General features: G+C 41.8%; 3 protein-coding genes across 3 annotated transcripts; 1 reads left to right on the top strand and 2 right to left on the bottom strand.

Moving 5' to 3' along the window:
* Window positions 1–28,338: 28,338 nt before the first annotated feature.
* LOC308101355 (extracellular calcium-sensing receptor-like) lies at window positions 28,339–38,628 on the bottom strand (the record flags this gene model as incomplete). Its single annotated transcript, XM_080450779.1, has 7 exons — window positions 28,339–29,252; window positions 31,952–32,075; window positions 32,171–32,398; window positions 35,616–35,891; window positions 35,966–36,178; window positions 36,726–36,947; window positions 38,602–38,628. The coding sequence occupies 7 exons, from the start codon at window positions 38,626–38,628 to the stop codon at window positions 28,339–28,341; spliced, it is 2,004 nt and encodes a 667-aa protein (XP_080306905.1).
* A 7-nt stretch (window positions 38,629–38,635) lies between these two features.
* Window positions 38,636–58,607, top strand: LOC308101354 (extracellular calcium-sensing receptor-like; the record flags this gene model as incomplete). The annotated part of the gene is made up of 10 exons (XM_080450778.1): window positions 38,636–38,713; window positions 46,962–47,032; window positions 48,188–48,482; window positions 50,697–50,783; window positions 52,990–53,206; window positions 54,062–54,222; window positions 54,381–54,572; window positions 56,200–56,427; window positions 56,524–56,647; window positions 57,694–58,607. The coding sequence occupies 10 exons, from the start codon at window positions 38,636–38,638 to the stop codon at window positions 58,605–58,607; spliced, it is 2,367 nt and encodes a 788-aa protein (XP_080306904.1).
* A 6,814-nt stretch (window positions 58,608–65,421) lies between these two features.
* LOC308101855 (extracellular calcium-sensing receptor-like) lies at window positions 65,422–69,871 on the bottom strand. The gene is made up of 7 exons (XM_080451361.1): window positions 69,792–69,871; window positions 69,245–69,514; window positions 68,814–69,020; window positions 67,208–67,483; window positions 66,668–66,895; window positions 66,442–66,565; window positions 65,422–66,353 (listed from the first exon to the last, which is right to left on the bottom strand). Exons 1-7 carry the CDS (start codon window positions 69,861–69,863, stop codon window positions 65,440–65,442), a joined length of 2,091 nt encoding a protein of 696 aa, XP_080307487.1. The 5' UTR covers window positions 69,864–69,871; the 3' UTR covers window positions 65,422–65,439.
* Between the last annotated feature and the right edge of the window lie 2,218 nt (window positions 69,872–72,089).

Genomic DNA, 72,089 nt, shown 5'->3' with positions numbered 1-72,089 from the left:
CTCCGATCCTGCTCAATCCAGCGATTCCACCTACTCTCAAGATGAGCGTTTTTTAGACGCACGACCCCCCCACGACCTACGGCACCACCACGGCCCACGAAAGAGAGGAAGAGGACGAGGCGGGGGAAGAAGAAACTTCAGCCCGTTCACAGTCGTCACCAGAAGCCAGAGCAACGGGCGGTAATTAATATCTCAGACTGTAACCTTACCCCTGCTCAAGTTTCAGTATTAGGAAAAGGTCTTTCTTTTGTCCCCACTAACAAGGTTAATGCATTCAAACTCAAAGTGGACTGTTACAAGTTTTTCAGATTACTACATCTCAAGCACCATTTTAGAAATGCAGATCAGTCTATACCTGTTAACCCGATGTACAAATTGAATAAATCCTCCTCTTTCTATCCTTTAACTAGCACTCAGAATCCTACTTTGGTTACGTTTAGTAAAATGGTGGAGCAAGACATCCAGAAACTTTCCAAACCAGATCATGTACATAAACATCATAATTTGTGTGTACTTGAAAGAAAAGCTCTCGATGAGTTAAAACAAAACAACAAGATTATTGTCAAACCTGCCGATAAAGGAGGTTCTATTGTGGTACAGAACATTAAGGATTATATAACTGAAGCAATGCGACAATTGGGTAATATTGCTTTCTATAAATCCCTCCCACAAAATCCCACTGTACAGTTACTCAAAGATAGGGATAAGATTCTGGATGTTGCGCTCCGTGATAAACATATCACAAAAAAGCAATATGAGTTCCTGAAGGTTGAATTCCCTACCATACCAGTCTTGTACTTATTGCCCAAAATACATAAAGGTCTGACCAATCCGCCAGGCCGACCCATTGTTTCTGGCAACAATTCTTTGTCAGAACCGTTAAGTCAATTCGTTGACCACTTTATCAAAAATATTGTCAAAACATTACCTTCTTATGTTGCAGACACTAGGGATGTGATTAAATCACTGAACATATCCATCCCACATGATGCCTTTTTAGTTACATTTGATGTCGAAAGTTTATACACCAATATACCACATGAGGATGGCCTGGCGGCTATGTCACATTATCTCAATTCAGAAGATGGTTTGCCCATAGATTTGTTACTCAGCATGACGAATTTCATCCTGAAATCGAATTATTTTATGTTCGATAATAACTTCTATATCCAAATTCAGGGTACTGCCATGGGTTCAACTTTTGCACCCAATTATGCCAATTTATTTATGGGCCACTGGGAATCCCAGTTTATTCAGGACAAGACTGCCTCCCCCCTTTTAGACAAGGTGATTTTTTGGAAGCGATATATTGATGACATTTTGATGGTATTTGTTGGTTCGGAAGATGAACTGGTTGAATTCAGGCATTACATCAACAACACACATCCCACTCTGAAATTCTCAATAGAGTTCAGTAAAAAACAGATTGATTTCTTAGATTTACGTATATCTGTGGGTGATGATGGACACCTTAACACCACGATTTTCCGCAAACCTACTGACAGAAACAGCATTTTACATGCAAATAGCCATCATCCCAAACGTCTTATTGAGAACATCCCATATGGACAGTTCCTGCGTCTTAAACGCATCTGCAATAACCCTGCAGACTATGATGTGAAGGCAGAGGACATGCATGACAGATTCAGAGACCGTGGTTACAAAGAACCTGTGATACGCACAGCAATGAACAAAATTAGAACTGTACAAAGAGAGTCCCTCTTAGATCCCTCACATAAAGATGTTGTGGGGAACAGAGTCACTTTCGTTTCCGAGTACAACACTTCATCCCAAACTATTAAGAACATCATTAACAAACATTGGAATCTGCTTAAATGTGATCCTAATTTGAAAAACATGTCGTCACCACCAAGGTTTTGCTTCACAAGAGGAAAGAACCTCAGAGACTCTGTCGTCACATCACTATATAGATCACCTAGTTCTAGTTCTAATTGGCTAAGAGAGGAACTATGCGGTAACCACCCGTGTGGGAGATGCACACATTGCTCTAACACTTCAACCACTAAGGTCTTTTATCACCCACACACAGGACAGGAATACAAAATTAAACATTTCATCAACTGTAACACCACCCATGTGATTTACATGTTGAAATGTCCCTGTGGTATGGTTTATATTGGTCAAACTAAACGCAACTTAAAGATACGTATAGCTGAACACAAGGCAGCCATAAGAAATGGCAATATGGAGTACGCCATAGCAAGGCACTATAGGGAGAGGGCCCATGGCTCTGCAGCCACACTCAAATTTATTGGCATCGAAAAGGTCACTCTACCTCCTCGAGGTGGTGACCACAAAAAACTTTTATTACAAAGGGAAACATACTGGATCTTCACATTGAACTCAATGGAACCACATGGCTTGAATGAAAGCCTGGATTTAAGTTCCTTTTTGTAAACTTCATGTACTCTCTAAATTGCCACATATGTTTAAGTATCACAATTAGTTGTGTTACTTTACATAGGCTGCAGCCTATTTAGTCTTGCTTGGCCTACTCCAAATTTCACTGAGCTGTGTATGGTGTACTGTGTTGTATAGAGGTCAATGAGAGAGAAATATAAAGAAAACTCTATTCACTGTCAGTAAATGTACTGCTGTTAGATTAGAGGATTTACCATTTATATACATATTATCAAGGTGGTTCTGTGTCATGTTGCATCATATGTGTATATATATGCATTTAGTATGTGGATATATACATGCACACAGTAGGTGTGAGTGTATGTATGTGTGTATACACATAGATATAATCTCTCTGCATTGCATTTTATTATTGTCTGTCACCTTTTTTCTGCTTTTGTACCTGCCCACTTTTGATACATTCTGATACATTGTATAAACAAGTGACTGAGTAGCCACACAGGTGGGCGGAGTATCTGTTGTCACGGGGGGATGTCACTATAAATTAGAGTGATCAGTCACTGCCTGTGTATATAGCACCTGATGAAGCCAACACGGCGAAACGCGTCGTGCTAAATAAAGCCTAAAAATGAAGCATTAACTGAGTCTTGAGTCCATCATCATTGGGAGTGTGCGGTTCCTTCCTAAGAGAAGCAGAGGGAAGGTTTATTTCTTTTCATATGCATCCTCTTGCCAAACCAGCACCTCCACCCTGGATGTGCACGAGAGCTAACTGTTTATATATATATATATATATATATTTATATTTATATTTATATATATATATATATATATATATATATATATATATATATATATATATATATATATATATATATATATAAATTTATATTTATATATATATATATATATATATATATATATATATATATATATATATATATATATAAAAATTTATATTTATATATATATATATATATATATATATGTATATATATATATATATATATATATATATATATATATATATATATATATATATATATATATATATATATATATATATATATATATATATGGTAGGTTTACAGTTCTCATATGGCTAGCTTCTTTTGGGCTTATTTTCATAGACCTGGTTGCTTATTTCTCTCACAAAATCTGGCAACACCGGAGCTGCAGGAGTTTAACTTCTCGTCCAAACTTACAGATGTCGGCCGCATTGCCTTGACACTGACAGAGAACTTGAACATCATTCTGATCTGTCTGGAAGCGAGTCCCACTATTGCACGATGGATCAGCTGAACGTAATGTGTAATGTTTACAAGGTTTAACCCCGCCAGCAAATAATAGACTAATAACCTGGAAAGGATATTTTATAAGCCTTTTCTACTGAACATTGCTCACGTTTACCGAGGTAAAAAGATGATGTTGAAAATAAATCCAGGGCATACAAGTGGAACGTTGCTATCCGATTATGGACCAGAGCTAATTGATTACTTATTGATTAAATTAGTTAATTTTGGATTAATATATCACTGTCGTACGTCGGAATGGGGAATGGATCTTCTGGACACACCTTTCATCCACTATAGTTTCCTCATCAGATGGTAAGATTTATTAGGCTGTTGTGTGTGGCGTTCATGTGATCAATATAAAGTAGAGTAGCCTACAGTAGGCTATTAGCCTACAAATTAATACCGCAGCACGGACACTGGAGGTGCGTCAGTCCCTCCGCAGTTTCATTAAGACATGATAGCCTATTTTCATTATTACGTGACACTTTGGCTGAGATGGCCCGCTGGCAAACACACTGGGGACCTAATAATTCAGCTCTATATGCAACTGATAGCCTAGAATAGATCATCATCTATATTATGCATAGGCTACAAGCAATACATCGTTTGACTTTTTTTTTAATTTATATATATATATGTGTTGACACATAACATGTTGGGCACATATATTTTTTATTTGAGGTTTGCCACTGTTGTAATTGATTGAAGAATAAAGCATTCTAAAGACATACGCACATTTCAGCCCTGGTAAAACAGCCTCGGGGCTGACCTGAGAACGTGCGCACCTCACACACAAAACACAGACCAAAAAACATTAATGAATCTGACTGCAGGTGTAAGATTTGTCTTAAATGCCGGTACGTACAAAATATGGTCGTAAATCGCTTGATTAATCGGGGCCAATATAACCAGTAACGTGCTCAGTGTTGTACCTCTTCAGTTTCTTGTCAAAGGTACAAAGCAAAACCATCATCTAAAAATGGACCCTTGCGGGTGTATTTTTCGTATAGGGGTTCCTGGCAACTCAACCAGACCAGTTGTGTTAATATATTAAATAGATACATAATCAAATTAAAATCATCTACCATATAACTGTAAAGCCTTAACGATGGTTATATTTCCTCTATGTGTCCAGTGGATGGAGCGGTACCCAGCTGTACAGAGGGACAGTATCTACCCAGGTTCCTGCCTCCCACCCTGGCTAACAGAGCACAGCTCTACACCCCTGTTGGACACACACTGGAAATCACTATCAACACAGAGGCAACACAATCCACGTGAGTAAAAGACAACAAGACTGGGGCCTCTAGTTTAAGGACAGTAAACTGGAGCACTCCTGGAGCACTCCTGGAGCACTCCTGGAGCAGTCCTATAACTCCCACAGTTCCACATTGGCACTAACATCATTGCTGAGATTCGTAAGGGGCCTTCTGTGAACCAAAATTGTCTCTGTGGGCGTTACTGATGTGTGTGTGTGTGTGTGTGTGTGTGTGTGTGTGTGTGTGTGTGTGTGTGTGTGTGTGTGTGTGTACGTACGTACGTGTGTGCGTGCTTGTGTGCGTGCGTGCGTGCGTGTGTGCGTGCGTGCGTGCGTGCCAGAAATATTGCAATGGCAACGTGACAAGTTTAAATAATGACAGCCATACTGTGTCTATCTCTCTGATCTCTTTCCAATCTAGCCTACAATGCAGTCAAACAGGAATCTGTTATCTTACCAGGACTTGGCAATTCATGTGTCATTTTCTGACACGCCATAACCTTAACCCTAACCCTGCATACTATAGGTTGGTTTAACATTTCTTGCAGCAATCAGGCAGGCTAGCTTACCTTTGAACTTCAGATGGATTTTTGTTATTGTTTATACAAGGGACAACAGTTAGCCGGTCATTCTTGAGGAATAAACCCAGACAGGGTGAATAGACCCTGATGTGAAGTGGAGGGGTCATAATCACCCTGAAATGACTTATTTTTCAATAATGACCCACTCACTGTTCATTATCCTTCTATTACTGTCTTAATGTCGTCTTGATAAAGAAATGAATAAATTGACCAAACAAAAAAAATATGAAAAAAAGCATTTAATTGATTTTAAAAGGATTTCATTGCTTAGAGTAAAGAAAATGTATCCATTAGATTATGTCTGGTCTGTCCAGCGCTACACGCTTGGTTTGCAAAAAGTGTTGATCAATATGAATCAAGATTATATTACTGCATTGCCTGTTTCTCTCCACAAATATTTTACAATATTTTAATTTAATGTTTAGCTGGAAGTGGCAAAAAACAACAGATTAATATGATCCAGGAGTCTCCCTCCAAGCAACAGTCTGTTCTTCATGTCAATGGTCTGCTATAGAAAAATAACAGACTGCTGAATGCTGTGATTGGCAAATCAGAATCGAGAATTCAACCAAGCCTGTAAGAATTCTTAATGTACCAAATTAAGTATTTTGGGTTGTCCCTGGGAGAACTATGTCTAAGGGTTTCTGGACATCTGAGTGAAGTAATTTATTAGTTGGTGTTGTGGTGTCCCCAACGTTTCTGAAGGACTGAATATGTAATTTAAGACTTTTGAGGGATGTTCTCTTCTCTGGTGGTGTTGTAGGGTCTCTGAGCTATTGTTCAGCGGACCCCACAACATGAACCTGACTGGATCAGCACAGGGACAGTTCATCCTGAGATGGACGCCATCACAGTCAGAGGATGGAGAACATCACCCCGTCTGCTTTGTTGCTCAGACCAGGTCAGCATCCATTTAAATCATTTGTCTATCTCCCTGTTAATTTAACCTTTTAAAATGTATTGTATTAGAGTACTGATTTGTACTGACAATTTAATATGTTTTTTTTTGTATCCGCCATTAGATAAAAGTCATTATGCACACCCTTGCAGTCCAATGAGTATTATTATATTAGTTGATTTTTTGTTCTATACAAATAAAGTTCATTATTATTATTATCACCACATGAAAACCATGAAGACAATACAAAAATCATGTTTATTAAACATATTTGTTTTCTCAGTGCGGCCACATATCAGTCGGAGCTTCGCTGTGTCATTGTCAGTGTCTCAAATGGTGGGTGAAACTACACCTGTTTCCTACTGCACCACATTTCACATTCCATCAGTGATGATGTGGTTTGAGGAGGCTCAAGTTAAATGTGTCATCTTTATGTTCTCCACCTGCAGCACCTGCAACCACGACTACAATACAGCCAAGTACAACCACCCAACACACTATTATGACAACAGCAGCTACAACCACTACCCCAATTACTACTATTACAACCACACCAATTACTACAACTACAACCAACACATTGACAGCTACTACAACCACAACACCACTTTCTACTACTGAAACTACGGGCGATTTCACACTATGGTCCCGTGCGCGCCCCCCGGACCACATGGCAGATGTTGTGGTAGTGTGAACGTAGCGAACCGTTCCCCGTAACGCATCACCGTACCGTACCCGAAACCACCTTGGGAGGTAGTCTCGGGTCCGATTGCTGCGGAGTCGGGAACGGAACGCGGCAGTGTGAATCCATCCGTACCAAGAGAAGGAAGTGGACTGCTAATCATATATCATTTATATATTTTTTATAATGACGCATTATTTTAGCTGGGTTATACCTTCTCATAGTTCTACTTGAATGTTGACAAGAAATAATAATCCCGCTAGTGTTTGAGTAGCGTGAGCCGTCAAAAAACACATGTGTGGCGAACGTATTTATAAGGATAAATACACCAAGGATTAGTCCGTGACGTCATACCAAGGATGCGTCCGTGACGCCAATATCATATTAACAGACGGCGTTACATTTCGAGGTTTCAAAGACCAGTGCACACACTGCTTTGGTTGTGTATTGTTGATCTGTTGTTATTATAACTCAAGACAACGTCAGGAACACAGTCAAACTTTATTATTCACTCTAGAGTGACTTTTCTTCTGTGAATGACATTCTATCTCCCAAAGCCCCATAGTCCACAGCGCCCCCATGAGGCACATATTTACCATTACTGTTAAATGAAATGGTCTCGAGTCTTGGCCAGTGTGAATGCTGGCCAGCCAAGCGTACTCGGAAACGGTTTGATTCAAACGGATCCAGTGTGAAGCCGCCCTACAACACCACCTACTACTGAAACTACAACCACTCCACCTCCTCCAAATACACTAACTACAACTACACCACCGCCTACTACAACACCAAATACTACTAAACCACCTACAACGCCTCCAACCATCACCGTTCTTTCCCCGACAGAACTCTCAACTAACAACATCCCTGGGTCTAGTAAGTGTGTTGAAATTATGTTGATTTCATATCAATCTGGGAACCCATCGCCAAATAAAAAGGAAAAACAGCGCCACAGTGTTAACAAATAATACTAATTAAGATGCATTACATTCAGGTCAAACAGAGTCATGTGAACTTATAGGCTATCTCTTAAATTGATGCAAACTGCTGTCCACTCATTAGGCAGTGAAGGCCTACTGCAGGGATATAAACAAATAGGTGAATGCATATCTGCTGTGTGCTGTGTGCGTGCCACACAGCACCCTGAACTTAAAACGGCTTCCCACGGCTCTGACGGTGCTTCAGAATTACAGGCTGTCGGACCAATGGCATGGTACCAGTGATATACATGTACCTTAAACAATGCCTATACATCACCAATGATGAGCGAAGATGCTCAGAGCTTTGTGTGCTTAATGTTGCTGAGCTGTTATTAGCGTAGCAGTGTTAACTGGGTGCTCAAGTTTATGCCGTTATTGGCGTAGCAGCATCAGCTGAGGTGTGTTCGATGTGATTGGTCTGCTTTCGTAGGGACACACGTTACCATTAGGGAACATTCAGACCAATCCCGTTAGAGTCTTTAGGCTCCCTTCTCTGCCATAAAAAAGTGTGAAAGGTTTAGACCTTATATATTTAAGACAATACCTACATATTACTATCCTATTAGAGTTCACTTCTCGCAATAAAATGAGAAACCACATCTGAGCCACTGTCTTGCAGTATTTATTTTGGAGTGCCGCTTTTTCCACTTAGGTGATTTGGGATATTACTATCCACTTTTACTTGGGTGAAAATTGTAATCTTAAAGAAAATAAAACTAGAAAAAGTGCTCATCGGAGGACAGGTCTCCGTCAAGTCAGGTACGTTATTGTGGCCTCCTTGTGGCGCTATAATAGGCCAATGTGAAAAGGGTGCCATATATTCTTAGGACACTGTATTCATGATTTGAGGCATTTTTTTTCCAAAAAATTGTTTTGCCAAATTATACCTGCTGGTGGCTCTATAACAGAAAAGGGTGGCATTTCTTCCTCGGCCTAATGGGAATGTGCGTGTGAAATTTCACGGAAATCGCAAGCTGCGTTCATGATTTGAGGAAGCCAACATTAGGCAATGAGGATGGAATATGGGAAATCGGACAGATCCGCGTTGATCACATGACTATAGAGATACTGTGTACCGATTTGCATGACATTTGGATACAATCTAGGAGTAATGTAAAACAATTTGCACAAATCGGCCTCCTGGTGGCAATATAACAGGCCCATGTGAAGAATTTGGGGCAGAGGTTCTGAATTGGCATCCAGTGTGTGTGTGCACAGTTTCGTAGCGACCGGGCCAACGGTGCCGGAGATTAGCTGCTCGCAGACGGACAGGACACACGGACACATGGACGGACGGACAGGGGGTAAAACATACTCTCTCGCCATGCCTTTCGGCCTGGCGGAGACAATAAAGATTTTAACAAAATGATCTGTTTCACTATTATTAATATTATTGTAGTTCCCCCAAAAAAGAGACTTATTTTCTATCAATTACACACCCCATGAAGCCTTGAATTCATGGAGATCTTTAGTTTTTTGTTGCATTCCTAAGCCAATAATTTTATTATTTTATGTTTACCAAACCAAACATCGAATCATTTATCACGTCTGTCTGTCTGTCTGTCTGTCTGTCTGTCTGTCTGTCTGTCTGTCTGTCTGTCTGTCTGTCTGTCTGTCTGTCTGTCTGTCTGTCTGTCTGTCTGTCTGTCTGTCTGTCTGTCTCTCTCTCTGTCTTTGCTGAGAGAAATAGTTTAATAGGTAATAACACAATACATCTGTCTGTCTGTGCCCTCTAGTGGTTGGAAGAATTAATATCAAATATCACTACATTTCCTTTTCTTCAAATGTAAGCCACACACTGTTTAACTGTGAACTGGAAACATAATTAATATTTTCCTTACACAACAAAACACATTTCAAATGACAATATGATTTTATGTTTTAACTGTTGCTATTCCAAATACAATCTTTATGTATTTATACATTTTAAAAAAAGTTCACAAAGAGTTTAAAGTCAAACAGAAATGCTTAAATGTAGTTTTTGTGTTGCTTACATTTGAAGGAAAGGGGATGTGATGATATTTGATATGATAATAATTAATGTTCTCCTTACACAACAAAACACGTTATTCTGTGGCAGTTTCAAATTACAACATGATTTTCTTTTTTCAGCTGTTGCTATTCCAAATACAATCTTGTTTCCCCTTTTTTCAAACATACATAAAATATTAATATTAATATTAATTAAGGGTGGCCTTTTAATGGCCAATATCAATATATATTTTGATTATTAGTGATCAAAGAGGTAGATATTAAGAGCTGGTTAAATAATAATAATAATAATTTAAATGTAAAATGTATAGTTACACAAAACAGCGTTCTTTAAATAAATTTACGAATATATTTCAACTTGAAAAACGTTATACTGTAAGTGCAGGGAGCTCCTCCATTTAACAGAATGTCTTATAAACTGAACTGAAAATTATAAAAGTATTTAACAAAATAGCTCCAAATGTTTTGTTCTATCAAATGCAGCATTCTAATTAGCTCCCACTTGTATCACAATTTCTTATAAACTGCATCATAAATAAGACATTACAAAACAGTTCCCCAAATGGTTTTATTCCTGTAAAAATAAATCAATAATATAATGAACAGAGCAAGCAAGCAAATAAATACAAATAAACTATATTTTGATCCAAAATATTAAATCATAATTGTGTATAGTTTTTTTCATAAATTAATGCCCTTCTGTCACACTAAAATAGTGAAAAATAGCCGATCCACAAGCTACACTCTCAATCAAATATCTCAAAAGCTATACAATATATTCTTCCAAATAAGTGTAGCAACAGTGCGAACTCGTCATTCTTCAAAAACAGCATATTTTAGGTCAGGTGTCTGCTCTCTTATTTTAAATTCCCCAGACCAGAAGTCACTTACTTACCTATAACTTGACAAAACGCTCTTATTTTTTAATGACACATCCTAAGCTTTGCTGTACAAGTACTGTTTTTAATCTGACGCATTTCATACGGACGTTTTTTTAAGCTGCCGGGTGCATTCTTGTTATTTTCACAGGTTGTGCGGGGAAACATTATTGTGGGTGGGATGCATCCGTGCTCATGTCATGCACGCGGCCGCCCGTGGAAGTTTTTTTCTATGTGTCTCAAGGGGATAGAAAGCTTGAATGAGCTGAAATTGAAGCTAAAGTTAAATACTTGAAACGTGAATGATTATGACTGGCTGCCTTCAAGCCTACATGCAGGGCACATGGAGCAGCGTCCATCTACACTGAAAAAAATTAGAAGTTGGCCTATGGGATATAATTGAACTGATTATATGTGCTCAACATAAACAATTCATGTTTGACCAAAAAACCTGATTACATTGTGTTGAGATAACATTAAGCTTGACATCATCCTCTGAAAGTGATTCAATCACATTGCCCTGAAACGTTTCAATTGCACCGGAAGATCAGAGGGGGGCGCTATTAAGCGCGGACGGAAGTTCGCTTTTCCCTCTTCTTTCATCTACTTGTTGATGGAAGCATCCCCTCAGGCACACGGTAAGAATATAAACCCTTAATCCATCCATCTAAACGTTATAAGGTTTACATTTCATATCAGTAGGCCTAATGTGTTTGTTATCGTTCAAAAGACGTACTTGGTAGGGAATGTCAACACTTAACAGCAACGCTGATCGCATTAACATTAGCAGCAGCATTAGCGATAGCTTAGCTAGTCCCTGCAGCTAGCGCTGCTAGCCTGTGTCATATTATTAGTAAAACCTTGATTCTGTCCATCACACAACGGTGTTGCTTCCCAACATGTCGCCAGGTGTGCATCGATATAACCCGTTGAAACGGGTGGGTCTAAGTACCCGTATCATCCATATTGTTCAATAAAAAGCATTTTAATCTGATCGGCGGCCATTTTCTCAGAGTTATAATGTATCAGAGACTGCAATACACCTCCCAACCGGTAGGGTCACGTCATTGAAAGCGTTTTATGGAAATTGAGAAAATGGCCACCGGTTGGATTAAAAAGCTTTTTATCGAACAATACGGAAGATACGGGTACTTAGACACAGGCGTTTTAATTTGTTACATCCGTGGCCGTGGGGTCATCACTTTATATTTGAAATGTGAACGTTTATGTAGATGTACGGGTTGTAATGGAGACATTTCCAAAACCAGGAACAAGTAGCACTTGTTTGGGACAGACGAGCGTCATGTGAACCATGCTTAGTAATGTTTGTGCCTATTAACAACGTTATATTGATCAAACCGTGACTCTGTTCATCACATGTGTCGCGCTAGCTAGACTATTAATAGTTGTGCACTTGAAGTGCAGTCTCAGCAACTTATTTATGCACCAGAGTGTGAAAATAAAGGCACATCTAGTCTACATTATACTCGTAGTAGAAACACATTGTCTAGCCCTGTGGTTCTCAACCTGTGGGTCGGGACCGCCAGGGGGGGGACCCCCCAGATGATAGTGAAGTGACAATTTAAGGACTTTTAAACCTTTTTAATACCTAAAAAGAAAGTAAAAACACAAGTAATCAACTAGTATAAAACCAAATTGCCAAATAATATAAGAAAGAGACAAACATTGTGAAAATAGCAGCTCACAACGCCTCGCAACGTGAGACGTTGTGAGCTTGTAGATCTGCTATTTTCACAATATTTATCTGTGGAACGGAGTTCAAATAGTTCAAATATGATTATTTTGGGGGGGGTCCCCAGTTCAAATATGATTATTTTGGGGGGAGCCCCAGTTCAAATATGATTATATTGGGGGGGTCCCCAGTTCAAATATGATTATTTTGGGGGGTCCCCAGTTCAAATATGATTATTTCGGGGGGTCGCGGCCTGCAAAGGTTGAGAACCACTGGTTTAGCCAAAGTGTTGCTTCAATCCAGCCTCAGATTAAAGGAAAATAAAACTGGAATTTAGCAATGATTTATTAAAATGTTGGTCCTCCCTCCTTTTTATATGACATATCTTGAGATTTCAGTAAACCCTTGTTGTGTGCTGTGTATTAATGTATTTGTTTATTGAGTCAAAAATGGAAATGGTAACTTTTGAGGAAGACTATAACTAATATTAACCAGTATTAATGTGGCCTAAATTGTTACTTGCTGTTTTAATTTAAAGTGAATAAAATGTCAACTTCTGCAAATCATGGTGTCTTCACTCAGCTCCTCAACCCAGTTTTAAAGCTCTGTAAAGCCTTCTTTTTAAAGTTAAAACCTTAGATGGCTGTAGGTGCAATTCCAACTGGTGTAGTCAGTAGTGTTTTCATGTATTTAGTAACTTCTATTTTGTCCATTTGGTTACATATGTAACTGCTAACAACCGTGTTTGTTAAACAAACACAAAACAAATAAATGTTTCAAACACAAAAGATGTTATGTTTCATTTAAACTGACCCTGCTCTACAAAATAGAGCAGGGGTGATGCAACTTTAATGATGTAGAAGGCCACTATTTCCACACTCACTCAAGAGGGACACATTGCATATATTGTCAAGCAGAAACCTATTATTTCCGTATTTTAACATTCTCCATAAATGAATGCCGTACTTTGCTGTTTGTAACCTGTTGTATGTTGATGTGTTGCAGACAAACGACCTGTGTAGCGGGTTGAGTGTCATCCTGCATCCAAGTCAAGGACCCCTCACACACCACCACTACGAGACCCTTCCATCAGGCTGAAGGTCATTAAGGCTAGCTGTGAAAGAACTGTTGGATTCACATACACACTCACACGAACTCTGTTCTCTCTGTTTGTGATGCCAAGTGCAATATGGCACCACAGTTGTATGTTTTTACCCTGTTTGATGTGGGTGTGTTACAGACAAACGACGTGTATAGCGGCTAGAGTCTCGCCCTGCATCCAAGTCAAGCCTGTCGTCCCTGCTCCACTGGTAAATACTAACCTGTTAACCTTAAAAAATGACTGCTTATGCAGTCAATGTTGTAGAAATGTTTGAATGAATACTTTAACACTTTGCTAAACCTACAGAGTTACCGTTGTATGTTTGTAACATGTTGTATGTTGATGTGTTGCAGACAAACGACCTGTGTAGCGGGTTGAGTGTCATCCTGAATCCAAGTCAAGGACCCCTCACACACCACTACGAGACCCTTCCATCAGGCTGAAGGTCATTAAGGCTAGCTGTGAAAGAACTGTTGGATTCACATACACACTCACACACTCACTCACACAAACTCTGTTCTCTCTGTTTGTGATGCCAAGTGCAATATGGCACCACAGTTGTATGTTTTTAACCTGTTTGATGTGGGTGTGTTACAGACAAACGACGTGTATAGCGGCTAGAGTCTCGCCCTGCATCCAAGTCAAGCCTGTCGTCCCTGCTCCACTGGTAAATACTAACCTGTTAACCTTAAAAAATGACTGCTTATGCAGTCAATGTTGTAGAAATGTTTGAATGAATACTTTAACACTTTGCTAAACCTACAGAGTTACCGTTGTATGTTTGTAACCTGTTGTATGTAGATGTGTTGCAGACAAACGACCTGTGTAGCGGGTTGAGTGTCATCCTGCATCCAAGTCAAGGACCCCTCACACACCACTACGAGACCCTTCCATCAGGCTGAAGGTCATTAAGGCTAGCTGTGAAAGAACTGTTGGATTCACATACACACTCACACAAACTCTGTTCTCTCTGTTTGTGATGCCAAGTGCAATATGGCACCACAGTTGTATGTTTTAACCTGTTTGATGTGGGTGTGTTACAGACAAACGACGTGTATAGCGGCTTGAGTCTCGCCCTGCATCCAAGTCAAGCCTGTCGTCCCTGCTCCACTGGTAAATACTAACCTGTTAACCTTAAAAAATGACTGCTTATGCAGTCAATGTTGTAGAAATGTTTGAATGAATACTTTAACACTTTGCTAAACCTACAGAGTTACCGTTGTATGTTGAGAGACAGCGAGATCCCAAAACGGCGTTGGCGGCCGCCGCGCCTCCGCCGCGCATCTGGCACGACCGCCGCGCGTCTGGCACGAGCACCGAGCCTCAGCCACGAGCGCCGAGCCTCTGCCTCTCCGCCACAGACCGTCAGTTCTCCGCCGCACCCGCCCCGGCGGAGACGCCACCGTCACGGCGGAACGACTGCCACTGACAGCCATTGACCGCCACGGACCCGCCACAACCCGTCACTGAGCGCCACTGACAGCCACGACCGCCACTGACCGCCGCCCGCCACAAGCGCCGCCTCCCGCCACGAGCGCCGCCTCCCGCCACGAGCGCCGCCTCCCGCCACGAACGCCAAGCCTGCCGCCACGAACCGTCACTGACCGCCACTGACAGCCACTTTCCGCCCCGACCCGCCACCCTCAGTGGCGGTCCGCCACTGACAGCCACTCCTCCGCCATGACCGTGGCATATTTTGCGCATTGAGACAGAGGACCAGTTGAGATTTCATTCGGCCAGATCTTTCTCAATTTTACTTGAATTCTTATAATTTTAATGTTTATATGATCTGTCAAGTTTATATTTTCTGGTCTATCAGTCATGAAATGATTATATATTTTTATAATTTATTATAATGTAAAACGATATCAAGCCGGAGTTTTCCGTGCGTAATTACGCACGTGGTCTACTCTTCCCCCCCCCTCTACACCGATAACTCTTTTCCAAAAATAGCCGATCTCCAAGCTCACACTCCGCGCATATAGTGAATAAGATGGTTATTATTATTCATATTATTATTATAATGACAAACAGTGAATGTCTGACGGACAGAAAGCCTTCTCGAATGATGCCTCGTTGAAATTATATCAAAACGAAATCAAAGTGAGTGTGCTCCAACGGCCTGGGTCTGTCTGTATATATCTGTCAAGCTCCTTGCCAAAAATAGCCTACAAGCTCACAACGCCTCGCTGCGAGTGAGCTTGTAGATCGGCTATTTTTGGTGTGAGTGAGTGTGCTCTAACGGCCTGGGTCTGTCTGTCTGTCTGTCTGTCTGCCCCCCGCAGCTTGACAGGTCAGTGACACACACACACACACACACACACACACACACACACACACACACACACACACACACACACACACACACACACACACACACACACACACACACACACACACACAAATTAAATATGACCGCGTTAATGTAGGAGTGTTACGGCCCTAGCCGTATGGTTATGTTATGTGTGGTTATATTTTGGGTATATTTTTGTGCTATGTGTGGCTTGTATTATACTGTTGTGTTTCTGTGTTCCATATAAGGTCATGAGTGGTGGTGGAAGCTGTGAGTGAGTCTGGGTGTGGTGCTGGTATGAGTGAGTGAGTGATTGACTTCCAGCTGTCCAGCTTGACAGGTCCAGCCTCTGGCCCTGTTTCCCCTGCTCCCATTCGTCGTCCCTTTGTCTCCGCCCAAGCCAGGGTTGGCTGTTCTCTGAAGCTCACCTACAAAAGCTCATTCTGCCCTGACTGTCATGGGGACTGGTTGCTCTCATTTGAAAGAGCTAGCAGAGATTCAATCCCTCTGTCTCCCCGAACCCATGTAGCCTGTTTTGTTGTGTTTTGTTTTGTTCTTGCTTTGTTCTGTTTGTTCATTTGTCCTTCAGTGACTTTTGATACGATCAGTTATTTTGTTTGCCCTTCAGTTGACTTATTTCAGTTTATTATTTTGAGTTAAGAGTTTTCTGTATATATTTGTCATTTCTATTAAGTATTGTATTTATCTGTTCACTCGCCTTGTAGGGGTGTTTGGTCTTTTTGTTTGGTTCAACCATTTCTCTACTTGTTTTTGTATATTCTTTAGTTAGGTAAGTGAGTTTAGTAAATGTATATTTTTCTTTGGTTAGGTTTAGGTTAGGGGGTAATTTTCTTTATTAGTTAGCCTTTCTACAAATGTAAACCGGCACCCTGAAGTTTCTGGCACTGGTGAAAAAAAGACAAAAAGAGTTTGAGATCTCTGCATAAAAAAAAGGAAAATAAAATCAATTCATTTTTGAAAGCGACTTTGTCCTCCATCATTATGTCACCTCCCCTACCCTAGACAGGGGGTCGTAACATAATTTGGGGGCTCGTCCGTTCCAAATTATAGCGTAATATCGATCCAAATTATAACAATTTGGGGACTCGGCTCGGTTTGAAAATGTTACCCCTGAAACGTATTCCTTTTTTGAAAGTTACTTTTTGAGTATTCGTTCAATTCGGTTTAATTCGTTAACAGGTTCATGGGTTTGGTTCGGTTCGTTTTGGTTCTGGTGAGTAGTCAATTAAGTTTTGTTCAATTTTTTTGGTTGGCAGGTTAGGTAGAGTATTTGATTCATTGGAATGTCCGCTGTAGAAACAGATGAGGTTGCATTCACTTTCCCAACTTCTCCCACTTTAGAGAAATTAGATAAATGCACTAAAATTGAGTTAAATTTGATTGCAAAAGTCTTCAAAATTTATGTCCCATTGGGTGCCAATAAGGCCGAACTAAGGTCTTTAGTGGAGGAAAAACTTACTGAGAAAGGGCTCATAAACCGTGTAATCACCGGGCTGGCGGAGAATATGGCTGGGCGTTCGGGTGAGAATGTGGAGGCGGCTGCTGACACAGAATCCCCTGCGCTCACTGAGCTTGAGGATGGAGTGGCTAAGGCCTCACCTCAGGACTCAGAAACCGACCCGCTTATAGCTCGCATCACTGCTGGGGGGGACTCACATAGTCTAGGGCTGGCCCTCCGCCTCCGAGAGGTGGAACTCGAAACAAAAACCAAGGAGGTTGAGCTGATGCAACTTCGCATCAGGGCCGCAGAGCTCGACAGGTCACCTGCCCCTCAGCTAAGCAGGACAAGTGGTTCTGGAACTTCGGGTTGCCCTCCAGATTTCAACATCAGTAAGCATATTCCTCTGGTACCACACTTTAAAGAAACAGAACTTGATTCTTACTTTGACACTTTTGAGCGCATTGCAACCACGGTGAAATGGCCTAAGAATATGTGGAGTCTATTACTGCAATGCAAATTAGTGGGAAAAGCTCGGGATGTGTGTGCAGCCTTAACTGTTGAAGAGAGCCGCAAGTATGACGTTGTAAAAGAAACCATACTACGGGCATATGAGTTAGTGCCGGAGGCGTATCGCCAAAGGTTTAGGTCTTGCGAAAAGACTGCCAACCAAACACATGTGGAATTTTCCAGGGAGAAAAGTGTCTTGTTTGACAAATGGTGCACTGCGAACAAGGTATTGACTATTCACCAGCTTCGTGATTTGGTATTATTAGAGGAATTTAAATCCTGTCTACCTGAGCGTATTGTTGTCTACTTAAACGAGCAGAAGGTAGATAATGTGGTTAAAGCTGCGGTGTGCGCCGATGAGTTTGTTTTGACACACCGATCTGTGTTTTCTGCTCCCTCTGCACGCCGCAATCCTATGGGCGGCAGAGTGGGGGGGAATCAAAAATTTTCTGTGTCAAAAAGCCCACCTCGTTCTGGATCTAATGTTGTCTCTGGTTCGGAGACTCGTGATTGTTTCTATTGTCATGAAAAGGGTCACCTCATTTCGGCATGTCCCACTCTACAGCGAAAAGAAACTCAGAGTCCGAAAAAAGCAAAAGCTGTTGGGTTCATTCAGTCCATTCCTCCTCCACTTTCCTCTGGCACAGGGGCGCCTGTGTCAGACGAAATGGAGGAATGTTTTGGGCCCTTCCTTCTGAAAGGTTCAGTGTCCCTATCAGGTCAGGATATAGATCAGGTGCCGATCACAATTCTACGTGATACGGGAGCGTCACAATCTCTCATTTTATATGATGTGTTGCCTTTCTCGAATAAGTCCTTTTGTGGATCTGATGCTCTACTGTTGGGGGTGGAGATGAATTCATTACGCGCTCCGTTGCATTCTGTGTTTTTGCGTTCGCCCATGGTCTCCGGTTTTGTGCATGTGGGTACTCGCGCTCAGTTACCAGTCGGCGGCGTTTCGTTAATTCTCGGCAATGACTTGGCAGGGGAGAAAGTTTTCCCAACCCCAGAAATTGTCGAGAATCCTGTGATCGATTTGGATCAGTCTATGGGCACTTCGGTATTGTTCCCTGCCTGCGCTGTGACCCGTGCACAGGCAAGGAAGGGCTGTGATGAGAACATTAGTTTGAAGGACACTTTTATGTGTTCTGAGCAACCAGTGAATTTTCCTGCCGCCATGGTTAAGCAGAAGATGGTTGATGTGATGCCAATAAAGACTGAATTTGTGTTTGATGTCGATAAAGACGTTTTCGTTTCGGCACAGCAAAATGATCCATCCCTCACTGTTTGCTGGGGAGCCGCTCATGCGCAGGATGCGCAGAGTGCGTACAGTGTAGTGGATGGCATTTTGATGCGCACTTGGTTCCCGCCCGGCGCTGGCAACCTCGGGTGGAACTCCGTTCAGCAGGTAGTTGTACCTGAACCTTTTCGTTCTCAAGTCCTTAGTCTCGCACATGACAATTTGTCTGGTCATTTAGGTATTCGTAAAACGTATCACCGCATTTTGCGTTATTTTTATTGGCCAGGGTTAAAATCTGAATTTTTGCCGTTCGTGTCATGTTTGCCAAATGATGGGGAAACCTAATCAGGTTATTCCTCCTGCTCCTTTATTACCTATTCCGGTGATGGGAGAGCCCTTCGAACATATCATTATTGACTGTGTTGGCCCACTTCCCAAAACGAAGTCAGGTCATCAGTATTTGTTGACTTTAATGTGTGCTGCCACTCGTTATCCTGAGGCGATTCCATTGCGCACATTAAAGGCAAAAACTGTGATTAAAGCTCTGGTAAATTTTTTCTCTATTTTCGGTCTACCCAAGTCCATCCAATCGGACAGGGGTACGAATTTCACTTCTAAAGTTTTCGCTCAGGTTATCGCTTCCTTGTCCATCGAACACAAAAAGTCTAGTGCTTATCATCCTGAATCTCAGGGCGCTCTTGAGCGGTTCCATCAAACGCTCAAGTCTATGATGAAAAAGTACTGTTCTGAAACTGGCAAGTCTTGGGATGAGGGTTTACCTTTTCTGCTCATGGCGGTGCGGGAAAGTGTACAAGAATCACTTGGTTTTAGCCCTTCTGAGCTGGTGTTCGGGCATAGTGTACGTGGTCCTCTTCGGGTGCTCCGTGATCGTTTGTTGGTGAAATCCACTGTTCCATCCTCAAATGTGTTGGATTATGTCTCAAAATTTAGAGACCGCCTGCACAAGGCTTGTGACATCGCACGCAGCGCATTGACTGCGTCCCAAGGGAAAATTAAAAAACATTTTGATCGCAAATCGGTTAAACGTGCGTTTAATGTGGGTGATAGGGTGCTAATTTTGCTTCCGTTTCTCACTTCAGCCCTTCAGGCTAAGTTCTGTGGCCCATATGTCATAGAAAAAAAGCTAAGCGAGACTGATTATGTAGTTGCGACCCCGGACCGCCGGAGTAAGACCAGAGTGTGCCATGTTAATATGCTCAAACCCTATTTTGATCGTTCTGAGAGTGTTGCGCCTTCAGTTCTACCCACCCCGGTAGCTTCAGTTGTGTCCATAGCACCTTCTCTATATTCCCCAGAGAGTGATGGCTTGCATTCAAAGAGCTCTGCTGGCTCTCGTCTGCAAAATTCTGAAATTCTGAAAAATCTGCCTGATTATTTGCAGCACTTGGATTCAGTAGCTCAAGCAGACATAGTTAATTTGATTGAAAATAACCCCATTTTATTTTCAGACATACCTTCCCGCACTACTATCCTATCACATGATGTGGAAGTAGGTGTGAATCCTCCTATTAAACAACATGCTTATCGGGTGAATCCTACTAAACGCTCATTGTTTAAAAAGGAGGTTGTTTATTTGCTAGATAATGGCCTTGCCATTCCCAGCTCTAGCGCGTGGAGTTCGCCTTGTCTGCTCGTGCCAAAATCAGACGGCAGTCAACGCTTCTGCACAGATTACAGGAAGGTAAATAATGTTACCAAACCTGATTCGTATCCTCTGCCTCGCATGGAGGACTGTGTAGACCGTGTTGGTGCTGCTAAATTCGTTACAAAACTTGATTTACTTAAAGGGTACTGGCAGGTCCCTTTAACTGCTCGTGCTTCAGATATCTCTGCCTTTGTTACCCCCGATGGTCTATATCAGTATACTGTTATGCCATTCGGACTCCGTAATGCACCTGCTACGTTCCAACGGCTTATGCACAATGTGTTGGCTGGGGTGGAAAATTGTGAGGTGTACCTCGATGATGTTGTTGCTTTTTCTGATACGTGGCCTGAGCACATGCACACTCTTGGTTTAATCTTCGGTAGGTTGGCGGGCGCTAATCTAACTCTAAATTTGTCAAAGTGTGAATTTGGTCGTGCCACCGTTACGTATCTAGGCAAAGAGGTAGGTCAGGGTCAAGTTCGGGCCATCGATGCCAAGGTCAAGGCCATAGTGGACTACCCTGTACCTACGTCACGCCGTAGTCTTCGCCGTTTTCTAGGAATGTCGAGCTACTATCGTGCCTTCTGTAAAAATTTCGCTGATGTAGTTGCTCCCCTTACCAGTTTGACCAGTGTGAAAAAGCCTTATGTCTGGTCGCCTGCTTGCCAGCATGCTTTTGAGTCCTGTAAGGCTCTCCTTTGCAGCACTCCTGTCCTGGCTGCCCCAAACTTCAAAATGCCTTTTAAGTTGGAGGTGGATGCGAGTGGAAGTGGAGCCGGAGCAGTACTGCTGCAGGAGGATGGCGCAGGTATTGACCATCCAAACTGTTATTTCTCAAAGAAATTTAATGCACCTCAGACCAATTACAGTACTATTGAAAAAGAGGCTCTCTCTTTATTGCTTGCTCTGCAATTTTTTGAGGTTTACGTGGGATCTAGCCCATTGCCTGTAGTTGTTTATACTGATCATAACCCTTTGGTTTTTCTGAGACAGATGAAAAATTCGAATCAAAGGCTCATGCGATGGTCATTACTGGTACAGGATTTCAACTTAGAGATTCGTCACAAGAAAGGAGTTGATAATGTCTTGGCAGATGCCCTTTCTCGTGTTTATGCCCCAGCTTAAAAAAAAACTTCTTTTTTGGGGGGGGAGGTTTTCTTTAAGGAGGGGGGTGTTACGGCCCTAGCCGTATGGTTATGTTATGTGTGGTTATATTTTGGGTATATTTTTGTGCTATGTCTGGCTTGTATTATACTGTTGTGTTTCTGTGTTCCATATAAGGTCATGAGTGGTGGTGGAAGCTGTGAGTGAGTCTGGGTGTGGTGCTGGTATGAGTGAGTGAGTGATTGACTTCCAGCTGTCCAGCTTGACAGGTCCAGCCTCTGGCCCTGTTTCCCCTGCTCCCATTCGTCGTCCCTTTGTCTCCGCCCAAGCCAGGGTTGGCTGTTCTCTGAAGCTCACCTACAAAAGCTCATTCTGCCCTGACTGTCATGGGGACTGGTTGCTCTCATTTGAAAGAGCTAGCAGAGATTCAATCCCTCTGTCTCCCCGAACCCATGTAGCCTGTTTTGTTGTGTTTTGTTTTGTTCTTGCTTTGTTCTGTTTGTTCATTTGTCCTTCAGTGACTTTTGATACGATCAGTTATTTTGTTTGCCCTTCAGTTGACTTATTTCAGTTTATTATTTTGAGTTAAGAGTTTTCTGTATATATTTGTCATTTCTATTAAGTATTGTATTTATCTGTTCACTCGCCTTGTAGGGGTGTTTGGTCTTTTTGTTTGGTTCAACCATTTCTCTACTTGTTTTTGTATATTCTTTAGTTAGGTAAGTGAGTTTAGTAAATGTATATTTTTCTTTGGTTAGGTTTAGGTTAGGGGGTAATTTTCTTTATTAGTTAGCCTTTCTACAAATGTAAACCGGCACCCTGAAGTTTCTGGCACTGGTGAAAAAAAGACAAAAAGAGTTTGAGATCTCTGCATAAAAAAAGGAAAATAAAATCAATTCATTTTTGAAAGCGACTTTGTCCTCCATCATTATGTCACCTCCCCTACCCTAGACAGGGGGTCGTAACAAGGAGCAAAGAAAGTCTGACTATATTGTGGTTAATTTAATATACATGTTGATTAATAATCATCTTATTCATCTAAACACTGACAAGATGCAGCAAGGTGGATCGGCGAAAATAACATGGGAGACAGTTATTCGACCTGAAATCCCAACAAATGATGACACTGATGAAGAGGGCACAGAAGAATGAAGATCTCCATTTATGTTAAAATGTCCATTAAAGCCGGACTTTGATACAATTTCGGTAATTTTTTTTGAGCAAAAACACATCTCAGACATTTGTATTTTTTTTAAATGGAACTAAATATCATTTAATAACTTCAAAATTAACTTTATTACAGCTTAATTTTTGCATTCGAAAAACATGGCTCTGAAGTCAACAAAATAAAAGAATAAAAATTCGAAGAAAAAAAAAGGTTCTGCTAATAACTTTCATTGGCATCAATCCAATCTACAATGTCACAATGCGTCGCTTGTGTTAGCTTGTAGATCTGGTTATTTCAAAAGATTTGTATGAAATTTGGACATTTTAAAACATTTTTATTACATAGGCCTACAGCTGCTTTACTGGACCGGCCATAATACACGTGTGGGGCTCCTTTCTTTAATATCTAATTTCATTGATTGATATGATCATAACGCATAACGTTACAGCTTTGATTATGTGGATTGACTGCCCTTATCAAAGCATCAAGTAATAAAACGTGCATACCCAAGTGCCGCAGTATTTTATTTATTTTGGCTAATCTATTTGAGAACGGGGTAGCCTAATCATGAACGAGTTTAGCCCTGAAACATCAATGTCATATGACAGTCATGGATGAACTTCAACCTGTTGTTTGCAATGTCTCCCTTTTTAGACCGTAAATCACATAAACGTTCATATTTCAAATAAATAAAGTGCTGACCTCATGGCCACGGATGTTACATTTATGGACGTTTACTCATTAATGCCAGTATCTTCTGTATTGTTCAATAAAAAACATTTGAATCGGATTGGTGGACATTTCTTCCGTATTTTCTCTATGTGCTTTCAAATACGTGACCCCATTGGTTGAGAGGTGTATTGCACTCATATACATTATGAGACAATGGCCACCGATCGGATTAAAGTATTTTTATTGAACAATACGGACGAGACAAGTACTTTGGAGGGCCCGAACATAATTTTAACATCCCTGGCCATGGGGTAAGCAATTCATATTTGGAATTTGAACGTGTAGGCAGATGAGTCGAACCTATAAAGTCTGTTCACACCAAAGTACGATAAATATAACTGCATAACAATAATCGTCCACACTGATGAACATCCCCCCCACCCCCCCAGAACAGAAGTGTCATTTTATCTGACGGTCTGAGGTTGGCAGGTATAGCCTATAGAGAGACAGCGGTATCCGAAATCGACCTGATAGCCTATGCCAACAGCAGCTGTCTTTTTTTTAAGTTTCCTTTATTCCTTTTTTATTTTCTGAAACCGCTGTCTTTGTTATAAGTTTCCTTTTTTCTTTTCTGAAACCGCTCCATAGGTGGCGCTAAGGAGGAGCTTGGGGGTCCCTAAGAAGACCCCCAAGAATGTTAGCCTACAGTGAGCTATATAGGTACAGTACACGTTGTGTATTATTATGTTACAACATGCACGTATACGTGCGTAATTACGCACGTGTAAAATTACGCTGTTACGGTAGTTGTTCCATTCAGAGGAGGGGAGGGGGGGACACCTTCATGCTGTCAGGAACCCCACAAATTATATGTAGCTTATTTGGCTGTGGACCCCAGAGAGGAGAGAGGGAGAGAGAGAGGGAGAGAGAAAGCGCATGGAATACTGTGTTCTGCAGACAAGTAACCTACATAGTGTCCCAGGCTTGTATTTGTTTCAACTGTAGTGGGTACCGGGCTTTTATTGAAAGGAGGCATGTATAAGAGAGAGGCCTATATTTCTATTTTTCAAACAGATCAGAATGAATAAATCAACATTTTGTGTCAGTTGGAACCTAGTAAAATGTACTGGGTTCATTTATTGAAATCAACTGTGTGAAATAAACAGTGCATTTACAGGTGGTCGTGGCTTGTTTTCATAGACCTCGTTGCCACTAGCAGTGTTGCTTAATCTCTCTTGCAACACTGCTCGCCCAGAACGGACGCTGAGCAGCTCGTCTGCAGATGTGTAAAGTAACTAAGTACATTTACTCAAGTACTTTACTGAAATGTTGTCTTATACATTACGCTGTGTCACGGTGATTTGAACCGACGGCAGGCGTATATAGTAGCCGAGGCGAGAGTCTTCAGACTTTAAAAAAAAGAGGGAAAAAAAGAGGATTGTAATAGAAGGGTCGGCTTTTAATTGCTTATTTCAAGGCGCTCCCAGTCATTAAAGGTAGGGTAAGTGATATTTTTTGGTTAAAACAAAAAGTATTTTGTTAAAAGGTTAAAATACTATATTCTGATAGTAATCATTGCTATAGAGTGTTTGTTCAGTAACAGATGTCTCCCTGTCTCTCCAGCTCTTTAATAAACAGAAAATACATTTTTCGGTAGGTGTCAAAATCTCAGCCAATCAGGAGAAAGTACCCATTTTTAAGCTTAATTTGTATAGTGTTCCAGTAAAAAAATGTGTCTGCTCATTTCTTAGTGTCATCACTTCCAATTTCACTTGTTTAATCTATATCCTGATTGAGTTCTCTGTCCTGGTTGGATAAAATTGGAAATGAAACAAACTACAAAAAAAAAAAAAACTACAAAAAAAATGTTCTGTTTTATAAAGAGCTGGAGAGACATGGAGACTCTTTATATGGACAGGACACTCTATAGTAACGAGCACTATCAGAACATAGACCCATTTTGCAATTATTTGAATAATTGCAAATCACTTACCCTACCTTTAATAGAGGGCCGGTTTTTAATTGAATAGAGGTCACTATTAGAGGATTTACTCACAACGCCTCGCAGCATGAGTTGTGAGGTTGTAGATCGGCTATTTTTGGCAAAGAGCTATCAGTGTAGAGGGAAAAAAGACCAGGAGACCTGGTTCTGCCAGACCCAGACTTCACATGACGTGTCAGCCTGTGTCTATGCCCATGAATGGCCGGGCTTCGCACGACGTGTGTCCCTTCTATGCCCATGTATGGACAGACTTTTTTGGGGGACAGAATTTATTTGGGCTGGGGCCGGAGGACAAAGTGACCATGCCCATGTATGGACGAAACAGGTACAAAGCCTCATGCAAGCCCGACCCCTTGGGTCTGGCAAAAAGAGCAGACCACGTAGAGAGAGAGAGAGAGAGAGAGAGAGAGAGAGAGAGAGAGAGATAGAGAGATAGAGAGATAGAGATATAGATAGATAGATAGATAAATAGATAGATAGATAGATAATATAATTTATTATTATTTAATTATTATTTATTCACCTTGGAGGGGACGTGGCGAGCGGGGTTGCGCATTTGTGTGTGTGTTACGGCCGCGGACCTTTGACAGACAGACAGACAGACAGACCCAGGCCGTTGGAGCACACTCACTTTGATTTCCTTTTGATATGATTTCAACGGGGCATCATTCACTGTTTGTCATTATAATAATAATATGAATAATAGTAACCATCTTATTTACTATATGCGCGGAGTGTGAGCTTGGAGATCGTCTATTTTTGGCAAAGAGTTATCGGTGGAGAGGGGGGGGGGGAAAGAGCAGACCACGTGCGTAATTACGCACGGAAAACTCCGGCTTGATATCGTTTTACATTATAATAAATTATTGAAAAATATATAATCATTTCATGACTGATAGACCGGAAAATATAAACTTGACAGATCATATAAACATTAAAATTATAAGAATTCAAGTAAAATTGAGAAAGATCTGGCCGAATGAAATCTCAACTGCTCCTCTGTCTCAATGCGCAAAATATGCCACGGTCATGGCGGAGGAGTGGCTGTCAGTGGCGGACCGCCACTGAGAGTGGCGGGTCGGGGCGGAAAGTGGCGGTCAGTGGCGGAAAGTGGCTGTCAGTGGCGGTCAGTGACGGTTCGTGGCGGCAGGCTTGGCGTTCGTGGCGGGAGGCGGCGCTCGTGGCGGGAGGCGGCGCTCGTGGCGGGCGGCGGAAAGTGGCGGTCAGTGGCGGAAAGTGGCTGTCAGTGGCTTTCAGTGACGGTTCGTGGCGGCAGGCTTGGCGTTCGTGGCGGGAGGCGGCGCTCGTGGCGGGAGGCGGCACTCGTGGCGGGAGGCGGCGCTCGTGGCGGGAGGCGGCGCTCGTGGCGGGCGGCGGTCAGTGGCGGAAAGTGGCTGTCAGTGGCGGTCAGTGACGGTTCGTGGCGGCAGGCTTGGCGTTCGTGGCGGGAGGCGGCGTTCGTGGCGGGAGGCGGCGCTCGTGGCGGGAGGCGGCGGTCGTGGCGGGAGGTGGCGCTCGTGGCGGGAGGCGGCAGTCGTGGCGGGAGGCGCGGCGGCAGCCACCGCCGTTTTGGGATTTCGCCCCTCCTGACAAACTCCATGTGAGTAAAAGACTGAGGCCTGTAGTTTGAGGACAGTAAACTGGAGCACTCAGCCTATAATTACACAGCACAGTGTTTTCAAAGGTACTAACATCAGGGTTGAGATGACCAAATATTGACTCAAATCTGTCTCTGTGGGTGTGCATGGTGTTCCTGATGAGGGCATGTCATCAACATTCCACTGACAACGTGCAAGTTTGACTAATGACAGCCGTATCTAACTCATTCTGATCTCTTTCTACTGTAGCCTAGTATGCAATCAAACAGGAATAGCTCACCTTCCGATGGAAATTAATTTATTAACTCCCATTAATTAACTTTCACCTTTACCCTGGATCAGTTGCTGTAGCAATTTGTGCAGCAACCAGCCTGCCGTAATGTAAAGAATTACTCTTTCGTTGGATTTCTGTTGGATTAACTATTTACTTTCTGTTTCGTGAGCGTCAGGGAGACAGGGAGACGCACGACGGAAGGACGGTTACGTAAGTGCGTGCATGCAAACGTGTGTGAGCCACCGGACTTTATTTTTCGGTTTAGTCATCATCATATTATAACTGTGTGTCTAACTAAGTGATTGTAATTAATTATCTCATTTATAGATACATTGCAGCTTCTGAGCTTTACTTCTGGTTTGTATCTATTGTTTATTGTGAAAGCCATTCATTGCATGCTCCAATTTTTTTTTAAGAGGATAATTTCACACCCCGTGATTTTTTTTGTAATAGTTGCTAGCAATATCTGACAGTTGAAAACTGGTTGAAAACAGAATCTATAACTAACAAAGTTTTCAGCACAATCAAAGATATCCATAGACACGTTACAAAATGTTACAAAATACACACAGAATACACAGGAAATTTTTATTATAATTGAATTCCTTCGTCTATGTCTTGGTGGCACCATGACCCATGATGGACTTCTTAGTGTTTCTCTCAGGTTTCAAAATTATTATATAACACTTTGGTCCAAACAGTGCCACCAAAAGGCCAAAACTAGATGCCAAAATAGCAAATACCTCCACTACATCTGCATATTTTCCTGGGGAGCTGATATATGCTGGGATGAAGGCTATCCACACGGCACAGAAGATCAACATGCTGAAAGTGATTAGCTTGGCTTCATTGAAGTTGTCTGGAAGATTCCTTGCCATGAATGCTAGGACAAAGCTGAGGAGTGCCAGAAAACCAATATAACCTAGTAACACTGCAAAACCAACTGTTGATCCCACATCACACTCATAAACTATCGTATCACTGAGGTATTGTGTGTTTTTATGAGGAGTTGGTGAGGCAGATACAAGCCAGGCTATGCAGATTATTACCTGGATGGAAGTAAGAGTCAGAACTATTCCTCTCTGCTGCATAGCACCGAAAAACTTCATAATGTCTGCACCGCCAGGCTTGGAGGCCTTGAACACGGCTAATACCACCATAGTTTTTACCAGGATACACGAGACACACAGCACAAAGCTGATCCCAAATACCGCATGCCTCAGCTGACAAGTCCTGAGCCTGGGACGGCCAATGAACAGAAGTGAGCACAAGAAACACAGTTTGAGTGACAGCAAAAGTTGAAAGCTGAGTTCTGAGTTGTTGGCGCGCACCATGGGTGTGTCTCGATGATAGACGAAGATTCCAAGGACAATGGCACAGATAAGTGTGCCTAGTAATGAGATGGCTGTCAAGGAGATACCCAGGGCCTCAAGGTAGGAGAGGAACTCAACGCTCTTTGGTACACAGTGGTCACGCTGGGGGCTGGACCAGAGGTCCTCTGGACAACTGGCGCACTCTGCAGAGTCTAACATAAACGGTGAGGTTAAAGAGACAGATAAGTATTATCCTAAAGATAACGTGCATTGCTAAATCCTACTATAACCCATCATATGCAGGGAAGGACAAGACAATTCTACACTTTTCACAAATGTAAGCTGTTTATTAGCAGTTCTGTGAACTCTCACTCGATTAAGACCACTGTCTGTGGAGATAGGGGGAGAGAATCATGGTTAATTGATCAGCAGGTGTTTCCAATTGGCTAACTGTGCTCTCCTCTTTATAGTAGCATGCTGTACCTGCTAGATATGGTAGTGCACGGCGGATTTGTAGTGGGATTTGTAGTCCCTGCGGTCAAATTTTTTTTTGCCGATAAAGTGTAGTTTTGGACTACAAATCCGGGTGCCCGTGCGGGGACTTCTTTCTTAACTACATTAGAAGAGTTCAGTGTTAATTTTGACAGCAAATTTTGATTTAGTCTTAGTCTTAGTCTTTTGAATAACACACCATTTAGTTTTAGTCCTATTTTAGTCTTCTGAAAATGGTTTAGTCTTAAGGTCCTTACACACCGGGGCGATTTTTTCGTGCGAATAATACGCTTTTTTAAAAAACCTTATAAAGTCAATGCAAGCGTACATGGCGCGAAAAAGCGGAAAAGCGAAGCGAAAAAGCGTCTTTTAATTATTCGGAACGAGTCCGAATTTTGCGTATATTCGCACATTCGAATGTGTGTAAGGTGTGTAAGGACCTTTAGTCTTAGTCTTTTGAATAACACACCATTTAGTTTTAGTCCTATTTTAGTCTGCTGAAAATGGTTTAGTCTTAGTCTAGTCTAGTCGACTAAATATCAAAACCTTAAGTCTTTTAGTCTTTTAGTCTTAGTCTTAGTCAAAAACAATTACACTGAAGCATATTCTGATTTAGTCTTAGTCTTTTGAATAACACACCATTTAGTTTTAGTCCTATTTTAGTGTTCTGAAAATTGTTTAGTCTTAGTCTTAGTCTTTTGAATAACACACCATTTAGTTTTAGTCCTATTTTAGTCTTCTGAAAATTGTTTAGTCTTAGTCTAGTCTTAGTCGACTAAATATCAAAACCTTAAGTATTTTAGTCTTTTAGTCTTAGTCTTAGTCGATTCTAATACAGCCCCAATCTGAAAACCCATCGCCAAATGAAAAGGAAAAACAGCGTTTTTGACTATGTCACTTGGCTCTGGGAGGAAGTCGACGTAGCACACGTGCGCAAGGAAACCGGGGTTTTGATCTGCCTTCAGCCTTTCACTTCCGGTGGTGCGACTATGCTTTCATTCCCACTAACAATATTTCTACACGGAACACTAACACCACTTCTCCCAGAGAACATGGATCGTTTTGGTTATAAGCCCACTTGTTTCTATGATGAAAGAGCAAGTTAAAATGTGAATATCTTTCCGTGGTTTTGTCTGCTCCGAGGACGCTATTGTTAAATGAGTTTTGGTTTGTTTCTAGTGGGGAAGGATCGGCGGACACGTATATCCCGCCCACTACATTTGATTGGGTAAAGCGCGGCCTGCTTCCTGATCTGAAGGCACGCCCACTTGTAGGCCAGTGCGTATGCGATATGATGAACCCCCCCCCGACAGATTCAAACGCAGAGCAGAATCTGTTCTTGAGAGATTAATACAGCCCAAATACCCAATCTCAGCACCGGCCACAGTGGTGCACCTCGCTAATCATTAGACTCCCAAATCACTACCACTGGGAAGGGCGTAGTCTCAAGCGGACTTGAGCCACGAGAGGCACCACCGAACGCGCTAAAGCGTGCGAGTTGCCCTGCCGAACGTTGCGAAGTTCGCTTTGAGCCTACTCAACCCCTGTCCGAGTTATGTACCGATAGGCACAGAATAGTAAATGATGTTGTGGGGACTGCGTTTGCCCCAACTGACACTCACGGCGCGTCTTTCCCGGGACTTACACAACTCTCAACTTCCGCTACAAATCCGCAGTGCATTCCTAAAGCTTGCGCTGTACCTAGGCCAGGTCAAGGAAGGTTTTGAAAGGAAGAGCCGTGCAGTCCACCCTCTAGATAGTCATGCAGTCCGCCCTCTAGGTTTGACACATATGGGTGGCAAACCTCGCACCGGAAGTTTGATGAAATTGCAGTGCAAATGACATTGCAGTGGATGGAGCCGGCTGGACCAGCTCATGAACAAACATTATTTCTGAACGACTGCGACCTTTGTAATATAATTGGTTCAGGAATATAGAAAAAGACATATCACAGGTTGTTTTCGAATCACTTGCTTTTCGATGGGCAAAGAACATCATACATTTTTATTGAAGCATCTAAACAGCGGCAGGTATTGTTTCTGTCTCTGCGGTATCGCGAGATTTGGCTGCCAGACAGGAAATGGTGGACAGTCTCGCGATACTTTGGCCGTTCAGAAACATACTTTGTGCACTTTAGATACCTCTATAAAATTATACAGTGTACACTTCGAAAAGCAACACAGCAGAAAACATTGTGTGATATGTCTTCTTTTATTTTCCTGAGACGATTATTTTATAAAGGTCTCAATCGTTCATAAATGGTGTTTGTTCATAAGCTGTCCAGCCGGCTCTCATAGACGCCAATGTTATTTCACCGACTTCCGGCGTGAGTCTGCCACCCAGTGCGACAAATCTGCCAGCTGGAATTGCAGGATAGAGACCCACTATCCCTGGGTATGGACTAGTAATGTAAACCAACCTGTCTGATTGCTGATCTCTCCATCAGAACAAGCAATGCAGTCAAAGCAACAGACGGGTTCTCCTTTCCTTCTGGCCACACGGGTTCCAGGGGAACAGCTCTCGCTGCACACTGACCGAGGAGGCTACAGAGGAAAGCAACAGTGAACAATTTCAGTCTAAACTAAATTACTTTCACATCATGAGCTCAACATGAGTTATTTTAGAAAGATGAAATTACCTTTCGGGAGTCAAAGTTCCAGAAGATTCTGTCTTCATCCAGGATGAGTTCTTCATCTCTGGAGGATGACTTCTTGACCACACCTACATTGTGAAACGTTGTGCTTCCATCAGGGAGCCACACCCAGTTCATGACATCATAGATAGGTAAAGCGTCACCATTCTCATCAAATGATACACGATCACCAAATGATGTGGTGAAGTTGACCTTTTCCAGGTAATACACAAGCTAGAAATAGTGATGAGACAAATCATAGAGGAGAGACTTTAAACATATGCTGTAGTTACATTGACAGGAACAGTTGTATTAACTAAACCCTTGCAGTATTTATAGTACAAAACAACATGAACTGTATTCTGTGTGCGTGTGCGTGTGCATGCGTGCGGCGGGGGTACTAACTTTCTGGGAATTGAAAGGGGGTCATAAAAAATCTTCCATCTCCAGCTATTTCGTACAAATATGCAAAAAAAAAATTGGTATTTAAATTGATTTTAATAATGTCATTGCATTTTGAACAAATACATTTTGTTCTACTCTTATTTGCTTTTAAAAAACCTTTATTAATGGCCGGTATGTGTCTTGTGATTTGCCTTCGATGTAATGATTTCTTCTCCAATTCAGAACACCTTTTAAGAAATTACCAGTATCGCTATTGGTTTCGAAAAAATACATTAGCAGACAGAATCGGAACTGGAACGCAAGCCGGAAAATTATCTTTGTGGGGTTCTCTCTACTGATTGGATCCCCAAAATAATGCAGATGCTCCATTCTATCCATGAGGACCAGTGCTAACACATGGCTGCTAGTATCGCATGGTTCGCAGACGACACTGCACTAGTCAACACCTCGCCACTGGTCGGAGGTGAAGAAGACAAAAGAGCTCCTCATAGGCCTCTGGAGGAAGGATGACCTTGACCCTGTTGCACAGCTGACACTTGGTGGAGAGGTGGTGGAGAGGGTTAGCAGCTACAAATACCATGGGACCACTAATGGCAGTGGGTTGACCTTCAATAATAACACACAGGCCATCTTCACAAAGTGCCAGCAGCGGACCTTCCTCCAATGGAGGCTGAAACAAATGGATGCTGCCCCTCCCATTCTTCTCAGCTTTTACATCTGCCACACAGAAAGCCTCCTTACCCTCTCTTTCCTGGCTTGGTACGGGGGGCTATCAGAGACCAACAAGGCTATGCTGCGGAGGGTGACCACCTTGGGGTCTAAGCTTTGCGGGGAGCAGTGCTCTACCCTTCAGCAGCTCTACTAGAGGGCAGTGAAGAAAGCAAGAAAGAAAACTCAACCTCACAACCTCAGCACCTGAGCTTCAAGGTCCTCGGGTAGAAGGTACTTCGTTATTCTTTATTCAAGAAGACAAAGGTCAGTTTAATTTCTTCTGCCTTTTCGCTCCTTAATAAACATAATCCGCCTGATTCCCTATCGCCCCTCACCTGGACGAGCTGGACCCCCATGAATGAATACATACGCGTACGGAAGCATGCGCCTGGATGAACTGGACGTGGTGTGCACACACACACACACGCACACGCACGCACACGCACATGCACACACACACACAACCATATTATGCACATTCCACGAGTGTGGATAGGACATTGTTTTCCTTAAGTCCCTTTTTAAAATTAGACATACCTTTTACAGGTAGAATTGTAGTACTTCTTGTTTTTAATGTCTGTTGCTGGGTGTTTTAATTGTGGAGTATATCTCTGCTGTCCGGCCGGAACCAGCTAAATCCAAAATGGTAATTGTTCAGGAAATGAAAAACTAAATATAAATTTTTCTGAAAATGAAGAAAACCTTATATTTTTAAAACAAAGCAATACTGCCTCATCAAACTTGGTATTGTGACTTTATATATTATCAGATACTTGCATGTGTCATTATATTATCACCACTTTACCCAAATCCAGCTCAAGCGGAGTTAGGAGTTTTGTCCAAACACAAATCCAGCGCAAGTGGAGTTAGGAGGTTTTGTCCATCATTGATAAGAACAGCTGGCAATGGATCTCAAAGCTCACAACACATCACAACGCATTGTGAGCTTGGAGATCAGCTTATGGTGAGCGCCATCCTCATATACTAAGTATAGATCAAGCTGAATTCTGTACTTAAACAACTTTTATTTTAACATGCATTGTAAACAACCATGGATCTAACTGTTACCACTGTTGTTCTTCTACAGTTGAGTGCAACAAACAATTCTGCCTCAATACTCAATCATGTATTTAACAAAAGCAATCATGGCACACCAACAATAAATAAATGGCATATAAATACAAAATACATTCATGAAAAATAGAATCTGTAGCCTATCAAATCTGCAGCCTACTGCACTAACAACCACAGTTGAATTTACCTATCATATACCTATCAACATTTCACACTGTTGTGTGTTGCGTGTGTGTGGTGGGTGTTTCTTAGTGCTTTAGATTGTCATAAAAGCTGTGAAAGTCTTTTGGCATGATCTCCTTGAGCTCTTGGAGATGTTTGAAACAAACTCCTACACACACTCATTCTCTGTCCATTAACATTTAAAAAGAAAACACGAGCAGATGACCTTTGTGAAGACACCCTTCTCCTCTTTACTGGGGTGACATCTATCAAACCTTGCACATACATTCTCTTCTCTTCCCAGTTTATGTTCTCCCAAAAGCATTGAAAAATCTTCTCCCTGTCTGCCTCATACAGTGCAGAGCTTCTCTGAGAGCCTGAGAGGAGGGGGGAGTTGTTTGTTTTTGACGGACAGTTTGAGGGTCCAATGGAGTTAGGAGTTTTCGTCAGAGGCGCTTTTTAATACTTTTCATATGTTATTATTAAAAAAAAAATTCCACACATGTAGAGGGGGTTCAATAGCGTTGATTTATGAAAAAAAACTGAAAATGGAGTTAGCTGGTCCCGGCTGGACACTGACGATATATTTATGGTCTTGAATGTATGTGTTGTTGACCCGAGCAAAACAATTTCCCCTTGTGGATAATATAGGACATCTAATCTACTCTAAAGATGAAGACCTACTGTGCCGGCATTTGACCCTGTTGAACCACCTACATACTGGGGTCGGCTGCTTCAAATAATTATGAAGAAGTGGGGCTTTGCAGACAGCGCAGCAAGCAAGTGCGGCGAGTCTGAAGAGAATGACGAACATAATTACCACCTGCTCCCTATACAGACCACCTTCAGAACAACATAATTACCACCTGCCCCCTACAGACCACCTTTAGAAAATGACCTCTTCGACGTCGGACCATGCAGAGACGAGGGCATGACTACATGATACTGAGCTGGCCATCTGATGATACACGAAAGATCCTACTATGTCCATTTTTCTTGTTTTCACCAATGTCATTACATTTTAATTATTTACATTTATTATTCTAACTTTGAATCAAACTACACACATGAACAAGGAAACTTTTAATTAATATCTCACCTGCCATGGCTGTATTGTCTGCAATCTGCCACAGCTGTGCCCAGTGAAAGGCCCTCTTCCTGGCACACATTGCAACATGTCATGGAGGGCATGGGCCAGAGCATATACAGCCTTGTACACATTATAGTCTGCCCTGAGGTCAGAGACATCCACAAGTGTAGTTTCCGCTGTTCCTAGGTCCTCTTGTCCAGTACACACCCTTCCATCAGCATCCACCCACTCTGATGGAAGGGGTGCAAATTTACACTGAAATGTGTGCTCCCAAAACTGCCTCACCTGGAGAAACAATAATGAAATACATAAGATCACAGAAATTGCAGCTTAAATACAACATTAAACAAAAGACTCACTATGTTATCTTCATGGCTGTTGTCTGGGTCATTGTCAGGATGGATTTTTAACAAGAAGTCCTTGAGACCTGGTATCTCTCCACGACGGATGGCAAAACCCAGGGTGCCCCTTAAGTACGGCATGAAGTGAGGAGACCGGAGTTTAAGGTCTTGCCACCAAGCTGCAGTGGCAGGTAAGATCCATTGCAGACCTGTCGCATTCTGCTTTACCACCTATTGATTGTGTTGAAATTATTAAATCATTCATTTACATACACATATATAATATGTTACAGTACGATTAGAAAATCAGTCGGATTTTTCAATGGGAGGGCAATCTTTCTTTTACGCCGCCGACCGGGCTACAAAACCCCGGTGCTTGCGGGGTTCTTCCCCCCACCACGAGCACACCGTCCGTGGCCGGCTAAAAAGTCTAACACGAGCAAGGGCCTAAACGAGCGCAACGGAGCGGAAAACAGCCTTGAAACGGGCTGTTTTAAAAATATAATACAAACATTGAAATATTTCACTTTATGTGCAATGAATCTAGAATATATGAATATTTCACTTTTTGAATTATATTACGGTAAAAGTTAACCATATCCACGATATTCACATTATTTTGTTTATAGTTGAATTGCAACTCATGTTCATGTATGAAGGGACTTTACTTAAATGTAACTCATCTCAGATTCCTTAAAATTATGAAATGAACATGTATCATTACACAAACCTCCTCCATGACATTATGTATATAGGTAAAATATGCAAATGCAATGACCACACGAGCTGTGGATGTCTTCATCACAGTGACAATCCTCTGAAGTTTAGCCGGGTCATTGTGCCAGGGCAGAGCTTCTGCATAAGCCACACAACCCAGACCAGACTGGACCAGGTCAGACTGGAATAACAGGGCAGCATCGTGACCAGATTCATCATCACTAAACAGCACGCCTATCCAAGTCCACTCAAACCGCCTCATCATCTGGAGCATAGCTCGCACCTGAAAGAATGGAGGGATGAGTACTAGGGTTAGATTATTCATCATCATCATTTATTTAACTCAAGAACATGTTCACATGGTATGGAGCACAGATTCATAAATAGACAATATACAATACACTACAATATTCGTACAGACGTAGCAAAAGGCATGCATTACATTATTCGAACAGAGGAAGAACGTTTTTCAGAAAAGCACCCAATTTACAAATTACTTTTGGCTTATCAGATTGCAGTAATACAATTAATTTCAACATAGATGGGTGAGTTATATAGCCTAGTACTTTGGCAGATATTTCTGTCTAAAATTCAAAATGCTAATATTCTTGCACTCAAACAAAACGTAAAATCATCCGCAACTCTGTTGCCGGTACCTAAATTGCACAACCTCTGACTTCTCTCTAGCCCTTTATATCTGCCAGTAACCTCTGGAAATCTCGTGATTTTTCAAAAATAGCAGATCTACAAGCTCATAGCGCGGCACTCGGTGCCGCGCTTTGATATCTGCAATTGTTTTAATAGCCAAAAGACATCTAAAACGATTCGTTCCCGGTCTTAATGGGTTAAGTGGTCAGATGGGTGGGCCACATGCACTTTCAGAGCGAGTTTATTTTAATGATCAATCAATCGGTTCAAGTGTGTGGAACATGAACTAATAGACACCAACACATTCATTGTGTGTAGAAGTTAGTTACCTGGAAGGCATTGCTTGGTATTGTTCTAAAGAAGGATGGAAACTGAGTCAGATCACTCAGACAGGAGCAAGCAGCATAGTAACTTACCTGGAAAAGGCACAAAACATCTGTTCTGTAACATACTACATCTTTATTATTATTATTATTATTATTATTATTATTACAACATATTATGTTTTTATGTCCCCTGCAAGCAAAGCATGTGAGCTGAGTGGGAAGTATGTGTGTGTGTGTGTGTGTGTGTGTGTGTGTGTGTGTGTGTGTGTGTGTGTGTGTGTGTGTGTGTGTGTGTGTGTGTGTGTGTGTGTGTGTGTGTGTGTGTGTGTGTGTGTGCTGTGTGTGTGTGTGTGTGTGTGTGTGTGTGTGTGTGTGTGTTTGTGTGTGTATATATATATATACTGTATATATATATATACATACATATACATATACACACACACAAACACACACACACACACACACACACACACACACACACACACACACACACAAACACACACACACACACACACACACACATACACGCAGGTCTGTACAATGAATCAAACACAGATGCATTGTGGCTGTGACCTTTTGAAAACCTGCTCCACACTCCATTCACAACCTGCCCTCTCTCTCTGCTCACAGGCTCTGCTGCAAGTAAACATGTCTTTCAAACTGTAAAAAAAATATATAAATATTTTTTTCAAAGGTATTTCATAAATAAATAAAAAACTAAAAACTAAATAAATTAAGAAGTAGTGAAAACAGCAGATCTGCAAGCTCGCAACGTGGCGCGAAGTGACACGTTGTGAGCTTGTAGATTTGCTATTTTCACTAGGTTGGGTCCCGGGCAAATGTCTCATTTCTCTTTTGGGTCTTGAGCTAAAAACTTTGGGAACCACTGGTGTAAATAGCCAAAACATCAACATTAAGCACAATATAGGTTGTAGTAAAATGGGATTCAAGTGAGAGACTTACCATGGGCACTCTGTACAAACCTAACATTCTAGAGATGGCAACAGAACTTTTTGAGTCAGAAGGACCCACAATTCCCAGCACTGGAGGGGACCCAACACAGCTCTCATCCAGCGTAAACTGCTCCTCTCTCCCACTGATCAGTGACAACGCTGCACGGAATGTAACTCCAATAAGCGTGATACAGGTATCATAGATGCTGTATCCCAGAGTCACATTGGGTAGAAGGTTGGGGTTTCTGTTGATCTCATTGATGGCAAAAGCCATTGTCTGGGCCAGTCTGAAGCCTTCAGTCGCAAAACTAACAGACAAAATTCCACTGTAAGGGCGCAGTCACACCGAACTGGAATTTTACCTATGAGGGCGGATTCTGCCAATGCTTTTCAATGGGAACGGAGCAGTTTGTTGCCAACTTGCCATTTGCGGATTTTGTAAAAAATAAACACTTACATTGAAAAGAATTGGCAGAATCCACCCTCATAGGTAGAATTAAACTTCGGTGTGACCCTTTTGCACCTAAGGCTGCTGCCTCTGAGATGTAGTGGAGTAGAAGTAAAAGTACAGACAATTGGAAATACTTCAGTAAAGTAAAAGTACCTTAAAACTGTACTTAAGTACAGTACTTGAGTAAATGTACTTGGTTACTTTACCACTGCAAATTGGTTTAGTAAATGAATGCCTTACTTTGTCATACTACAGTGTCACGCAAAAGCAGCAAAAATAGCCGATCTACAAGCTCACAACGTGTCATGATGTCTGCTACAGTAGGTCTACTATTTGTGTTATTTTTTTAAATAAATGCATTAAGTGTTTAAAGTAAAATATTGAACCAATGAAAAGTATTAAGAGCTTGTGAGTAAATACTACATAACTACATTGGACCAATTGGAATTGGAACATTTTTTTTTTCTAAATCCTGAAAAGTCACGGTTTTGAACATACAAGTGTTCCACCCGACAGCAACAATATGTATCTTGTGTATATAGAAATATAATCCTGGTACTGTCGTGGAATTCTGGATCAATCAGCAATCAATGAGGCACTTTGGAGTCGAGACAATATTCTAGGTAGTGATGATTATGCTTATGATATTTATATATACTGTTTTTAATATTAATAATAATATAATATTATTAAATAATTCAAAGTGTACGTAATGTAAAGTGGTGAGGTTCTCGCATAAGCCCCCCTAGGGTTTCTTACCTCAGCGGCACAACAACTAACTGTCAACTTTGCCATGGAAAGAACTAACATATCATGCATACGCATGTAATCTGTTGTGCAAATCAAATAAATCAAATATCATTGGGAGAAGTACAATAACACTCATGTCGGTGGTAAGGTATAGTTCTGCCAAAAGCACAGGACAGAGATCATAGTTATACTGTAGCTGCTTCAAGGACAAACTGGACCATAACAAGATAGGCTGTGTCAAAACAATAGCTATTAGGCCTAGTGGAGACATCTAGGCTCTTACAAGCTGCCAAATATCATAATGTATTGTAGAGGTATTATACGTGATGGTAAAATATAAAGGTTAGATATAAGCAGCCATATCATTTCTTCCTCAGTACTATCTATCCCAATAAGGTCTGTGTTCTCTTACTTGCTATTGTATATGTGATACTCACTTATAGCAAGTGGGCTCCTGTTGCTTGGAGGTAAAAGTCAGTTCAGGGAAGACAGAGGAGAAGTGAAATGGAAACAAACCACCCAGAACAAAGTCACCAGCCTTGTAAAATCTGTTGAGGTTAAGCTGTGCCTGTAACTCACATGAAGAGGAAGGTGAGGAAGACAAAGGAGAGAAGGACAAGAACAATATCAAGGTCAAGTACATGTATGAAAGCAGGTGTATGTCTAGAGAAGCCCTCATGACTGTCCTCTGTCTAACACCCCCCCTCTCTCTCTAAACCCATTGTCCAGTTGTTAAGTTTTATACACAGAGCTGTGCCATCCCCTGTGCCACCTTATGCCACTGCGTAATCTTTCACAACACCCATCTGGGCAGAGGCAGAAGTAGAGGCAGGGCTTAACATGCATTAGCAATGCTTTCATATCAAAATAATTACCATGTGTGTAATGTGTGCGCCGCAAGGCCCCATGACAGTGACTGCAAGCAACCCTGCTTCACCACCCTGTGGAGGGTGGGAAGGTTGCAGCTCAATAGACTGACTGGCTCGTACTCTGATCAGGCCATAGGGTGGAATGCAAGGATTGGTACCAGCACCACCCAAGCATTGCCATGCAGGAAGCGGCAGCATCCCTCATGTACCGACAGGGACATTCTTGTTGCTGACACAGTTAACAGCAAGAATGCTGTCTCGAGAGAAGCCATTGCAGCCCAAAGTGTCCACGGGCTCAAACGGCTCATGCCGAAAGGCCGTGCGAGGGGCGAACCCTACGAGCACCCTTCGGCAACTGTGTCATTTTTGTGTTGCTCTTCTTTGGGACCGCATGCCCCACTGTGTAACCTAACAGATCCTTGGCGTAGCAACGCGATTATCTTGGGATGAGAAGGGAGCTTACTCCATGGCTTCACACCGATAACCGGTTCCCACCACGCAGAATTACACCTAGGTGTGTAAACGGCCATGCCGTGATACACTGTATAGCGAGCTCCGCCTGACAGCCGCGGCATGCTCCGCTGTGTCATCGAACCTGGCTGCACAGCGAAACTACACCACCGACGTGTGAGCGGTCAGCAATACGCTGTATAATGCGCAAATGGCTGTGATTCAAGGCATGCTCCTGCCAGCACTGTCTGTGTCACTGGACCCTGATCAACAGACAGGACTACACATTAAACAATCAGTGTAATCACGCGCACCTGGGCCTTATATAGCCGGGCATTCCCCATACATATGAAAGATGGAGAGATACAATAGAGAACTACAATATCTACAACGCGTCACAACGTGACACGTTGTGAGCTGTCTTCTAAATCCTAACAGTTCCTAACTTGTGTTTCTATATCAGTGGTTCTCACACTTTCTCATGTCAAGGACCCCCAGAATTATATATTTGGCCGAAAACCTTTATCTCAAAATATTTTGTTCCAGGGACCTCCAGAAGCAAAGATTTGAGTAAAAAAATCGCTTTAAAAGAATATATACTGCTCAAAGAAATGTAGGGAACACTTTGATCCCTTAATTATTTTGAGCAGTGTATATTCAAAGATTTACACACATTTTCAAGATTTTTCAAAAATAGCAGATCTACAAGATCGTCATATCTACTCGTCATATTCGCACTTCGTGCCGCGCTATGAACTTGTATATCTGCTATTTTTGAATAGCATAAAATAATGCTTTTTAGCTCTTATCTAAAATGACACAGATGCTTTCCCGTTTTAATGGGTTGACCAGGGGTATCAAACTTGCACTTTCGGGGCCGCATGCAGCTCTGAAAGGCGTCCACTGCGGATATCCCCCTCCCCAAACCCCCCTTGCTGCTCGTTGCAGGCCACTCGGCACCGCTCTCTCTCTCTCGCCGCTGACTATAGCAGCCTACTTGTGTAAAGTCTATGGTTGTAGCTTGTAGAGGAAAATTACTACAACTACTTGGAGAGATTGCTATTTCTGAGTTCAAGGTCAAGCCTACTTGTCTGATATGCAAAGAGTTACATGTCATCCCAGACCCTGAAATTTTGCCATAGCCAATTGAAATGGAATCAGAAAAATCTGACCCATACATCTTGATCACATGACCCCAGAGATAATGTATATCCATTTGTGTGAGTTTTGGGAAAAAAATCTGTTAGTAGTAAGTAGGAGTTAGAAGGAGTTAGTAGCAAAAAGTGGGGTTTGAAGAAAAGTTTCACTTATTCAATTTCATTTTGAAATGTAATACAGTAGCTCTATTTTAAAATGGCTTATCGGGGCTCCTTAAACAAAAATTGCGTTGTTCGTTTCACCACTCATACCAAATGTTTGTAGCTTACAACTGTAATACCAAGAATTAAAGTAGCTATTCTTCTTAATAAATGTAATAAACAACATTTGTAAAGTGATATACTGTTCTTTCGCACAATGCAAACAGGTTTGACACCCCTTGATAATATTATTAGGAATGTATCAGTTTAACCGTTAAACTGATAAATTCTAAATAATTATCAAAGCATTCTGGCGCCGGCGGCACCCCCGGACTTGCAGCACGACATCTGCTTTGAGAAACCCATAATGTGTCAATCACACTCTCTCACCAGGGTTACATTAACTATTTATTCACCCACTGTAGGTCATGAAATGCACACACGCACGCGCACGCGCGCACGCACACACACACACACACACACACACACACACACACGCACGCACGCACGCACGCACGCACGCACGCACGCACACACACACACACACACACACACACACACACACACACACACACACACACTTGTTTTTGAGAACACCATCATTTTTGTACAACATAACATACAAAAGTCAATGTCACCCTCTTGTGCCCCCTAGAGGAACAGGTTGTTTGTGAGCTCCAGCACCTGGAAAATTACCAGCGGGTCTCTAAACACTTCACTCAACTAGAGAATGATGCAATCTCTCAACTTTCATTGCTAAAACTGGGTGGGTACAATTAGAGAGTTTAAAAAAACAACAACTGCATTGCAGAACCAATCAAAAGGTTTTAGGGTGGTCCTTCACATTGGGGTGGTGACATGATTGGTTTCTAAAGCAGTGGGCGTAGCTTTGTGTTCTCGCTGGTGCTCTTGCAACTATCTTTCATTCAGAAGTGTCCAGACATATCGCTAGGCGCACATCTCTGATCCTCTGACAACAACAGACTATACCCAGGTGGGTACAAATTAAACGTGAGCTGGGCAAGCAAAGGCAGGTGTGTGTGATTCCCAGTGAAGACATCTGGCCCAGGGGTGACGAAATAGTTGCTCAACAGGTGCACTGTTGGAAGATAATTAATTTTAATGTCCAATGAGACGATTGAGTCTAGACCTGACCCTTCAAAACATGCTGACATTAATTAACAAGGACACAGGTGTGCCATGTTTACAACTACTGTAGCCAGGTCTATATTTGTACAGTGTTATAATACAGATAGGCATAGGCAACCATACACCAAAATATTTTTAATGCAAAATACCCCAAATGTAGACATATTAAAATAAACCACATTATTATAATAACCTTGTGGGCTTCAGATCGGAAGGAATCGAGGATTAGTCATGATAAATATTGCTATGAACATTCTAACCAAACACCAAACCTATACTCACTTACATGAGGAAATGGAGAGGGGGTTGACACCACAATACCCCTCTCTACCCCTCACTGATGTAACACATTGATTACAACATATAACACATGAACATCTTGACACATTAAATCCTATAAACACATTGGGCTTCATTCACTATGCTCGGGTCAGCACATATGTTGTACTTATGCGCATATACGCAACTTCCCAGGTTAAGAGTGTGGTAATTTCTTGTCCGTGAATCGTGGCGGACGTACATTCAATCTCACGTCACGTCTGCTCGGGAGCAGACTTATATGTCTCAAACCTTTCGTATATGTTATTAGAATGCCTTGTTCTCCATGCAAAATCAATAGTGCTACCGCTAAACCTCAAATAAAATATTTGTGTGCCAAACATTTGTCAACACATATAAAAGACAAGAAAAAATGTTCTACTAACCATACCAAATTGTAAGACCGACACATCCCCACATGTAAAATGGCCACGAGATCACTTGGTATCTAGACAACGCGGGAGCACGGTGTGAATTACCCACTGCGTCAGGGGGACAATATACCGACGAGCACTATTTGCGGCAGAAGATCCTATACCACTATTTGGGGATTTAGCATTGCGCAAGGGCCGTTCCCGTGCAAAGGTTGCTATCTTCGGACACCAGCCTTATCCCTAGAACACCTGCGCCACCTGTTACATTATGTATAGGTGTGGTTTGGGCGTTACAATAATAAAACCCGACTTAAAATATTACGTTGGGTGCGATTTCACGTTGGCCACGTTGACCACCTCCAGCCATAGTCAGTTCTGTTAATAACTCACCATTTGTTTTGGTCACAGGCCGGCCATAATCTCATCACAGACAAACAGCTGTAATTTTAGCAGTCCAGTCAGTAGATATTCCTTGTTCGTCATTAAAGGGATACTTCACTTTCACATAAAATAAACATTAAAAATATATATAAAAAAAATGAAAGAAGTTATGGCAAAATAAAGGCCCCCTCACACATTAGTAGGACACTCTAATGCGTGAGGGGGCCATGAATTTTCCATAACTTTTTTCATTTATTTTTTATATATTTTTTAAATGTTTCCCCGGCCCGAAAGTGAAGTATCCCTTTAAGTAGGCATACAAATCCATAGCTGTCCCTCTTAACACACATGACTCATAGTGCAGACTTCTACTTTGTGTTCCCTTCTCTTCTCTTGGTCGTCATCTATCTAAACAAGTCGATATGTTTGTGTTGCAGGAAAGATGACCTTCATATGACCCTAATTGATAATCAACCTCTGGCCACGCAGAATTCCTAAGATTTCAAGATGGCCACCACCAGTTTACAAAATGGCTACAACTGGGCCAACGTTTTGGACTATATCACTTTGCTGTGGCTGTAAATCTTTGATTTCCCCCTTATTTTGATATAAGAGAATATGTTCTGGAGGTACTTCTACCAAGTAAGATAAAAAATAACATTAGGTTCCAATATGGCGGCATATTTTCCTATAGAGCATCGCAGTTGCGGCCACTTCCGGGTTCCACTGCAAAATACTCAATGCATTTTTCCCATTGACATTTCCGAAAATATTGATATCAATTATTTTAAGCCTAGAATCAAGCCATCCAGGGTCCTGGTGAATCATGACCATAAAACGTTTGATTATGTGAAAAAACTTTTTTGAAAACGGCAATACAAAGGGTATTTATTAAATATAGTATATCATATAATTAAATATAAAATAAAATAAATCACATAAAAAAAAGTTTTATGGTCATGATTCACCAGGACCCTGGATGGCTTGATTCTAGGCTTAAATTAATTGATATCAATATTTTTGGAAATGTCAATGGGAAAAATGTATAGAGTATTTTGAAGTGGAACCAGGAAGTGGGCGGGAACTGCGATGCTCTATATGGCTGCCGATAAATTGCAGAAATGTAATTTTGTTGGTTGTCTCCGCCAGGCCGAAAGGCATGGCGAGAGAGTATGTTTTACCCCCTGTCCGTCCGTACGTCCGTCCGTACGTCCAGCTAATCTCCGGCACCGTTGGCCCAGTCGCTGCGAAACTGTGCACACCCACTCCCTGGATGCCAATTCAGAATCTCTGCCCCACGTTTTTTACATGGGCCTGTTATAGCGCCACCAGGAGGCCGATTTGTGCAAAACCCATTTTTTCCCATTACTCCTACAGCTTTTAACCACACGTCATGCAAATCGGTACTCAGTATCTCTATAGTCATGTGATCAACCCGGATATGTCCGATTTCCCATATTCCATCCTCATTGGCTAAGGTTGGCTTCCAAAGTTTGCAGAATTGGTCCGTTTTGAACAAACTGCCTCAAATCATGAACGCAGCTTGCCATTTCCATAAAATTGCACACGCACATTCCCACTAGGCCGAGGAAGAAATGCCATTTGAAATTTTTCAAATCAGCCTCATGGTGGCGCTATAACAGGCCGATTTGCATTTTTAACTATAACTGCACGGATCTGCGTGAAACTTTGCAAGCATTCTCCCTAGAGGTAAAGGAAAAACCTTTGCCATGCATTTTTCACATCTGCCTTTTAGAGCGCCACCAGGAGGCTGACTTTTGGAAAACAATTTTTTTGCTATTACTCCTTCACATTCTGTCCAAAAATCACACAAATCGGTACACAGTATCTCTATAGTCATGTGATCAAGATGGAAGTGTCCGATATTTCATATTCCATCCCAATTGGCCAACATTGGCTTCCAAAGTTTGCTGGATAGGTCCGTTTGAACAAAATGCCTCAAATCATGAACGCAACGTGCGATTTATGTGAAATCTTGCACACACATTCCCACTAGGCCGAGGAAGAAATGCCACCCTTTTCACATTGGCCTGTTATAGCGCCACCAGCAGGTCTAATTTAGCTAAACACATTTTTGGAACAAAATGCCTCAAATCATGAATGCAGTGTCCGATTGCCATGCAAGGCCTAAGAAGAAATGGCATCATTTTCACATTGCCTTATTATAGCGCCATCAGGAGGCCACAATAACCTACCTGACCTGGCGGGGACCTGTGCTCCGAGGAGCACTTTTTCTAGTTGCTTCTGTTTTCCCTTATAGTTATGGTGAATAACTATACCTCGGTGTCTCTGATACCTCTGTGTTTCAGCCGCAGTTGTCCCGGGGAGCGACCCGCAGTCGGCACCACAGTGTGTGCCTCGCCAACCCACCGTTCCGGAGGTATCGCCCGTTTTCTGCTGAAAATCGAAGATCTACAAGTGTAAAACTTGGCGGCCGGGGGACCCCCGTCGACAAGGGGACCACGGTGGTGGGGTCACAAGCTTGGGCTTGTAGATCTGCTATTTGCCGCAGGAGGGGGGGAGGCAACGGGCAATGGTAGTTTGGGGGAGCACATGCTCTCTTTGGCTTCATGGTTTAGGCGCCAGTGTATGTATACATTATATAGGCCTATAAGAACAACAATAGAACAACAACCTAAGAACAACAATGGGTGAAAGGTTGCCAATGTAGACCCTGGTAAGATAGTGCCATTGACACATTACACATGCAATTATTTTTATATGAAAGCATTGCTAATGTATGTTAAGCCCTGCCTCTACTTCTGCCTCTGCCCAGATGGGTGTTGTGAAAGATTACGTAGTGGCATAAGGTGGCAGTGGGGATGGCACAGCTCTGTGTATAAAACTTAACAGCTGGACAATGGATTTAGAGAGAGAGGGGTGTTAGCCAGAGGACAGTCATGAGGGCTTCTCTAGACATACACCTGCTTTCATACATGTACTTGACCTTGATATTGTTCTTGTCCTTCTCTCCTTTGTCTTCCTCACCTTCCTCTTCATGTGAGTTACAGGCAGAGTTTAACCTCAACAGATTTTACAAGGCTGGTGACTTTGTTCTGGGTGGTTTGTTTCCATTCCACTTCTCCTCTGTCTTCCCTGAACTGTCTTTTACCTCCAAGCAACAGGAGCCCACTTGCTATGGGTGAGTATCACAAATACAACAGCAAGTAAGCAACACAGACCTTGTTTTGATAGATAGTACCAGGATTACATTTCTACAGAGATACTATTGTCGCTGTCGGGTGGAAACCTTGCATGTCCAAAACCATGACTTTTCAGGATATTGAAAAAAATTGCATGTTTCCAATTGGTCCAATGTAGTTATTACTCACAAGCTCTTAATACTTTTCATTGGTTCAATATTTTAAAACCTACAGACTCACTATTAAACACGTTTCATTTTTTTTTACAAAATTCGCGTAACATGGCAACAAACTGCTCCGTTGCCATTGAAAATAATTGGCAGAATTCGCCCTCATATGTAAAATTCTAGTTTGGTGTGACTGCGCCCTTACAGTGGAATTTTGTCTGTTAGTTTTGTGGCTGAAGGGTTCAGACTGGCCCAGATCATGGCTTTTGCCGTCAATGAGATCAACAGAAACCCCAGCCTTCTACCCAATGTGACTCTGGGATACAGTATCTATGATACCTGTATCACACTTGGAGTTACATTCCGTGCAGCGTTGTCACTGATCAGTCGGAGAGAGGAGCAGTTTACGCTGGATGAGAGCTGTGTCGGGTCCCCTCCAGTGTTGGGAATTGTGGGTCCTTCTGACTCAAAAAGTTCTATTGCCATCTCTAGAATGTTAGGTTTGTACAGAGTGCCCATGGTAAGTCTCTCACTTGAATATCATTTTACCACAACCTATTTTGTATGTTTCATTTTGGTGTTTTGGCTATTTACACCAGTGGTTCCCAAACTTTTTTGCGCAATATTTGCCTGGGACCTAAACTAGTGAAAATAGCAAATCTACAAGCTCACAACATGTCACTTTTCACTACTTCATAAATGTTGTTTTTTTATTACAGTTTTTAATGTGAAATATTTCATTTTATTTATGAAATAACTTTGACAAAATGATTAAAAGGGAATGTTTAAGTTTGAAATACATTTACTTGCAGCAGAGCCTGTGAGCAGAGAGGGCAGGTTGTGAATGGAGTGTGGAGCAGGTTTTCAAAAGGTCGGAGCCACAATGCATCTGTGTTAGAAGTTTGATTCATTGTACCGACCTGTGTAGGAAATCTATAGCCCTAAGTTTGGCCCATCCCAGGGTCAGATGTATCTGTAAGACCTCTTGTCCTCCAGCCTTTGTAACCTTTTTGTTTAGTATGCTAGTTTTGCCATTCGTAAACTTTGAGTCCTTCAGTTGTGTTTACATTTTGAAATCATTCTTTGTCAATACTTGATATGACTATGTAGGAGTGTTTGGTACTTTTGTTTGGTTCATCCTTGTTTGTTTCTGTTTTTTATTAGTTTAGGTAAGTAGGTTAGTAAATTGTATTTTATTTCTATCTTTTTGGTCAGGGGTTTATGTTAGGGGTTTCCTGAAGTTTATTGTCACTTGAAACAAAGAACAAAGAAAATGGAGCTTTTTAGTCTCTGCTAAAAAATATATATACAATCAATTTTTGAAATTTTGAAATAAGCTGTCGTCCTCCATTATTGTGTTGCACTCCCTACCATAGACAGGGGTCGCAACATAATTTTGGGTCTGTCTAAATTACCCCTTACATATTCTGTTGACATTCACATTTTGAGTAGTTGAATTTGTTTTGTTTGTTTCGTTCTGGTTATTAGTCAAACGCTTTGCTTCATTTGAGATTGGCAGATTATATAAGGTGTTCTATTTTGTGTAATGTAGATGGGTTTGCATACTCTCCCCCGACTTTGAATTCCCACTGCTGAAAAATGTGAAAACTGCGCTAAAGCAGAGTTAAGAGTGATTGCTAAAATGTCTGTCCCAACAGGTGCCAACAAGGCCCAATTAAGGTTGTGTGTAAACGACAGCTTACTGATAAGGGGATCCTGGAGTTGTCAAATGCCGAGCCAGCAGTGAGTACAGAGTAGGCCTTAAAGTTTGACGGGTCACCTGCCCCTCAGCATAAAGCTGGTGCTTCATATGTTAAAATGGTATTGGCATGACTCTGAGGAAGGTCAAAACGAAAGACCGAAACGTCAGTCACTCTGTATACTTGCACCTAAATTATAAAAGGCTTAAAACTGTCCGAGCTGCTCCAGCGTTGATCTCTTGAGTATTGGCAGACCCTTTTTAACCCTCACATACATTTGTTTGTATTATGCCAATGTTTTTTTATGCATTTATGCCACTCAGGCTTTGTAATACAGCCTCCACGTTACAGAAAACAGCGAGGTGTACCTCATGTGTTTAGCAGTTTATTCCAATCACTGATTTGAGCATATTCACACCTTTGGAGGTTGAGGGAGACCAACCTCAATTTGTTTTGAACTTGAAATGGTGAGTTTGGCTTGGCTTATGTCTCCCGCCTTTTGCCCGTCATGGTGGAAACTTTTGGGGGTGAAGTTTTCGTTAGGGAAGGGGGTGTACAGCCGTATTTTGTATTTGCATTAATTATTATTATTTGTATTTTGTTTATTTTGGGATAATTATAGTTGGAATATTGTTGGATTATTTGTGGCTTGGGTTATATTGTTGCTTTTCTGTATTTCTTGTAAGGTGGCAAATGGTGTGAATGCTGTGAGAATGGCTGTGGTGCTGATGTGACTGGAGTGGCTGATTGCATTCAGGCTGTGATACAGATTGACAGGTCCAGCCTCTGGCCCTGTTTCCTGCTCTTATTCGTCTCCCCTGTATAAAAATAAAAGCAATTCATTTTTTAAACTACTGTTGCCCTCCATTATTATGTTACCTTCCCTACCCTAGACTGGGGGTCGTAACATTATATATATATATATATATATATACTCCCCGCTCAGCTCACATGCTTTGCTTGCAGGGGACACAAAAATAATAACAATAATAATAAAGATGTAGTACAGAACAGATGTTTTGTGCCTTTTCCAGGTAAGTTACTATGCTGCTTGCTCCTGCCTGAGTGATCTGACTCAGTTTCCATCCTTCTTTAGAACAATACCAAGCAATGCCTTCCAGGTAACTAACTTCTACACACAATGAATGTGTTGGTGCGGAGGTGTCTATTAGTTCATGTTCCACACATGTGGCCCCACACATGTGGCCCCATCTGACCACTTAACACAGGCTCCCTTGTTAACCCATTCAAACCGGGAACGCATCTGTGTAATCACTTTATCCATATTTTATACTTTGGCTATTCAAAAATAGCAAATATACAAGCTCATAGTGCGGCCAAATACATATCATTTTGGGGGTCCTGGACATGAACAAGTTTGAGAACCACTGGTGTAGGACATTCATTGACTTGCCAATATGTGGCAAGTCACTTGCTCTCCTTTGTAAATGTAGAACATTTGATTAAATGTTGCACTAGATATTTTTGACAAGCTGGTTTCACCAGTTACAGTATGTTATACACGTGTTATATGTCAGGGGGTTTGAAAAAAAACATGATGTCACAAAATGACAATTCCTCAAGTGCATTCTAAAAGTAAAAATAACTAGGTACCTGTATTTATAAGGTGTATGGTGAGTTGGGGAGGTACCCAATTTGTATTTTAGTTAAAAAGAGACTTATCGGCTATTGGGGCCGGTTGATCGAAGGCAAAGAGAGTACATTGAGCCGAATAATGTACAACTGTCTGCTTAACCTGTGTAACACAGATGTATATATACCGTATGTCACCATGGGTCTCACAAGTGAAGCAGATACTGGATGGTCTGTCTTACCTTTGGCTGACTCAGAAATGTAATAACATTGACTGGTTGAAACTAACTGTTGAACAGAGGTTGAAAGGTCATCTCTTGCTAAAGTGCTAAAAGTGAACTTAATTAGTATGACATCATGTGACACTTATGTAGTTCAAACAAGAGTTGAAGTTAGAAAAATACCTGTTGTGTGAAAACCATAAGTACAGACAGGCCATTTGTAATATTAGGGTGAATAACACGAGAATTCCAAAGGTTACTGCATGGCAGATATAAAGGGCTGTTGAGAAGTCAGAGGTTGTGCAATTTATGGAACGAGTAGGGGATGAGTTTTACGTTTTGTTTGAGTGCAAGAATATTAGCATTATGAATTTTAGACAGAAATATCTGCCAAAGTACTAGGCTATATAACTCACCCATCTTAGAGTTCTCAACGGGCCTAACTGGGTCCTACTGGGCCGGCCCTAGGCTCTGCTTGGCCCGAACAGTTACCATACTTTTAGGCCGGAAAACCTGAAAATTTGTCGTTATGTGCGTAATGTCCTCAAAGTCACGCATTCAACAAGCTTTGAACTGAGCAGATTGGACCTTCCGTTACAGAGATAATTGCCAAAACATCTTGAAAACGTCCACTTTCGCAGATTTTCGCCATTGTTGCCCGTTTTTCTTTAATAACACGGGCTAGGAAGGTCGGACGGCGAAAAATTAGATACCTGAGTAAAGTTCACTTTGAGCTGCATCCAACACGTCCACTGCCATTTCCGTTACCCTTACCCTTACGCCTTATATACCGTTAGGCCGCTAGGGGCAGATGAAATTTCTTTTTTGGGGGTAATAGTTTTCTCTTTTTTTTTCTTCACGGAACCCGAGGCTTGGCCCGGCCCCACTAGCTAGCATAGATTGTGGGCCCGGCCCGGCCCGGCCCGAAAACGTTGGGTCGGGTAAGGCCGGGTTCGGGCAGAAATTGAGAACTCTAACCCATCTATGTTGAAATAAATTGTATTATTGCAATCTGATAAACCAAAAGTAATTCTAAATTGGGTGCTTTTCTGAAAAACGTTCTTCTTCCGTTCAAATAATGCATGCCATGCCTTTTGCTACGTCTGTACGAACATTGTTATGTATTGTAGGCCTATATTAGCCTGGCTCCACCCCCTGAATCGTTTGCCTCGCATTCAGGGTCTAGTGACGCTGTCGAAGGCGGGTGTTTCTTTGTTGAAAATGTGTACGACGAATCGGGATCGGGATAATCCAGTATGAACCAATTGCCAAAGAGTCCCACTTTGGCCACGCCCCCATCTCAGAAATTGGCTGCAATGAGAGGGCTTTCAGACTGAATAATGGAGTGAAACGAAATGAAAATTCAGTCTGAGTGTCAGGCTAGGCCTATATTTATGAATCTGTGCTCCAAACCATGTGAACATGTTCCTGAGTTAAATAAATTATGATGATGATGATGATGATGATGATGATGAATAATCTAACCCTAGTATTCATCCCTCCATTCTTTCAGGTGCGAGCTATGCTCCAGATGATGAGGCGGTTTGAGTGGACTTGGGTAGGCGTGCTGTTTAGTGATGATGAATCTGGCCGCGATGCTGCCCTGTTATTCCAGTCTGACCTGGTCCAGTCTGGTCTGGGTTGTGTGGCTTATGCAGAAGCTCTGCCCTGGCACAATGACCCGGCTAAACTTCAGAGGATTGTCACTGTGATGAAGACATCCACAGCTCGTGTGGTCATTGCATTTTTATATTTGATCTATATGGATAATGTCATGGAGGAGGTTTGTGTCATGATACATGTTAATTTCATAATTTTAAGGAATCTGAAATTAGTTACATTTAAGTAAATCCCTTCATACATGATCATGAGTTCAACTATAAACAAAAGAATATGAGCAGGTGTTCTGAGTCTCTGATTAGCGGTCCGTTATAGAGCTCATCGGTCATTATCCAGAAATAATGACAGATGATTGACCAATCAGAATCAAGCATTCAACCAAGCTGTGTAATAAAGTGAAATATTGATTTTTGTATTTTTTTTTATCTTGATGATTACGACATATAGCTCATGAAAATCAAAAATACAGTATCTCAGTAGGGCGAAGCTAAACCGCCAAGCTGACGGGAGTCCACGTCCCGCCTCGGCTCCTTTGGCCGGAGGAGGACACCCCAGTGCCTGGGGTCTTTTTTCTACTCGAGGCCGGGGGTCGCGGACGGGGCCTACCGGAGCTACTACTGCCGGGACCCGGTTTGCCGCCCCCGTTTCAAGGCTGTTTTCCGCTCTGTTGCGCTCGCCAAATTACCGTTTAGGCCTATGTTCGGTGTTAGACTTTTTAGCCGGCCACGGATGGTGTGCTCGCGGTGGGGTGAAGAACGGTCCGGGGTGGACCCGTTTTGTAGCCGGGCAGCGGCGTAGAAGAAAATTGCCCTCCTTTTTCGATATGACAGATTTTACAATCGTACTGTAGCATAATTATATGTATGTGTGTGTGTTTAAATCAATTATGTATTTATTTCAACACAATCAATAGGTGGTAAAGCAGAATGCGACAGGTCTGCAATGGATCTTACCTGCCACTGCAGCTTGGTGGAACGACCTTAATCTCCGGTCTCCTCACTTCATGCCGTACTTAAGGGGCACCCTGGGTTTTGCCATCCGTCGTGGAGAGATGCCAGGTCTCAAGGACTTCTTGTTAAAAATACATCCTGACAATGACCCAGACAACAGCCATGAAGATAACATAGTGAGTCTTTTGTTTAATGTTGTATTTAAGCTGCAAATTCTGTGATTTTATGTATTTAATTGTTGTTTCTTCAGGTGAGGCAGTTTTGGGAGCACACATTTCAGTGTAAATTTGCACCCCTTCCATCAGAGTGGGTGGATGCTGATGGAAGGGTGTGTACTGGACAAGAGGACCTAGGAACAGCGGAAACTACACTTGTGGATGTCTCTGACCTCAGGGCCGACTATAATGTGTACAAGGCTGTATATGCTCTGGCCCATGCCCTCCATGACATGTTGCAATGTGTGCCAGGAAGAGGGCCTTTCACTGGGCACAGCTGTGGCAGTTTGCAGACAATACAGCCATGGCAGGTGAGATATTAATTCACAGTTCGTCTGTGATGTTTGTAGTTTGATTCAAAGTTAGAATAATAATTAAAATGTAAATATGACATTGGTGAAAACAAGAAAAATGGACATACAATATATACAGTAGGATTGTTCGTATATCATCAAGGTGGTCTGTAGGGGGCAGGTGATAATATATTCTTCTGAAGGTGGTCTGTATAGGGAGCAGGTGGTAACTAGACGCGGCGCAATTCTGGGAAATTGCAAAGTGTGGTTGCGCCGACGCCGGTAGCGGGTCGTGGCCGCCTGGACTCCAGGGATACGCCGGGAGGAATACCGTCGGAGGTTGCGCGACGTGCCATTCGAATCGGGTGCCGATCGGATCCTGCCTTCGTGATACGTGCCGTTTAGATTTTAGGAAATAGGCCCCTCCCACTAAATAAATAGGCATCTCCCACAAATGTAACGGGCCAATAATATTGCCACGTCACTCCTGATATCGCTTTTATTTCATTTTGAGAGGATTGATCCCCCCAAAAATCATGTTTTTGCATCAAACGGTTACGTTTTGTGCATTTGTGGCGCTCCCTATGGGTCAAAGTGGAAATGCTTTGGGGATACTTTGGGGATTCGTTGAGTAAACGACATGTGAGTAAACGACATGTGATTCAAATTTGGGATTGACCAGACGTTTCGTTCGTGATTTCTGGCATTTTTGGTAAAACGGGCCCCTCCCACTAACTTTGGAAGCCATTTACGGACGAACGGTACAGACTATCAAAATGCCGTTTGGAAATTTTTATCGCATGGGCCCAAAAATCATGTGTACCGATTTTTGTGAAATTTGGACAAAATATGTGGGAAGAGGAGCTAAAAGTGTGTTTTGAAGAAAATTCGAAATGGCGGAAATTTTATCCTGACGCAAATGGGCGTGGCCTATATGGGGAGTTGTGTCATGACCCAAGGAATTTAGGGGGAAAAAAGATTTTTATTATACGACCTACGGTTCAAGAGTTATAAGCCAAAACGTAAAGTGGGCTGTTATAGCGCCACCATGAGGCCGACTGGTTTAATTGTTTTTTTTACACACTTCCTTGCTGCGCTGTCTGCAAAGCCCCACTTCATAATTATTTGAAGCAGCCGGCCCCAGTATGTAGGTGGTTCAACAGGGTCAATTGCCGGCACGGTACAGTAGGTCTTCACCTTTAGAGTAGATTAGATGTCCTATATTATCCACAAGGGGAAATCGTTTTGCTCGGGTCAACACATACACTCAAGACAATAAATAAATCTACTCCACCATTAGAACACCCAGCAACAGACATTAAAAATAAGAAGTACTACAATTTACAGCTATAAAATGTATGTCTAATTTTAAAAAGGGGTCTTTAAGAAAACAAGATGTTTTAAGACCCCCTTTCAATGCCCTGAAGTTAGTAACCCCCTCCGCACGCTAGCACATACGCACACACACACACGCACACACACACACACACACGCACACACAGAATACACTACATGTTGTGTTGTACTATAAATACTGCAACGGTGTAGTTATTTCAGCATTTCCTGTCAATGTAACTAGTGTATACTGCATACAGTATATTTTTTAAGTCTCTCTCCTCTATGATTTGCTCATCACTATTTCTAGCTTGTGTATTACCTGGAAAAGGTCAACTTCACCACATCATTTGGTGATCGTGTATCATTTGATGAGAATGGTGACGCGTTACCTATCTATGATGTCATGAACTGGGAGTGGCTCCCTGATGGAAGCACAGAGTTTCACAATGTAGGTGTGGTCAAGAAGTCATCCTCCAGAGATGAAGAACTCATCCTGGACGAAGACAGAATCTTCTGGAACTTTGACTCCCGAAAGGTAATTTCAGCTTTTCTAAAATAACTCATGTTGAGCTCATGATGTGAATGTAATTTAGTTTAGACTGAAATTGATCATTGTTGGTTTCCTCTTTAGCCTCCTCGGTCAGTGTGCAGTGAGAGCTGTTCCCCTGGAACCCGTGTGGCCAGAAGGAAAGGAGAACCCGTCTGCTGCTTTGACTGCATTGCTTGTTCTGAAGGAGAGATCAGCAATCAGACAGGTTGGTTTATATTACTGGTCCATACCTAGGGTTGTTCACACCCAAACTACGTGCAGACTTTAGACTTGAATGGATGGATGGATGGATGGATGGATGGATGAAAGCTGTATTTCGAACATGCTAAAATTAGACAACAAATTTAAAAAAGCAATATAATATGAATACAAATATAAAAACAAGCCTCACAGGCAACAACACAATACTATAATGCTACATGTTCTAAAAGGAGTAGTAAAGTTACATAATCAGTTTCAGATCGACATACAAACCAGCTGCATGAAAAAATGCATGCGAATGACCCCGTGCACCGGATGTGTAGCCTACTGGAATTTCGTCATTTTAAGGGCAAGGCCACTTAGCCTTTGGTGTCGTCAATTCTTTGATGGCACAAAGGCCAAATACCAGGGTAGAAAGGCCATCAAATAAAACAATGATTTCAAGTCCACAGAAATAATGGTTTGAACTTGAAGGCTAAAGCCACACTATGTAGTTTTGGGTATCAGTGGCCACTTTGGGCACATGTTTACGCAAACAGATTTTAATGGTGAATAGTTACATTTATTAAAATGTGTGAGAGACTGTCACAGGAAGAAGTGGTTGTATTACTATTTCTCAACAACAAACACAACCAATACGCAACAGGAGTGTGCAACATACTGCACACGGTAGATTCATTGATGATTCCCACCCCTATCTCCACTGAAAGTGGTTTAATTGAGTGAGAGAAATGCTAATTAACAGCTTGCATTTGGGAAAGGTATAGAATTGTCGTCTTCACTCCCTGCATATGATGGTCAAAGCCTGCATTTCAAATCGATTGGTCAACCCATTGAGGAGAAAAATGGAGGAGGGCATTTCCACCCACAGCACAGAGACAGGTTAAATATGGGAAATGTCAATTATCGGTTTCCTCACTCCAAGAGCTTTCCACATTCATATTCATAGGCTAGGAGGATATAATATGATTAGAAGGATAGTAGGATGGCAATGTAGGTTATCTTTAGGACGATACTTATCTGTCTCTTTAACCTTGCTGTTGTTGTTAGATTCTGCAGAGTGCACCAGTTGTCCAGAAGATTTCTGGTCCAATCCCCAGCATGACCAGTGTATCCCTAAGAGCAGGGAGTTCCTGTCCTACCATGAGGACCTGGGTATCTCCTTGACAGCCATCTCATTGCTAGGCACACTTATCTGTGCCATTGTCATGGGAATCTTCGTCTATCATCGAGACACACCCATGGTGCGCGCCAACAACTCAGAACTCAGCTTCCAACTTTTGCTGTCACTCAAACTGTGTTTCTTGTGCTCACTTCTGTTCATTGGCCGTCCCAGGCTCAGGACTTGTCAGCTGAGGCATGCAGTATTTGGGATCAGCTTTGTGCTGTGTGTCTCGTGTATCCTGGTAAAGACTATGGTGGTGTTGGCTGTGTTCAAATCCTCCAAGCCTGGCGGTGCAGACATTATGAAGTTTTTCGGTGCTATGCAGCAGAGAGGAACAGTTCTGGCACTTACTTCCATCCAGGTAATAATCTGCGCAGCCTGGCTTTTGTCTGCCTCGCCAACTCCTCATAAAAACACACAATACCACAATGATAAGATAGTCTATGAGTGTGCAGTGGGATCAACAGTTGGTTTTGCCATGTTACTAGGTTATATTGGTTTACTGGCACTCCTCAGCTTTGTCCTAGCATTCATGGCAAGGAATCTTCCAGACAACTTCAATGAAGCCAAGTTAATCACTTTCAGCATGTTGATCTTCTGTGCTGTGTGGATAGCCTTCATCCCAGCATATATCAGCTCTCCAGGCAAATATGCGGATGTAGTGGAGGTATTTGCTATTTTAGCATCTAGTTTTGGTCTATTGTTGGCACTGTTTGGACCAAAGTGTTATGTGATACTTTTGAAACCTGAGAGAAACACTAAGAAGTCCATCATGGGTCGCGGTGCCACCAAGACATAGAAGCAGAACTTCAATGATGCTCACAAATCCAGTCAGAGATGCAAATCTATTATCATAAAGCCAGTTGGTGAAAAGTTGATTACCCTCCCTGCTACCTTAAAGGGTTAGTTCAGATTTTGAGTATTTTCTCTAGGAAATACTTACCATTAATGTAGTGGTTGCAAAGGTATTAATTGATTGCCCGAGTCCCGTGGTCAGAGTTATGGTCCGGTTCTGATAAATATGAAGTAGTTCCGGTAGATTAGTAGATTAGTAGATTTGGTGGCTCATTCAAAATAAATTAATTAAAAAAACTAGCGTCATTTGTATTGTTGACCTATTTCTACCATATAGAGCAGGTTTCGTTCAATTTCGACCCCTCTGTCACATGGTACTATTTTTTGTGTCATATATTTTGTGCGTGAGTAGGCTGCCGCGGCGTAGTGATTCTGGACACAAACATTAGTACCATGTGACAGAGGGGTCGAAATTGAACGAAACCTGCTCTATATGGTAGAAATAGGTCAACAATACAAATGACGCTAGTTTTTTTAATTAATTTATTTTTTATGAGCGGGCCCCACCAAATCTACTAATCTACCGGAACTACTTCATATTTATCAGAACCGGACCATAACTCTGACCACGGGACTCGGGCAATCAATTAATACCTTTGCAACCACTACATTAATGGTAAGTATTTCCTACAGAAAATACTCAAAAAATCTGAACTAACCCTTTAAAGACTTGTCTAAAAGTCTAAAAAAGAGAAAAACGTTTGGTTATTTTAGACCTATATAGACGAAACTAATTGCACCTTTTCATTCTCTTTGGGTCATAGTACTACAGGTATTTAAGAGGCAAATTAGGTATAGGTTTAAAATTGGCAAATGTTTAGCTATTATTGTCCAACAACATTATTTTTGAAGGCCTCTGGTATCAAAGGGTTAAAGCTGCTTTGTGTGATATTTTCATGGTCAAATGGCTTGAAAACAACAACTCTGCACAAAGGTTTCATACTGTATCACTACCAACCAATGTGCATGTGACGGCCAATTGCCATCCATGTAGATTTGTTTAAAGCATACTTTCAACTGCTGGCTAAACTCTAAGTTCCCGTGTTGCTCAACCCTCCCATAGCCTTGCTTCCAACTATGCACTTGTGCAAAGACCATTCTATAATGCATACTGTAGGTAACAATGTCATCAACACGTTCATGTTCCTTTTCAGTGTGACATAAAGCAGACATTGATAACATGTTAACAGCTTCATTGTAAAGTGCATTGTGTAGACGGTGTGCAGGTTGTTTTTATTTCATTCTATACGTCTGGTCCCTGCCTATACGCTATCTGAGCTGATCTGGTGTGCATGAGACTTTGCTTTTCCTGAAAATGTGGGGTAAAAGTAGTTAAACTGATTTTGATTCTGTTTAACACATTTTGCTGGGGACCCCCTGGAACCCCCTCAAGGACCCCTGGGGATCCCCGGACCCCACTTTGAGGAAGCACTAGCCTAGGAATCAGCCCTTTCATAACGGCAATGACAGGTAGAAACACACTATCCTAGTTAGTAGTAAGTACTGTAGGCTTACTATCATGCATCTATTTTACGCAAGGCTTCAGAATATGAATGGATATGGTTCAGTAAAAGTGGTGGTATTAAGGCCCGGTGTGTTTGTGAGTGCCCCGATGGGGTGATTGTGAACACTCGGCTTGTTGCCTACTGAAAGACTGTCTTATTAACTCATTCACTGCCAGAGTAAATACATAAATAAATCAGCCACTGCCAGCGTTTTTGAGCATTTTTACTAACCTTTCAAGAGCCACAGAATATTTCGCTCCAGTAGTGTCTCTGCTTCCATCAGGGGGAAAAGTGTGTCACCGCAACCCTCCGTTCGTTAGTTATTGGCTGTTGAATATAGCTTGTTCTCGCCAAAAGATCGTACGGGGCTGGGTTTGTTGTGATCACATTCTTTCCGGGTATACTCTTCTCCGGAAGTCATAGGATCACTCATATGTTGGCGAAGAGCGCCATCTAGCGTACACACTGGAAACACCAAAACACTGAAAACACGTCATTGGCGGTGGGGGCTTTGGAAAAAAACTTGTCAAACCGGTCATTTGCAGTGAATGAGTTAAGTACAGTACTCATGCAAATGTACTTTGTTAGTACGGTGTCAACAACTGCCCATATTTGAGAGTACTGACCAGAGCCAGAGTTGTTCCAATGAGGGGTCAGAAACAGTAGAGGTCACATAGGGGAGATTGGGAGATTCCATCAGGATGGAATAGGAAAAATCGGATGGAACCATCTTGATCACTTGACTACAGAGATAATATGTACCGATTTGCATGATGTTTGGACAAAATGTGTTGGAGTAATATAAAAAAGAGAAGTGTTGCAAAAATCTGCCTCCTGGTGGCGCTATAATAGGGCAATGTTAAAAGGGTGGCATTTGTTCCTCAACGAAGTGCAAATGTGTGTGCAAAGTTTTACCGCAATCGGACGCTGGGTTCATGATTTGCGGCATTTTGTTCAAAACGGGCCACTCCTGCAAAGTTTAGATGTCAATCTTAGCCAATCAGGATGGAATATGAGAAATCAAAGAGATCTTTCTTGATCACATGACTATAGATATCATGTGTACCGATTTGCGTGAAATTTGGATAAAATCTGAAGGCTTAATATCAAAAACATTTTTTTACTTTAGACGGCCTCCTGGTGGCGCTATAAAAGGCAAATGTGAAAAATGCAGGGCAAAGGTTTTTCCTTGGCCTCTTGGTGTGCAAACAAAGTTTTACACAGATCGGTGCAGTTATTGGTAAAAGCACGAATCGGCCTGTTATAGCGCCACCATGAGGCAGATTTAAAAAAATGTAAGTGGCATTTCTTCCTCGGCCTAATGGGAATGTGCGTGTGAAATTTCACGGAAATTGCAAGCTGCGTTCATGATTTGAGGCATTTTGTTCAAAACGGACCAATCCTGCAAACTTTGGAGGCCAACCTTAGCCAATGAGGATGGAATCTGGGAAATTGGACAGATGCGGGTTGATCACATGACTATAGAGATACTGTGTACCAATTTGTATGACGTTTGGATACAATCTGTAGGAGTAATACAAAAAAATTTGTTTTGCACAAATCGGCCTCCTGGTGGCGCTATAACAGGCCCATGTGAAAATTTTGGGGCACAGTTTCGCTGCGATCAAGCCAACGGTGCCAGAGATTAGCTGCTGACAGACGGACGGACACACACACACGGACGGACGGACGGACGGACGGACAGGGGGTAAAACATACTCTCTCGCCATGCCTTTCGGCCTGGCGGAGACAATAATCTGCTTACATTGTAACAAAATGTTACAATTGACCCCGATCGGGCAGCCGTGATAAAATCCCATTATCCTAGCTATGAACACCTACATTAGTTGAGGGTGCTAACGTTAATTTGTAACCAATAGTTCAAATGTGCTGTCATCTAAACTATAGACAGCAGGAGGAAAATACTGTAAATTTAAAAAAAAAATACTTTTACTTGTTGCTTTTGTTGAAAACTTCTGCTGAGAATTATTGAGTGTGTTACAACTGCCCCCTGTACCTTTTGCCCTCAGTCTATACCATCACGTGGTTCACATAGTTCTAAACAGTTATAAGTGGGTCATTTGAACCCTTTGGGGTTTTTTTCTTCAAAAGACTATTGATTTTTCTTATTATAGTTTTTTTTAGTTTAGAGTAGCCAATTATTTTTACCTCCTTTTTCCGCTTCCCTCCCCCGAACATGGGCCAATTATGTTCGCATAGACGGCCGACAAAGCCGGCTGCACCACAGTGGATTCGAACCCACAACCTCTGTGGTGGTGGGCAGGGACTTTACCACTGCACCACCCAAGCGCTAGAAAACAAAAACTATTAATGCCGTTTTAAAGGGTCTATGTCATGAAATGTAACTTCTTTGTAGTTTTGGGTCAAAGTCAAAAGTCCATTAATTCACCGTCCATTAACTCACTGTCTTTGAACCACTCAAACTAGAGGATAATCATGTCCGAGATTCGCTCCCGACAGTTAATGTTTAATGATGAAACTAAGGCTTCAAAATATTGAATCAGAATATAGCTTATTTAGCAAGGCACTGACCCATGTGATATTTAATTGGTGTTATTGTACAGTTTCAACCTTGTGATCTTTAAATGGTCTCTAAGGCCCGGGTCAATTAAAAAAACGTGTGTGTGTGTGTGTGTGTGTGTGTGTGTGTGTGTGTGTGTGTGTGTGTGTGTGTGTGTGTGTGTGTGTGTGTGTGTGTGTGTGTGCGTGCGCACCAGGGTGTGTTGCCAGTCCCCAAGCCTCATACGTTGGCATCATGCTATGAGAGTTTGAATGAATGTAGAATGATGTGCAGGATGTCATTTGCATACAGATGTTAGGGGACTTAATTTAATTGACAAGGTGACTTTCTGGGCAGCTCGCCTTGCAATTGGCCGGTGGGCGGCGGCCTATGGAATAGACCATTGCAGTATGAACTGAGGGGGGGCCTCAGAGTGAAATGAAGTAAAGCTTATAAATTAGTTAAGCGGTCTTGTTGTTGCATTTTCACACAGGATTTCTGAAGGGCCTCAAATGGAATGAAAAACTGTTTATTTATATTTCAAAAATAATAATTTGGGTAAATCTCATGAGCCCCCCTGACTGTTGAGGCCCCAGGCGGTCGCCTAACCTTGCCTATGGCAAAGACCGCGTCTGGGTAATGCGGCTGCTTGGGAATCGGAAGGTTCCCGGGTTCGATCCCTGGCTCCCCATGTTACTGAAGTGTCCTTGAGCAAGACGCTGAACCCCTAACTTCTCCTGATGAGCAGGTTGGTGCCTTGCATGGTTTCCTCTGCCATTGGTGTGTGAATTAGTGTGTGAATGGGTGAATGTAATGCACATTGTAAAGTGCTTTGGATAAAGGTGCTATATAAATGCATAATTTACCATTTTATACATTCAAAACCCCTCACTGCAAGAAGAATAGGATGTCATATTTTCAATTAAGCAATATTGATTGATTGATTGATTGATTGATTGATTGATTGATTGATTGATTGATTGATGTAGTTTATTTAGTAAGACATGAGAATAGTACATGACAGTACATAGCAGTACATGGAAGTACAAATTCACAATACAAGGTCTACTAAACTGGAACTCTCATTAAGCACTAAGCTTGTTTAAGATGAGAACCCCATGCACACAAATCATGATGAAATATAAGAGGCAGAGAGATATACACACTACTATACAGAATGTCATACAATCAGCTTTCAGGTTACTGGTATGAAGAGAGAAAAAAATATATACAGTATATATACTAAAGAGGAAAATGAAGGAGGGGGGGGTAGGGGGGGGTAGGTTAAGACTTAGACAGGGGCCATTTTCGAATTGCAGCCTCCTGAAGGTGTATCTATATTACACCAGCGTGTGTGCGTTATCGTGATTATTGACATGACAGTGATGCGGTCAGGATGAGGCGGAGCCGAGTTCCGCAAGCGTCACTGAAGTGCCAATAATCACAGTAAAGCCACCATCGAGTGTAATATTGCGATTATACAACAATTACCATCAAAATAAAACATATAAAATGTATTCATATTGTGGGGGCTTTCGCTTTCAAAATAACAACCTTTTTGCAAGTGTTATCTCTTGTTATCATGTAAATACATGATGGGGTCTGACAGAGACAGAGTCTGGTACAGAGTACCCAGACCAAATATTGAGATGGCTGTGCGCTAGACAACTTTTCCCAAACTGAACACAGATAAACAAAACTTAACTGTCAGCTCAATCTCATCGTTATTAAGATGTTCGATAGAAAAAAGAAAAATAAATCAATGCCACATTTAGCTACTTCTACTACTACTACCAGGGCTGCCAACATTGGCCTGTCAGAATCCAGGAGATTGGTTAGGGGCGTGGCTAGCGGGGGGGTCTGGGGGTCCTCCCCCCAATTTTAACAGAGTAGATGTAATTTCCTGTGTTTTGGTGAATTTTGTGAGTTTGATACTTTTATCAGAAATAATCCAAATTTGGGGAAGTTGGGGTGGCACTGGTAGCCTGCACTATCCTGAACCTGGATAAATAATTAATTTGTATGAATTAATATATTAGTATAGGGGTGGTCTCATTACAGGGACCTACTGTATGATTGGTCCCACTGGTTATAACGCAGATGCGGTTATAACTGGGAAAAAACAATTAACTTGCAAATTAGTTAATGTGAGAAGGTGTTTACATCAGTGTCTGCTTTCTGTCACACTGGAAAGAAATGTCCATAAACATGTTGATGACATTGACACCTAGCTACACCTCCTATAAGACCTTATGGAGTCTTTGCAGAATTAAGTGATTTTCCTGCACTGAATAATGCCATAGTGGGAAGCAAGGCTATGGGAGGGGTGAGCAACAAGGGAGCGTAGAATTAGACCAGCAGTTGAAGACATGCTTTAGAAAAATCTGCATGAATGGCCTTCAAAAGAGAATATATTTTTCTTACCTTTTGATCGTGAAAATATCACACAAAGCAGCTTTAACCCATTGAAACCGGAGGCCTTCAAAACGAATGCAGCTAACAGGTCAATTCCAATTCAAAACCTATAAATAATTTGCCTTTTACTTCACCAAATCACCAAACTCAGTCTTTGAGGGAGGGTAATCAACGTTTCACCAACATTGATAGATAACAAATGTTTGCATCTCTGACTGGATGTAGTTTAATCTAGTATAAAACTGAATCTATTACCAACAAGGTGATCAGCAATCAAATATATTCGTATACGTAATTGTTATAAAATAGCACAGAAAATGTATTAATTAATGCTTCTACGTCTTGGTGGCACCATGACCCATGATGGACTTCTTGGTGTTTCTCTCAGGTTTCAAAAGGATTATATAACACTTTGGTCCAAACAGTGCCAACACAAGGCCATAACTAGATGCTAAAATGGCAAATACCTCCACTACATCTGCATATTTGCCTGGAGAGCTGATATATGCTGGGATGAAGGCTATCCACACGGCACAGAAGATCAACATGCTGAAAGTGATTAACTTGGCTTCATTGAAGTTGTCTGGAAGATTCCTTGCCATGAATGCTAGGACGAAGCTGAGGAGTGCCAGTAAACCAATATAACCTAGTAACACTGCAAAACCAACTGTTGATCCCACATCACACTCATAAACTATCGTATCACTTTGATATTGTGTGTTTTTATGCGGAGTTGGAGAGGCAGACACAAGCCAGGCTATGCAGACTATTGCCTGGATAGAAGTAAGAGCCAGAACTGTTCCTCTCTGCTGCATAACACCAAAAAACTTCATAATGTCTGCACCGCCAGGATTGGAGGCCTTGAACACGGCTATTACCACCATAGTTTTTACCAGGATACACGAGACACACAGCACAAAGCTGATCCCAAATACTGCATGCCTCAGCTGACAAGTCGTGAGCCTGGGACGGCCAATGAACAGAAGTGAGCACAAGAAACACAGTTTAAGTGACAGCAAAAGTTGAAAGCTGAGTTCTGAGTTGTTGGCGCGCACCATGGGTGTGTCTCGATGATAGATGAAGATTCCCAGGACAATGGCACAGATAAGTGTGCCTAGTAATGACATGGCTGTCAAGACGATACCCAGGGCCTCATGGTAGGAGAGGAACTCAACGCTCTTTGGTACACAGTGGTCACGCTGGGGGCTGGAAAAGAGGTCCTCTGGACAACTGGTGCACTCTGTAGAGTCTAACAAAGAAGGGAAGGTTAAAGGGACAGACAAGTACAGTATCAGCCTAAAGATAGCATAATGTACACACACATAATGTAAACCAACCAGTCTCATTGCTCATCTCTCCCTCAGAACAAGCGATGCAGTCAAAGCAGCAGACAGGTTCTCCTTTCCTTCTGGCCACACGGGTTCCAGGGGAACAGCTCTCGCTGCACACTGACCGAGGAGGCTACAGAGGAAAGAAACAGCGATCAATTTCAGTTCAAACGAAATTACATTCACATCGTGATTAACATTAACAACATTCATTATTTTATAAAGCCAAAGTGACCTTTTTGGTTTCAAAGTTCCAGAAGATTCTGTCTTCATCAAGGATGAGTTCTTCATCTGCGGAGGCTGACTTCTGGAACACACCTACATTGTGAAACTGTGTGCTTCCATCAGGGAGCCACGCCCAGTTCAATATATCACAGATTGGTAAAGAATCACCATTCTCATCAAATGATACAATATCACCAAATGATGTAGTGAAGTTGATCTTTGCCAGGTACCACACAAGCTGGAAATGGTGATGAACAAAAGAGCAAGAGACTTAATATTATCATTATAATAATTGTAATAATAATAATTCTGTGTCCCAGCACAGAATACATACAAAAAGTGAAACATTGGTAAACATTTCCTGCAGATAAGTATTTTCATGCATCAATTTATACATCACTAGAACATTATTTATACAGTTTATTAGTATGTCAATCTTTCATGCTTTGTAACAATGTAATAATCTTTTATTTTTTTATTATATCATTATGTTATTATTCAAAATGAAATCCAACAAGAAACTCTAGTGAACCGTTTATTAATAACACACCTGCCATGGCTGTATTGTCTGCAAACTGGCACAGCTGTGCCCAGTGAAAGGCCCTCTTCCTGGCACACATTGCAACATGTCATGGAGGGCATGGGCCAGAGCATACACAGCCTTGTACACATTATACTCTGCCCGGAGGTTAGACACATCCAACAAGGTAGTTTCTGCTGTTGCTAGGTCCTCTTGTCCAGTACACACCCTTCCACCAGCATCCACCCACTCTGATGGAAGGGGTGCAAATTTACACTGAAATGTGTGCTCCCAAAACCGCCTCACCTGATGAAACAAAATTGATAATTAAACAGAAATACAGTATCATGTGAATAATTTAAAACAGACGTCAGATTCAAATTGCAGATTAAAATGATGTTTATCTCGCGGACAGACGCACGCATCAGCGGATTTGATCTTCCCTCCAGCCGTATCAGAATCAGTTTTGTTGTGTGTAAAAAAAGTGGATAAAATTAGTTTTTGTTGCAAGCTCCATCATTTCTGAAAGGAGAAAGAGAAGAAGAGGGTGGTGTGTGTGTGTGTGTGTGTGTGTGTGTGTGTGTGTGTGTGTGTGTGTGTGTGTGTGTGCGTGTGCGTGTGCGTGTGCGTGTGTGTGTTCATACAGTTGGTCCTTACTAATGCTCATTATAATTTAGTACCATTTCAGTGGTCAGTGTTTCAAAGGAGGGCTGTGGACAGTTAAGAAACAGAATAATCTTTGTCAGGTGTAAACCACATAAGTCCAAAGCTGAGATCCATTGGAAAACCTGTGTTCCAATGGATCCAATGTAGTCACAAGCTCTTCAATAACCCCCACAGACACCCTTACTTTGACTTTCACTTCAAACATTTCAGAAAAAAAGACGATCTACAAGCTCACAATGTGACGCAAACGTGTTGTGAGCTTGTACATGTTTTTTCTATCATGTTGTCTGTATCGCTCTTCCTATGCTGCTACAATGATTATGTTTACATGGACCCTCATTAATATTCAGAACGACAGCTCAATCAGAATAAAATACCTATTGTAAACACGTCACTTGGAAGAGAATTATTCCGATGCGGTCTCTGATCGGAAGGAATTTTCATAGAGGGTATAAATCTTTTGATATTTATATACAATGATGTCAAATTAAAGTTATAGAATGATATCATAGGCAGCATAGCACAGCATAGTCCCTTTGTAGAATACGTTCATCGAGTGTGTCATTTGCTCAATAAGAAAGTAGAGCAGAAACAGAAATAGCTGAGGACAGTGTCGGTCAGCTCATAATTCCGACATCCCATTATTCCGACCATTAGGTTAATGTGAGGTTAGGGATACGGTTAGTTATAACGGGGCCAGTCGGACTAACGGGGAGTCGGAATAATGGGCTGTCAACAGTTATATTCTGATGGAATGCTTTGAGACATGTAAACAAGGATCACTTTTTAATACAATGTAAATCGTTAAGTTGGAAATTCTGATCAGAATATGAATGAAGAAATATTGTTCATGTAAACACAGTCAATGTCCGAGGAGCCAAACATAACTATTCTTCACTCTCATGTACCTGTACACAAGATGTAACAATAGACAATCACCTTGGACCTTGAAATTAAACAAAAGACTCACTAGGATATTTTCATGGCTGTTGATGAGGTCATTTTGAGGATGTATTTTCAACAAGAAGTCCTTGAGGCCTGATATCTCTCCACGACGGAGGGCAATACTCAGGGTGCCTCTCAGGTACGGCAGGTAGCGAGGAGTCTGGAGCTTTGGGTCTGTTATCCAGGCTACAGATGCTATCCACTGTAGACCTGTCACCTTTTGCTTTACCACCTGTTGATTGTGATCAACAAAACTAATGATAATAATAATGATAATAATAATAATAATAATAATAAATTGAATCGCAATTAAGTTGCTTTGCAATTAAACAAAATGCTTGCAATTAAATAGCAATCGATTTTTTACATACGAAAGGATGTCTTCACTTCAATATTACTCATTTCAGACTCCTTAGAATTATGAGTTCCTAAATTAACATGGATCACAACCCCAACCTCGTCCATTAGTTTAATCACACGGATCCCATATTCAACTGCGACGACCACACGAGCTGTGGATTTCTTCATCACAGAGACGATCCTCTGTAGTTCAGCAGGGTCACTGTCCCAGGGCAGAACCTCAAAATAAGCCAGACAACCCCAACCAGACTGGGCCAGCTCAGACTGGAAGATTTGGGCTACATCGTGGCCGTAGACATCATCGCAAAACACAATTCCTGCCCAGGTCCACCCGAACCGTCTCATAATCTGGAGCATAGCTTGCACCTGATTGGATAAGGATGGAGGGATATATGCTTAAACTAGTTAATTCACATAGTAGTAAATCCTTGACCTTTGGCCACTGAATTTCTGATCTAAATCAGTGAATCTCCTACACAGATTCCACAATGAAAAGGCCTAATAATTATCTTCTGATGCTGTCAACAGAGACCTTAGGACCCAGCAATACACAAAAGCAAATGAGAGGTGATATGCAATATCAATTACACTCTCTAGAGGGAGATATTTGTCAAGTGTGTGGAACATGTACGTAGAAATTCACCTGGATGGTGTTACTTGGTATTGTTCTGAAGAAGGAAGGGTACTGTTTCCGGTCGCTCAGACAGGAGCACATGGAATAGTAACTTATCTGAAAAAGACACAAAACATCTGTTCTGTACTATACAACTTTTTCTTTTTATTTAAGCCATTAAGCGTGTGTGCTTAAAGTGCCATGCTATGAGCTTGTAGATCTGCTATCTTTGAAAAATCGTGAACATTTGTGGCAAAATGTTGGATTATATATTTTTTAAAGCGAACATTTGTAAAATATTTAGTTCCAGAAACCCCCAGAAGCAAAGATTTTAGTTACAAATTCAAAGAAAATAATTATAATATTTGCACAACCTTTCATGATTTTTCAAAAATAGCAGATCTACAAGCTCATAGCCCGGTACTCGGTGCCGCGCTATGAGCTTGTATATCTGCTATTTTTGACAACAAAAATCTAAAAATGACACACAGATGCGTTCCCGGTCTTAAAAAGTAAAAAAAATAAAATCCCTTCAAGCAAAGCATGTGAGTGGAGTGAGGACATGGCGAGGCTGTTCTCATGCTCCACTCAACCTGTCACTCTGCTCAACGCCGCTCACCTCTCAATTACATTTACCCCCTCTCTGCTAAACACCTGACTCACTGCTCCAAACAAACTAACACAAAATACACATTACTGACTGCATCCTTGGACAACTTGGATGCATGCATTATATTATATTATCATATACTATCTTACACTATTATATTTGCTACTATTGTTATTGTTACTACTTGTATCTCTTTCTGTCTCTCCCTCTCTCTCTCTTCTTTCCCCCGACACGGTCGAGGCAGAAGGCCCCCACCCTAGAGCCTAGGGTCTGCCTGACGTTTCTTCCAGTTAAGGGGGAGTTTTTTTGTTGCCACTGTCGCAAAATTGCTTGCTCAGGGTGGGACTGTCGGGTCTCTTCTCTACATGTAAAGTGTCTTGAGACAACTTGTTGTGATTTGACACTTTAATAAAATTGAATTGAATTGAATTGAATTGAATTGAAAATGCCATCCAAGAGCTTGTGTAACATAATTTAGCTTTTGCACGCTCTCTCTCTCTCTCTCTCTCTGGGCCATGTTTTCGCGGGTGCCTTAAACTTCTTCGCCATTGTTTTACTATTTTTAAATACATTTTCAAATAGTTCAACTTGCCGATCTACATCAACACGTTGTGAGCTTGTAGATTGGCTTTTTGAACTATTTGAAAATGTTTTTAAATATAGTAAAAAATGGCAAAGAGAGTTTAGGGAATGGGTGGCACCGGCGAAAATAGGGCCCTCTCTCTCTCTCTCTCTCTCTCTCTCTCTCTCTCTCTCTCTCTCTCTCTCTCTCTCTAGTAATAGCAATAGTTCTGTGTCAAATCGTACCCTTTGATTGACTGATGATACACACAAATAAACATCTTGTCTGAGATGTCAATGACAAAACAAATCCATTTACAGAACCAGGGACATGCGACGTGTGCACATTTTAACATGTAACGACCCCTGTCCCATGCCGTCCGTCCGTTGTTACCCCTTTTACCCCTGCACCAGTGAAGCCTCGTCGTGGGCCCCTAACCCTAACCCCTGGACCTTTCCCTGTTCCCTGTGACTGTTAAATACAGTCGTTATGGCCGCGTGGTCAGGCCTCCTAAAAGGGACTGAAGAGAGTGTGTGTACTGTTTTGGGGGGTTTGCACGGGTTTAATGTTTTACACTGAATGTCAATACGTAAAACATTCTGAATATTACACCAAATAGCTTACTCCCCAACCCCAGTTATATACAAAGACATTATGTGCCCTTAGAATTCTTACTCTCAGGTCCAGGGTGAATCAAATCTGGAACACAAGATGCATTGCATGAAAACCTGCATTAAAAATCTGCCTGCTCCACTCACATGATCTGCCTGCAAGTGTCTTTCAGGCTTTAAAAATATGATATAAATCGTACATCATATAATATATTTGATAAAAAAACTAATTAAGCAATGTACAGTATATCAAATAGGTGATGGTAAAAAGGGGCTCAAGTCATTAACTTACCAGGGGCACTCTGTACGGACCTAATACACTAGAGAAGGCAATCGAATGTGATGAGTGATCACCCACAATTCCGAGCACTGGAGGAGAGCCAACACAGCTCTCATCCAGTTGAATCTGCTCCTCTCTCCCACTGACCAATGACAACGCTGCACGGAATGCAACTCCGGGCGTGTAACAGGTATCATAGAGAATATACCCCAGAGTGACGTTGGGTAGCAGGCTGGGGTTTCTGTTGATCTCTGCGACGGCAAAA

This window comes from Gymnoscopelus braueri (assembly GCF_963280865.1).
Source record: "Gymnoscopelus braueri genome assembly, chromosome: 15".
NCBI lineage: Eukaryota > Metazoa > Chordata > Actinopteri > Myctophiformes > Myctophidae > Gymnoscopelus > Gymnoscopelus braueri.
The sequence above is the reverse complement of the archived record's forward strand: the minus strand, read 5'-3'. Positions and strand labels throughout refer to the sequence as shown.

Coding starts and splice junctions, on each gene's coding strand:
- LOC308101855 (XM_080451361.1), bottom strand. CDS start 69,863: ATGTGCTCCTGTCTGAGCGACCGGAAACAGTACCCTTCCTTCTTCAGA. Junction 69,021..69,244: donor TGATTAAACTAATGGACGAG/GTTGGGGTTGTG, acceptor CACAATCAACAG/GTGGTAAAGCAAAAGGTGAC. Junction 67,484..68,813: donor ACAGCCATGAAAATATCCTA/GTGAGTCTTTTG, acceptor TTGTTTCATCAG/GTGAGGCGGTTTTGGGAGCA.